Source organism: Haliotis rubra, unplaced genomic scaffold, assembly GCF_003918875.1.
Source record: "Haliotis rubra isolate DU_JTF1 unplaced genomic scaffold, ASM391887v1 Scf187, whole genome shotgun sequence".
NCBI classification, from domain to species: Eukaryota; Metazoa; Mollusca; class Gastropoda; order Lepetellida; family Haliotidae; genus Haliotis; species Haliotis rubra.
Genome location: NW_025765858.1, coordinates 1,033,332 through 1,088,665, shown reverse-complemented (window position 1 = coordinate 1,088,665; position 55,334 = coordinate 1,033,332). Strand labels below are relative to the sequence as shown.

Below are 55,334 nucleotides of genomic sequence, written 5' to 3'. Positions count from 1 at the left end.
AACGTCACCTCCGATGGACCCAGAGAGACTGAAATCGAGTCGTCTTTAGCGATGAATCGAGGTTTACCCTCAGATTCGCGGACGGCAGGCATAGAGTCTGGAGACGACGTCGTGAACGGTATGCCCAATGTTGTGTACAGGAAGTCGACAGATTCGGGGGCGGAAGTTGCATGGTGTGGGATGCGTTCTGCGGGAACAACCGTTCCCGACTTCTGGTCATCCATGGAAACCTCACAGCTGCTGCTTACCGCGACCAGATGCTCACCCCTGAACTCGTTCCTTTCATTGTGGCTCATGGCCCAGGTCTACAGTTCCAGCATGATACTGCTCGGCCGCATACCGCGATGTTGACAAGAAATTTCCTTCAAAACGCTGGAATCAACGTCATGGACTCGCCATCGAGGTCCCCTGACCTTAATCCAATAGAGTACGTTTGGGATGCACTAGGGAGAAGGCTTCGTGGTCTTAAGAACCAACCTCAGAATTTGCAGGAACTTGGCGCTGCCTTGCAAGAGCAATGGCGCAGAATCCCCAACCACGTGTTCACAAGCATCAGGCAGTCGATGAGGAGACGGTGTTTGGCAGTGGTGAATGCACGGGGCGGCCATACACAACATTGAACTGAGAAATTTCGCATTTTTATTCTTGTGACTTGACATTCTGTATACCCAGGGTTTTGAAAATGCGGTGTAGCCTAATGGAACTGATTATGGCACTGTCAGTGTATCGAGTACATCACACAGATCACAGCAATGAAATAATAGCAATTTAACCATCTTACCATCTCTTGTTCTTTTATAGTGCCCTGAAGAAAGAATGTGAAATTTCTTTTTTGACTCAGTATATTATGAATAGGTATAAATGAGTTTGACTGCGCATTGTAAATTACTTGATGGACAGTAGGGCATCATCTAACAAAATCTATGGCCATGTGACTTTCACCGACTAATGCAAATCTGAGTGAAGTGTCCCTGTTAAAATAATTTTCTCATTAAAGAGAGAGTTCCACCATTTTAGTGAAAGCCCCCTATTTTTCATGATATATTGTCAACTGTGAAGGACATGGAAAGCAATTATATATTATTTACTTGTACCTAGCTGTAGAACCGAATTCAACGTCTGTGTAAAGTATTGAGTCACATACAAATTCGGTGTGCGTTGAGTGACACAGCAGACTTTGACATCAGAATATAGGGCTGTGTGTGTACATCTATAGTTTGATACATTCACTTTTATATCCCAGACTCTTGCATTCACTAGAATACATGTTATCTAATATGTACAACCAGGTGATTATCACACTCAAAGCGACACAAGAACACCCCACGTCTGCTGTGAAACATGCCGGTATTTTGGTCAACAAGAAACAAAACAACCTAATTGTCCCAGAGAAAGTTTTAAAAATAACTAAGCTTCAGACGGGGGAAGATATAAATATCTCTCCTACAAAAGTTAAATGTTACAAGGCACAATATAAAAATGAACTGAAACTACTTCCGAATTTATAGACGGGAAGTGTTTCAATGATCTCACTTTATTATTCTGTTTTTTTTAAAACATTGTTTGCCCGTGTCATTTCACAGAGACGACGAGATGGGGCACTGCAGGTGCTGATTCCAGCTGGAGACACGCAGGGTAAGTTTCAATAAGATGAACACTGACATTCACTATAGGTAATGTGAAGTGATAGAGTTGAATGAAAAAAGGAGAATACTAACGCAAAAAATTCTTTTTTCTCAAAGAGATGAAGGTATTCTAAAAGTCACCTTCCATGATTATAGCATCACTATTTCAAAAAGCTAAAACTAGAGAAATATGCTTTGTCCTGACTAGTAATTATAATTGTCTGCGTTGCTTATATTATCTCTGCTCGACCGTATGGCTAGTATATTGTATGGAGACGTGATAATTTGTTGATGACAACTGGGATCCTTTTTTTAAGTTGGCAAAATATAATCCCTTGTAACATTGTAGCTTTTGTAGAAGAGATATTTATATCTTCCCCCGTCTAAAGCATAGTTATTTTTAAAACATTTTCTGGGACAATCAATTTGTTTTGTTTCTTTTCTTTTCTTTTCAAAAACCAAATAAATAGATAAACCCGAGACTCTTGCAGTCTCCCATTTCACACAAAAGGAACTACAATCATACATTTCAAAAAGATATTTTCTTGGGGATTGGTAATCAATTATAGGTGTAGGTGTGCATCATTTTATTTTATTTTGAAGATCGCCACTGACTATATGACATGTAAACAAAATGGCGTCTGCCTCTCGACTGGAATTTTTAAATCAGTGAAACATATCCTGGCAAGCTTAAAACTGTTATAAAAAAAATGTTAATTGTTGTTTAAGTTGAGTGTGCAAACGATTCAATGTATGGAATAGTTTAAATAAAGCAGTGAAAGTCTGTAAAATAGATCTGTACATTGTAAACACACAAAAAACAGCTGATCGAACGGCTTTCGAACTCCGGACATTGCATGCATCATATTATGACGTCATACGAATGTTAGCGATACAGCTTCTCCGCGGAGAGTTTGGTGGTTACCGATGTAGCGGGTCATATGTTTTCCAGTTGGCTCCCTCCTCGGAGGGGTTACACGGAAACTTGTGAAAGCGTCATTGACCAATAAAATTAAAGTATTTTACATGAAGGTAAGATAAAGTTATCTGTCTTTATTGTAGACTAAGTGTTTGGTAGTCTTTGTTTAGATATATTGCAGATTGTTTATATCTTCATGTTCATGTATGTGTTTTAACATAATGAAAATGTGCTATTGAATACTAACAGCTGTTTTTAGTAAACTGTACATACATATATATTATCAGATGTTTTACTGTCAATTCTCCTTGACTGTATTGATTTTCCCATAACAAGGGATAGATAGATATTCCAAAGTCAAAACAGTTAAGGATCTCTTTCATAATGTTAAGTGTCATTTAATAATTTAATTTTTAAAGGAAATAGAATTATTAGATAAATTTGGAATAATATGTTTTGTAAATAGAAAATGGTATTTCAAACATGGGAATATAAATTAACAACTGCAATTGTTCGTAGCTGTATCCTCGAAGAGGGTTAAAGTGTCGTCAAATTATTGTCCTCCTGAGAGGGTACGTAAGTTAAATTTAAGCTTAGCAAAGTTGTAAACGTAGTATATTTGTTCTTTTAAAGTTCGGTTTGATGTTTCCTACAATCGCCAGCGGCTGAAGGGATGGTGTAAATCCAACTAGGGTCCATGCAGGTAGCAAAGGTTCTATATGTACACATGGTAGGGTGGTGATCTACCATCGGTTGTTGGCGATCAATAGCCTGTTTTTATATTGTATCGTCGTGTATAGTTAACTTCTTTGAGATTAAATTACAAGTTTTAAAATTAATATATGTGATACTCTAGTTGTTTTACTGTCCTTCGATGATTTACTTTTTATCATTAGAAATCTATAATTTGATGTAGTCACGATATGGCTGAAATATTGCCGATGTGACTATATATACTGAACAGCAAAAGAAACGCAAGTTTCGAAAAAATGAAATCTCATGAAGGTAAGCGTTCATGTTTATGGAACGTTCATAGTAAAGTGACGTAATGATCCCAGATGAGATGATGTCATCCAATTTGACGTCCATACGAAACATTCGCACAAACACACCAATAGTGCAGCAAAACCATAATGTTAGCACAAGCATCGACGGTTATGGATGAAAAGCATGCATCTCACTCTGAGGTATCCTTTATAAAGGTTTGTGTCACAAAACAGTTCAGCATTGACGCTAAGAGGTGTACACGCCACATAAACGATGCCTAGACTAACGAGTGAGCAGAGGGGAATGGCCATTGGAAAGTTACACGGAGGTAGCACTGCAACCGCTGTAGCTAGCCAATTAGGCAGTCATCTTACCACCATTACACGACTTGCTCAACGTCATCAGCAAAGCGGGTTGCTGCTGATCGTCCCCGTACCGAACGGCAACGAGTGACAACTCATGCGCAAGATCGGTTCATCCGGTCACTCATCTAAGGAACCGAACTCAAGCAGCAACAGTAACAGCAGCCTTAGTTCTTGGGTCAAGGGGAGCAGTGCCAAGCGATACGATTAGGCGTCGTCTTCGGGCTGCTGGAATCCACTGCCGAAGACCATATGTGGGGCCAATTTCGGCACGTCAACAACGCCAGCGACGTTTGTAGCCCTCACACAGCAAGGGTGTCGATGGATTATCTGGCTCAGAACAACATTAACGTCTCTTTCCCCGGATATGGCTCCCATTGAACATTCTGGGACAAAATTGGACGGAGGATTGCTGCAGGTAGACAGCCACTCACACTTGCACAATTGGAATAGAGATTGGTGTTTGAGCGGAACCAGTTGCATCAGGCATTCTTTCAGACTCTAGTGAACTCAATGAGGCCACGTTGCACGGCCTGTGTGCTTGTCGCGTAAGAGACTGTCACTTGTCGCGTTCGGGGGTATCTCTATTTGACGGACTGTGATCAATTTGAACTTATTGCAATTCAATGTCGACAACAACGTTTAGTTGTTACATTGACAGTGCTTTCTATAGAATAAATGATTAGACATAATTTGGGTTGTCTTCAATTCAAAAACTTGACAAAAAGCCAGACTTGCGTTTCTTTTGCTGTACAGTATACTTTATCTCACTCACTGTCAATTCTCGACCGTATTTTTTATGGTGTTATCATGTTGATTTTTATTATGCAAATTGTTCTCAATTACATGGGACATGATATTCCGCATTCATGATCCGGAGCATTACGTGTGTATCATCAACTCTCAAATGACAAACTGTTCAGAATGATAATCGGGTGCGAGCTTTTGGAAATGTGAGTTTGAGAAGGTTTAATTCGAAACATATTCAAACAATGTAGTGAAACATTTACTTTCTCTTCATTAACACGCCGACGATTTAGATTAGTATAAAGTATCTTTTTTACGAATTCTACAACAGAAATATGTACATTATATATATAATTACATTTATTTGATAAATTACTTGTTTCGTAATAGTTTCAACATATGCCACAAAGTATTTCATAGTCAGTGAGAGAATTACTTTGTTCCCAAGTTAAAATTTAGTTTCAGCTTTCGATGACTGGGCAACACCTGTAACGCTGCATGTACCGATCTGTTTCATTATGAGAATGATTTCCTGTTTACATTTACATTACATCAGCTTTTGTTCCGGCTTGTATTCAACTGCTTTTTTTAATAAATACTTTAAACGGTTCGTTGTATGTGTTTGTGTGTCAACGAAATTTGATTGTGGACCTAACTTGTCACCAGAAATACCAAATATGTATTGTTGTCGTCTTATAAGATACCTACGACAGTGCAACAATGTTTAACTCGATTCTAACAAACCCTTAAGTGACAGACAGAAAATCACTCGACTCACCCGAACGACAAAAACTGGCATCATTCGCAACATTAACATTTCCGTTTTTGATTCGCACATTGAATTTGGTAGAGTCATATATATAAAGTGAATATCCTATACTAATAGATACACTCCGTCGAGTTATTTACATAATAACCAGAAAACACACAGACACACAGACACACACCCCACACAATATGCATGTATTGTATTAGTATCATATATTCTTGAATCCCGGACGGAACACATACTGGTAGTGGAGATGCATCATTTATAGCAGGGTTTTCTTTTTCAAACACAAAGAAACTACTGACTTATCGATCGTTGCAACATAGTCAGTGCTGATACATATTCACTAATCTAATAACCCAAATTAAAACATAAAAAAGCTGCCTAATTGTGAATAGGTGCAGTGTTTTGCGTAAATATCGATTCTTTTAAATACATACGATTCTTTGCGTAAATATCGTCGTCTTTTAAATACATTTGTGACTACATTAAAATGTAACTCTCGGATCAAAATAGAAACTGTTTCTCACTGACGCTACTCACGTGTACACAGAACCTACTAACGTTTATACTCAAGCTACTCACGAGTCTACTGAATCTATTCTCGTTTATATTCATGCTACACACGTTTATACTCAAGCTGCACACTTTTATGCTCAATCACTCACGTTTATACTCAAGCTACTCACGTTTATACTCAAGCTACTCACGTTTACACTCAAGCTACACACGTTTACACTCAAGCTACACACTTTTACGCTCAGGCTACAAACCTTTACACTCAAGCTACTCTCATTTATACTCAAGCTACTCACGTTGACGCTCAAGCTACACACTTTTACGCTCAACCTACACACTTTTACACTCACGCTACACACTTTTACGCTCAAGCTACGCACTTTTACACTCAAGCTACTCGCGTTCATACTCAAGCTACTCACGTTTGCAGTCAAGGTACTCACATTCTGCTCAAGCTACTCACGTTTATACTCAATCTACTCACGTTTACACTCAATTTACTCTCATTAATATTCAAGCTACTCACGTTTACACTCACGCTACAAACGTTTACATTCAAGCTACTCACGTTTACACTCAAGTTACTCACGTTTACACTCACGCTACACACTTGTACGCTCAACCTACACACTTTTACACTCAAGCTACACACTTTTACGCTCAAGCTACACACTTTTACGCTTAAGCTACTCACGTCCATACTCAAGCTACTCACGTTTTTAGTCAAGCTACTCACGTTTACACTCACGCTACTCACGTTTACATTCAAGCTACGCACGTTTACACTCAAGATATTCACTTTCATACTCAAGCTACTCACGTTTATACTCAAGCTACTCACGTTTATACTCAAGCTACTCACGTTTACACCCAAGCTACACACTTTTACGCTCAAGCTACACACTTTTACACTCAAGCTACACACGTTTGCACTCAAGCAACTCACGTTTACATTCAGGCTACACGGGTACAGTTAAGTTATCCACTTTTGCACTTAAGCATCCCCGGACCGCCTCCGTGGTGTAGTGGTTAGAGCGTCCGCCCGGAGAGCGGAAGGTCGCGGGTTCGATCCCCGACCGCGTCATACCATAAGACGTTAAAATATGGTACTTGTTGGTTCCTGCCTGGCGCCCGGCATTAATGGGTACAACAAGGAGTCAGTATAAAGTGTCTGAGTGGGGTATTCATGCTTCACTGCAGCATGGTATCTCAGTGGGCTAGCACTATAAAACCAGGTTTAGTTTGGGCTAGTACAAGCAACCGCACATACACATACACACGCATGCACGTCGTTATATGAGCGAAATATTCTCAACCATGACGTTAAACCCAATTTCACCTCACCTTAAGCATCCCATGTTTACACCTAAGCTCCACATGTTTTACTCAAGCTACTCATGTGTTCATTTCATTTATTGTCAATTCGCTTAATATTATGAATTGCTTCCAGTGAGAGATAACATGTTACTGTATATCCTGATGTGTATTATAGGTCTCAATCGTCACCCGACATCATTTCATTATCTGAATAATATGATGCAATGTTTATAAGAAGAGCACCTCTGTCAGACACAATACATTGTACAAACATTCCGAATGGAGGAATATCAGTCCGTAGCTAAGCGGGTCACGCCCGGGTTCGAATCCCTACATGGGTGCAATGTGTGAAGCCCATTTCTGGTGTTCCCATCGTGATATTGCTGGACCTTTGCTAATAGCTGAGTGAAACTGACTCACTCCCCTCTGTAACTATGCAGGTTGAGTCATCGTTTAAATAACCGAGGCACATTTGGAACGATAAGTTATGTTTCAAAACGGAAACCGGAAGATACTCCCAATGTACAAACTATACAAACTGAATTTTCACACGGGTTAAAAAAATAGCATATAAGTGTGTGTTTGCGTGGGAGCGGATCCTTTATTAGCGACCCTTCACAAGTTTCTTGAGAGTATGAGTCGTAAGTTAATGTTAATGTATGGCACTTACGACTATCTTAGCGCTAAGAGAGCTTCGAAAATCTAGGCCCTGGTCAGGAATCAATACTGAAAAAAATGAAAGAAAGCCGAAACCAGGTTTTAACAATATTTAACCCTGGACCGGACGCGATCATATTATAGAATGAACCTCTATCACACACTGAACGATGTTTTCCAATCTAACGAGTCCAGTCACGAGGTGATTGTAATCGTCCATTATTAAACATAAGTTATCATTCAACGTTTATATGATGTTACAGTTGCCCCAGTTTCAGTGTTGCCTTACATTGACAGCAGCACCATACATTCCAGTGTTTCATGTGGTCATTTAGGTTCTTGTTCCAGTTTAGTGCAGGTTTCATGTTAGCCCTGGTAACCTCATCAAGACAATAGCAATACTATCGGTGATGCTGAAATACTCTTAGCGGAATGAATTTCATGAGTTTGATACTTTCATATATGATTGATGGATCAGTTATATTTGGTTCAATTAAACTTTGAACACATGCGCGTGTTGTTGTGTAGTTGCAAACAATTTGTTGGGTTTGATTTTGAGATTCTCCAATAACGATCATAGGCGCATCAGCACTATATCTACACTTGTAGGTTTCACTACATACATTATTCCCACGTCACAAGCATTTACATGTTGTTACATGTCTGACACAAAGTTCACCCGATCACACAAAGAATGGTGAAAACACCATGGGTTTCTGTCACCTGGGTGTGATGATTCTCACTAACGTCATTGTGATTTACGTATAAAATTAGCCTGACCCTGAGGCTATGCTGAATCACCTGTGAAATAATGTTTTGTATGAAAAATGTAAACTGATCCCGAGTGTTTGAAAAACAAATACATTTCGAAAACATATATCTGTCCTTGAATCTCTGAGCTTCTATAATATAATCGTATTTCAAACTTAGATGTTCTGGTTGATCAATCATTCAGGATGCCGCCAGATGCCACTGATGTGAGGCGTCGGGATACCAATACTGACTTTCCAGACACGGGTGTGAATGGCTGGTACTACAGGTTGAACAAGACACCCTTACACCTTGGGTCGAAGTTGATCTTGGGGGGTTTGGTTAGATAATTTACGAAGTACTTTTGTCCTTTACACCAAATGGGTTTCTGTGTTTTGTCAAAACTGGGCCTTCTTTCGCACTGACGGTTCATGTTTTATTATTAGTTTTGTGATGTAAACAGGAGCTTAGATTTCATGTGCAAGGGAATTCACAGAAACTTGGACTACGGTGGAACATGAAGTGGAGCCCATGCACTACGTGGTGTTAGGTTCAAACAAACCCACAAGTGACTGGCTCGTGTTATAAAGTGACTGCTATATCTGCATTGACGTTTCTTGGAATAGTTCCCGATAGTAAGGCAGAAACCCTACACCACAATTTCCGGCATTGCCTTATCGGCATTTTAATGTTTATACTAATCAGTGAAGGATATTATTACTTCAATTAGCGACAATGGGGATACGATAGCATTGATGATCCAAGTCTGTGAATCTGTCTACCCGATCCCGCTAGTCGCCTCTCACAAACATGACTTGCTGAAAACCAATTCTAAACCGGTTCTTTTTCAACTCATTACCATTAAGCTCGGACGTATTCTTTCTTTTGCCTGATAGTTTATATAGATATTGTTACGAATCTCATCTTAAATGTTTGTGACCAGGATAGACTGATTTACCAGTCAATCAAATTAGACTAATGACAATTATTATGGATATACAACTTCTTTTATTCTGTGGAGGCGACGTTTCGATATAGGTTCTAATGTCGTTAATTTTAAAATTTTATAAAGGAGACAAAATCATTGTTGATATTCTCTTGGGAACTGTACAATGTAAATGTGTTAATTTCATGGTTTCATGGTTGATCATAGATAAAGTAATCTTTCTGACTGACTTATCTTTTTAAGTTGCAATGACTAAACTGAGTAAGTGAGCAATATTGTACAAGCCTGACGATATCATGTATATGATGTAAATGTCACATGTAATTTCTGGACTGTCAACTGAATGCAATAATACAACTATTGTATATTAAAACTTAAACTTAACAAAAGGGTTGTTTTGCATATATACAGATATGTCTAGACATATTTATGAAGCTTCGTTCAGAACATTAGGTACAGATCCTACAATTTTGAGCAAAGAATCTTGTTTGAAAAAATAAAAATAAATGAAAAAGCTTGGTCAAACGTAGCAGGAAGAATTAATATTTTATGCAAAATTGGACATGACATAAATGGATTAATTTTACCTTCAGAAAGCAGGAAATTGCATCTGAGAATATCTATTTTTGAAAAATTCCCGGGTAGTATAGTATGCCCCCGGACCCCACTAGACCCAAGTAGAGCTCCATCCAACCCAACCACCACCACCACTCTCCACCCCTTAATCAGAAGATTGAAGTCATTAAACATAACTACAATCCAAAGATGAAAAGGTAGACTTTCACAGCATCTTGTTTACGTCTATACTTCCATCCATGCAAGGAGAAACTTGAATCCTTAAACACTCAAGTGAGAGGACGTAAAGATGAGCTATTGATTCTGTGAGGATTCTGGAAACTGAAGCACTGAACTAAATCTGTGTAGTTTATCAGTACCTACATCTTTTAAGCAAATTATGTGAATGTCGAAATGGGCGGGACATGCTTACCCATTTAGTTAACACCTGATGTCATCACCGATTTTCACAAGTCCATTCATATGGTTTTCAAAGCTGTTTTTTTCCTTCACACCAAACGAAACCGGTTTCTGAGGAAGGTCAATAGTAGGTGTTCTAAAGTTTGACTTTATATATAATCACATGACACGTCAAAATCCAAATACAACCATACTGATTGCCCCCAAAATGGAGCAATACCTGCTTTTGAAGAGTGAAGTGTCATCAGCAGGCCGTTTCAGCTGGTTCCCATTGTAGCATCTGGAACTGCTCATTTGTGACATCATTCCGACATGACGTCACAATATGATTTGAATGACGTCACCACTGCTGACAACGCAACAGTAGAATTGTGTGCGATATCTGTACGTGTCAATAAGCAGTGAATAGTCTTGCAATTTCCGGGAATCGAATACCATTCGTTCATGATTTTCAACCAATCAGATTTAAGAACACGGTGACGTTTTGTTTACAATGAACTATATAGTGTCTTCTTTTGTGATTTGTGTTAGTGTTGTCGTGTAAATATTTGCTTCATATGGGAATAGAACATATTGATGTATAACCAGCTTTTACACAATTGCTGTTTGTTACAAGCACTTAGAAAGATCAGGAGAGGATAATGCATGCAGTTATCTCTCCGTCTGTTGTGCAGCTTCGTGCTCTTTGTTTAGACTGACTGACTGACTGAGTTTGGTTTTACGCCGCTTTTAGCAATATTCCAGCAACCAGAAATGGGCTTCACACATTGTGCCCATGTGGGGAATCGAACCCGGGTCTTCGGCTCTTTGTTTAGATGAAATGCAGATAGTTAATGTCTTTGAATATTAACCTGTTTAGCTTTAAATACCAATAAAGATTGTCATGCATGTGTTTTAACATATTGAAAATGTGCTACTAAATACAGAAAGCTGTTATAAGTAAACTGTACATGATGTAGATATTATGAGATTGTTTTTACTGTCAGTTACGTAAATGTATTTTATTACCTACGAAGGCGAACATATCGGGGTTAATATTTTTCATACGATGCCCTAGGGCCCCAGCGGGCACATCAACGTTGTTTCAACGTTGAGAAAAGGTTGTTCCTCAACGTTAAAATTAGATTGAAAATAGGTTGTATATGAAAGTTTTTTAGACGTAGATATCCGACGTGGAATCAACGTTGAAGTTTGACCTATTATCAACGTTGGAAAAAAGTTGTATATGAGTTTTTTAGAAGTAGATATCCGACATGGAATCAACGTTGAAGTTTGAAATATTATTAACGTTGAAAATGGTTTGTTCCGTGAGTTGTTTTTAGAAATCTAAATTACAGCAAAAATATACTGAGTCAAAAAAGAAACTTCACATTCTTTCTTCAGGGCACTATAAAAGAACAAGAGATGGTAAGATGGTTAAATTGTCATTATTTCATTGCTGAGATATGTGTGATGTACTTGATACACTGACAGTGCCATCGTTAGTTCCATTAGGCTACACCGCCGTTCCAAAACATGGGTATACAGAATGTCAAGTCACAAGAATAAATATGCGAAATTTCTCAGTTCAATATCGTGTATGGCCGCCCCGCGCATTTACCACTGCCAAACACTGTCTCCTCATCGACTGCCTGATGCTTGTGAACACGTGGTTGGGGATTCTGCGCCATTGCTCTTGCAAGGCAGCGCCAAGTTCCTGCAAATTCTGAGGTTGGTTCCTAAGACCAAGAAAGCCTTCTCCCAAGTGCATACCAAAAGTGCTCTATTGGATGAAGGTCAGGGGACCTCGATGGCCAGTCCATGACGTTGATTCCAGTGTTTTGAAGGAAATTTCGTGTTAACATCGCGGTATGCGGTCGAGCATTATCATGCTGGAACTGTAGACCCGGGCCATGAGCCGCCATGAAAGGAACGAGTTCAGGGGTGAGCACCTGGTCGTGGTAAGCAGCAGCTGTGAGGTTTCCACGGATGACCAGAAGTCGGGAACGGTTGTTCCCACAGAAAGCACCCCACACCATGCAACTTCCGCCCCTGAATCTGTCAACGTCCTGTACACAACATTGGGCATACCGTTCACGACGTCGTCTCCAGACTCTATGCCTGCCGTCCGCGAAGCTGAGGGTAAACCTGGATTCATCGCTAAAGAGACAACTCGAGTCCAGCCTCTCTGGATCCATCGGTGGTGACGTTTGGCCCACAGCTGACGTTGACGTTGATGAAACGGCGTCAAAATTGGCCCACGATATGGACGTCGAGAATAGAGATTGGCAGCCTGCAACCGATTTCGAATGGTCTGTGAGGACAGTCGACCTCTAAATATCTCAGCCCTGGTTTGTGTAGCCGGCAAAAATCTGTCACGTAGGTGACGTAGGACGATTTGACGGTCTTCTGCTCGTGACGTCACACGTGGACGACCCGACCTTGGGCGATCAGAAGTGGTGCCAGATTGTTGTTGACGACCTCGCAAGTCATACACAGTACGACGGCTGCATCCCATTGCTCTTGGGACGTCAATAACTGATCTTCCCGCTTGCAACATGCCAACGGCACGTTCAGGTTGCACATTAGACAATCGTGGCATTTCAAGTACCGTTAGAACTGTGTTTTAAAAGTGTTTTTTCAATTCTTGAGGCCAATGCAAACACGTGCATATGAAGAAAACTTCGATGCGAAGATCACGTGATCGACTGCACGTGCAAAACCTGATTTGGCACTAACGTCATTTGCACGACGAATAGATGGGTTTGAGTGGGTTTTGCTCACGTCTTTCTAGAGTCGAAAGATAGGGATCCCATTTCGGATACATAGATGTATCATCAGAGAAAAACTATTCATTATTTTTCAAATTACATTTTGTGAAGTTTCTTTTTTGACTCAGTATATTTACCTGATAAAATACTAGGTTAAAATTCCACATTCAATATAATGTTTTATTTAAGTTTTATGTCAGTTGGACGTATAATTCCAGTAACAAGGAAAGAGTATTCCAAATTAAGAAAAACATTTTCAAAGAAAATGCTCAATTGCAAGTTGATTATTCAATTAGACTATGAATTATGAGGAATTAGACAATGCTTTACTGTCGTATATTATTTGCTATTGTCATGATGAAAATGCTGAAAAAGAGCATTTGGTAATTAACATACCAGAGATGACTGAATACAATTTTGTATTCTTAAAAGAAAACTTGCCGTTTTGTCGATCAACATTCATTCTTGACATCAAATTGTTTGACACTGTCCTGCAAAACAATATAAGTTTGTTGTTATTCTGTTAGATTTAGTTTTCTTTAGAGATTCCCGGAAATGATTATTTCAAGTTAAATAGGAGTTGTACTGATGTAGCAATTTTGCTAACAGGGGTCTTAATTGTAACAAAAGCCATGTTTACATTTAATGATGAAAACAAAGTGGGTGGTAATGAAAGAGCGTCATCATCTTTCTCTTAAACTTTGTGATGGATATACTGGCAAACAAGTGAAATGTTAAAAACTTGTTACCTTAGCATTGCTCCTTTCATGTGATCCACAAAATTAATTCCACCCAATCTTCGAAAATGAGATTTTTGCAAATTTCATTAAAAATAGATTATATTTAAATAATTAAATGTTCCTTACTAAATTACTTCTCTTATATGTTACATTTTAACCATTAAGAGATATAAATCATCACATCCCTTCCAAACCAGAGTAAGAATGAAAGTCTTTGGGTGCAGTTTTGTTAATTGTCCCATCAAAAACTCATTAGTGAAGATTATTTTGTAAATAAATAAAAGTTCAAATAAATTATATACAATTTCACCCTTCACAAAAACTTGCACAAGCCATTTTGATGTGAATCATCGTTGCATGATCTGACAAAGATTCTCCACACACCCCACCCTGCACCCCCACCCCAAATAATATACATATGCTGACAGGGTTCAGAGCGTGCTCAGAGCACAATTTACTGGTATATCCATTCAAACGAACAAACGTTCATAAGAATGTGATATGTAATATAAATTATTGATAAATTCTATTCGATTTTGAATAGCTGCCCTTAGGGACCGTTCATAATTTATGGCTAGGGGGTGATGATGGTTTTTATGGAGAAGCATGTACAATGTGAATTAAACCCCCACCAGCACCACCACCTGCCACCCATAAAAATGTATGTACACAATTCCTAAGCATCATTTTAAACATAGTACAACGTTCGTGTATACAAAATTGCTGATCCCTAGCTCCCCTACACAAAATGGGTGAACCCCCTAAAATCATCATCATTACTAACTGTCTTCCCCCCTCCCTCTCTCACACACACACACACACACACACACACACACACACACACACACACACACACACACACACACACACACACACACACACACACACACATAAATTATGACCGGTCCCTTCTATACATGTACTTTATTGATTCTTTAAGAATGTATACATGTATTTGCATAATTCAAATCAGGGGTGATGGGTACGAAAGGAAATCTTATTCGACTACATAATGAAATGCCAAATATATGCATGCAAATATATTGAAATATAACAAAACAAGTTCATGGAAAACTCGGGCTTCCACGAAATTGAGAAACACGTACGTGACATACCTGTAACCATGTGAGATAAACATCAGCCCTAGTTCGGAGTTTCCTGCTACATTGACCTGCTAGATTTAAACAACATCCCGTTTTCATTATACATGAATGAAATACTTACCAAATAAACACCAGCATGCCGTGAAGATGTTGAAAATAAAACAAGTTTGCGTTGAACTTCGCCAAAGCGAAACGCCGAACTGAAAACGATCAACTGCCTTTGCGCGCGCGATAATTTTGCGCATGTCCGGATATGACCAAACGAGGCGACCGAAAGGTCAACACCTGGCATGTGTTTGAAAGCAAATTGTCGGGAGTTATACAATTTTGACAGTTTTGTGGGAAAATATCAAATTGAATGCAATTCGGATAACTGATGACTTTATACCTAAAATCATTGATTTTTTCATTTTCAATTGCGATTTACGTAATATTTCCGTCCGTTGATCGATGCACAATCGAACAATATACTAGATTATATCTGTCACTAGGTCGATCTGGATCTTTTATGAAATTAATGTTCAGAAATGATAGTTGCTAAGTTGGACGCCTATTACTAATATAAATTATGTATCAAATTTGCCTAGGAAACAATTAGTTGACATTTTGTTTGTTCCTTACATTGAAACAACGTCGACAAATAAACGAATCTCGATTAATTTTCTTTGGTTGCATGATAAACGTTGAATCAACGCTTATGAAAGGTTGATCAACCAAACAACCTAAAGTCAACCTAAAGTCAACGCTGGGGCAAAATATCACTTTGTCATGGTGACGTGACGTCATGAACAAGGCTATGACGTCACGTTTCTTCTGTGACGTTGCGTTCTACACGCGGCGACGGCGGGTAGCCAGCCTGTGATTGAAAGAAGATTTGGGTTTATTTTCCTCAATTTGACAGCTTCGGTAATAAACAGAATATCATACTATGTTTACAACACTCGTACCTAAATATCGGCATATCCAACATTTAGGTACTCGTGTCGTAAACATAGTATAACATGGGCACTCATATAATATCCTCTATTTCTTGAGGTGTTTTACTGTCAATTTCAGAGAGGTTTTTATAGTCTCAACGTAGGCTACTCCTTATTTTTATATGTATTCTTCTCGTCACGATATGACTGAAATATTTTACTATTTCTGTTAGTGACATAATATTGTAGCGGTTTCCCTGTAATTTGTGTTTGTGTCGACTATGTAAATATGTGCGTCATATGGGAATAGAACATAATGCATTGATTGAAGCGAATGCTACTAATTGTTCTACCGAAATTATCAGTCTAATTTAAATCAAAAGCATTCAATGTCTGTAGGATATTCTTTTGCACTGACGTGCTATATTTAGAAGATGGGACTGTGGGAAACAACATCCACTACTGGACTGTGACATGCTGTGATAATTTGCATTTGATACAAAATCATTAACTCGTTTGATAAAAATGGTATTGCACGGAAAGTCGTTTAGTATCCTCTGTACATCGTTGCACGTTAGACTGACTGACTGAGTTTGGTTTTACGCCGCTTTTAGCAATATTTCAGCAATATCACGGCGGGGGACACCAGAAATGGGCTTAACACATTGTGCCCATGTGGGGAATCGAACCCGGGTCTTCGGCGTGACGAGCCAATGCTTTAACCACTAGGCTACCCCACCGCCCCTAGTAACCACAGTGATGCGTCGAGGTAAATGTGTGCGTGCATGAATATAAACCCAGAATATATTTTCCAATGTAACATCTTCTGTGTTAAGTGTTACAAACTATAATTACTACAAACGTCGCAATTAGTAACATGTTCCTTGCAATTGAACCTGTTGAAATATTCAAATGTATGAATTACACAGCTTCAATAACTTGCATACGACACATAAAGACATCGTCTCTTAACCACCTAGCATGCATGTCAGCAAGTTCATAGTTGTTTCTACAATGCCTAAGTACTTCACTGCATATAAACATTCATTTTATTCCCAATTTTTAATCATACAGTTAAGTGCCAGAGGTTATTGTTTTAGTCGTGGTGTAGGAAAGGTTTCCTTGATAAGAATAAGAGAAAACGGACCTTTTGCGATGTTTGTCATCCCAAATGAACTGGACAAGTTACGTGTCAAATCCTGCAGAGACAAGCCTACCAATACGTCTCCTTCACATGGACATCTAGTGTTTTGCCATCAAGGAATATTAGAGCAATCGTGATGTGGGGACTTTCGTTGATGATTCTCAAGTTCGAAAGGAAGTCTTTGCCGCTGAAGGCTTTAGAATAACATTGTAAAGTACCTCGAGGCGGAAATGTTAATAGTATATCAGGTTTCATTTTAACACGTTAACAGTTATTTGCGTGGACGAGATGGAGCACAATACGAGGGTTGTCTGGATTGCGTGCACACACTTCGTGTTCATTCTCATCGGAGATACACAAGGTAATTGTATAAATGATATCGAACTTACGTAGTAGAGAATAGTCATATTCTAAATAGCAGGGGCCAATTTGCAATAATCGTTTATGCAACTTCATAATTATAATTTACGATATTCGCTTATATTTTGATATAACAATGGCTGTCATCCTTTGATTAGCATGATAGTAAGTATCAATAACGTGACAAATCTGGCTCCCTGAATACATATCTATTAAGGAATGGTCCCTTAATTTGACGTAACACTCACTGACAATTAATTACGGTACACCAAATAAGCGTCTCAAATAAGCGGCGGGCCTCTAATAAGCGCAGTGGAAGTCCGATAAAAAAAGCCCGGGCTCTTATTATAGAAAATACGGTATCTTACTAATTGAAATGACAAAATGAACCCTTGATATAATGGACTGATCCTAGGAAGCTCATCCACTAACATACAAGTAAATATTTGCATGTTTCGAGTCGTTTTCCGAATTCAAACAATAAGTTGACCCTGAAATACGCACGCACATTATTCAGTGTGTGAAACCATCAAGTTACAAACACATGTTGCACAATTGTCACCTCTATTGTAAAATGAAATAAATTTACAAATCAAAGCAGGAAATTACAATGTAACTGAAATTGCAATACAGTAGAGTTGGAGTACAACATTCAATGGGAAAACCATTGCTATGGCAGCGCACAATTGAATGGTAGTACAAATTCAATAGCAGGGCAGTGACACCGGCAGCATTAAACAAGTAGCAGGAGTCATAGGTATTAAGTATGTAGATTAACTTATCTATACTGAATACACCCTGTCGTAAAGTACCTCTGTAAAAACGTCCTTCCTTCAAAGGATTAACCGCCAATACGTTGATTGATTGCTCATTATTGGCTAACTAAATTACTTTTTTTAAAGTATGGCGGGCATCATTAGTTGCCAGGTGTGCTATTTTGGGTGACCACTGAGACTATACACCAATGTGAAAAACCTGAAACGATGTATCACTTTTTCGCATATTAGATTGTTAAAAGACACATGGCATGGAACAGGATGCTTTGTCAGCTGCAGAATAATGGCATATCGTTCCGTTTTGTGGATACTGATGGATACATTCCTCGAACAAGGTAATAGCCTGACATTGTTGTTATAACTTTAATGTTTGCATTTCGTTTTTATTCATTTGTGGTAGCATTTAACAGAAACATTTTTTCGCTGTGAAGTGTAATTAATGAGACAGACAACATACACTAGGTCGCACTTACAGCGTGTGTGAAATATGATTTACGTTGGCAGTCTATAAAATGTCCAGATATTACAGTCATGTTATAAATTTACTATAAGTATAAAGAGATCGTATGCTTTTTTACGTTTCAAAATGCATACAAATATGATAATAAACTAATTAGGATTATTAGACAAAATATAAAAACGTACATTGACTTCGTATTTTTCGGTCCTAACATTTTTTACCACTGGCAGATGGTTAAGCTTCAAAATGTTTTCATTTGTTTCAAAAGAAGAACGAAGAAGGAAATATCATCGAGTAAGAAAGATTTCATCTTTGTTGATCAGTCTATAGTTATACATGTACTGTAAATTGCGTATTTGGGTGGCGCAGCAGAGGTCACGAGCCAGTCAAGAATTCTTGGATATCACCCGGGTACTCACGGGAGATAAACAATAACAAAAGCAACAATCAGTCCACTGACATTGCTCTGGATCAGTGGCCGCTGTGAGGGTTGTGAGAACCCCGACTCGAGTGTTTGAAGGGGATGGGGGAGTTGAGTGAATTGGAATTACACTGAATACAAAATATATATTTACACTTGGTCAATAAGTGCATCGAACATTTGTCTTGGACAATATTCCATCTATGTCAAGTGGGATCCACATAATTATCTGGACATGACAAACACGTCGCCAATATGAATAATGATCACGTATACATAGAAATCCAAACATCCAAGGCTGAGACTGACTTCCTGGCAAGCAGGTTGACAAGTAAGTTGCTCGAAACCGACTACCCAAAACCGGGAACATGTATAGGGCCTGTATGTCTCGCGAGGCGCTACTTACGGTATTAAACTGGTTGTCAGCTCCCTTTGGGCGTGCAAACTTACGGTATGCGAGACGGGGCCCAGCGTGCTTACGATACCAGATTTCCAGTGATAGGCGTATATTCAAGAACCAGTTCTGGTTCTAAATTGCGCGACCGCCAAATATGAATTTACTAGACCGGATCAGGTGTACAACCAGCTGTTGACAGTCGTAATAGTTGGCCAATTTTGGGATGGTTAAATTTGTTATTCCTGCAAGGATTATCTGTTTCATATTGTCGGCGCTTCGCGAGACATTAGTACTTCCGCTGACAACCATGAGACCGATCGAAAATGTATCAAACGTTGTTTTTCACCAGAAGTAATAAGGTCTCGCGAAGTGTCGTGATCTACTTACGGCCCCTATTTAATTTAGCGCATCAAAATCATACAATAGGTCATTAATCTTATCTTAAAGTGGCCATTATAGCACCTTGCCAGATGTGATCAGACATGATATAATATGACGAGCATGTGTCCCCTTGGGTCCCGGAGCCCATCAAAATCCAAGCTTCGACACAACAAAGGTCAAATTAGAAAGCGTTGTCGTGGTTTCAGATTCTTAATCATTTGTGACCATCCACTCTTCATCACCCAGAGTATGCTCATACATGCTTAAAATGAAATTATAATATACTCCTTTAACCTTCTTTTCAAACATCCGGCATGTCAGCAAGCTTGAAAAATCGAAAATCCTATTTTCTAAATAAATGCTGCATTTTGCCCTGACATGGATCACATTGACCAGGCGGTGTCAGAATGTCTTTTGTTTAATATTTCCTGCTTCGTCGTTGAACCACATGCCGAAAGTATGTTGATAGTGTACTATCAGACCTTAGACTTTCATAAGGAAGTATGTTCTGACTTAGCATATTAATTTCACAATATACATGAGCTGCCATGGACATGGTAAGATCGTTTCTTCGTTCAATGAACATTATCATACAATTCCATTGGGATCGCCTTTGAGAGGGAAAGTGCGGGGACAGACAGAGGGAGATCAATCTGGTATACTTTGATAAGATAATTTATTCCAAACTGTAAATATGACGGTTATAATATGCAGTACAATGTGGAGTTGAGATACAAAAATAATTCTTTAGGTCAAAGTGAGGAACAACTTCATCTGGACGTGGATACTTGCTGGCTTTTGTGTTTCTTGGATTGTAACTGGATGTGGACCAGATGCGCAAAGTAAGTCGATTTTACTGTTGTAGATTCACTTACACATAAGTGCGTTGCAAGCAATCTGTCACTTTATCGGGAAATAGTTCCACACTTATTATGTTATATTGGTATTGCTTTGTTACATCATTTTAATACATGCCACTTACAAATATAACAAATCCAATATGTTTTTATTCGTAAGCATAATTTCAATATGAATAGAGTATCACACATGTAACGAGTAAACAGTTGTATTAAATGCGATATGTTACATTTACCCTTTGAGGCTGCCACAATCTGTATTACCAAGTCTGTGATGTCTTTGTTTACAGATTACATGCAAGATCCTTACATCGTGTCTCCAGAGAGCGTCCAGTACGGAGGTGATGTGAACCTGACATGCTGTATTTTAATTGAAGTAAAGTTCTTCACGTTCATCTCCTTCACCTGGAAGAAAAACGATGAACAATTCATCCATGGGGGGAATTATGAGATGAGCTCAGGGTCCGGATCATTTGTAAACAGCATGCACAAATACCACACCAATACTCTGACAGTTAAAGACACGAGGATGTCAAATGAAGGAAAGAGATACATGTGTCAGGTTAAAGTGGCAGTTGGAACATGGTCATCGTCGTTTAACACTGACGAGTACATATTTGGACAAAAAGGTGAGACCGATATAATTATTTTAAGGTATCATCACAGTCAAGAACCATAGTACGGACAATTACTGTGCAAACGTCCCATATAAACATTACATGCGATGACATCATAATGGAACAATATTCATCGGTATTCACAATAAATACTGCCGTTAAAACATACATACCCTGACATACATGTATACAAACCATGGCCATATTTTGTTGTCTGTCAATTGCTAAAAGGACACTTTCTCAATGTTTCAGTCTCATCTAATACCACCACAACTGCAAGTGAAGGCGAGGATGTCGCCATATTCCTGACATGGAGGGTGACGGATGATGTGATGTGGTTTTGGTCTCCTGGTGGTGGACTCATTGCCACCACACAATCTATATCTGTCTATATCTGGCCAAACAGTCGATCGAAAGTGAAGGTCATCAGACTGATGACTTCACCTTACCGGAAAACAGTTGAGTTGGTTATCTGCAATGCGACAAAGGAGGACGGTGGCCGTTATTACTTGAGTTATTACAAGGGAAGATCATTTCATGGTGGCCACAACCTTGTGATTGCTGGTAAGTTGCGAGTATATATTTGAATATATAAAGCATTATCAATAAGAGTACCGTTCTTTGTCCTACAGCATCTCCCCTTGACGTCCTACGATAACAAATTCTGGGTAATGTTACACATGTGCAATAGAAAATCGCTGTGAAACAAACCAGTTTGGGCTCAAGATATGTTCAACGGTACTACAGGAAAAATTGTATTGGATGCAGTTGATCAGTTTTATCTGGACGTGACACTCTCCTTGGCAGGGTAACTAATAGGTCATTAGGGTTAATAAATAGTGGCTTGCATCCTTCAAAACAAGTTGAAAGTAAAAATATCGTCATATGTGTATACGTGGAAAAAGGTACGTTCATGTTTTTCATTTGTCAAACAAATTATCAAGCTAAACTACCATGTTTTAGATGCAGATTCAGAATGGGAGATCACATCACTAAAGTTGTCAGTATTCTTATAAAAATCCTTAGGTTATCAGGAGGAATAAAAAGTTGACAGACTTGATTTATTTAGAATGTATCTTTTTTTCAGATCGTAAGAGTACACAGGTCTCAACTAGTATTGTACCTTCCATCATTGGTCAAACAAAACCTCAAACGGCGACTCCAGCTTCCATGACGTCAGCAAGTACTCAGGGTACGTTACGATCGAAACGCTGTCTCTTAACAAGATATTGCTGCGGGGCACCTTCATACCCCACTGTCCCAAGTTTCACAATTTAACATGATACATCTCGACGAGATCTCAAACGGTTAAATTGATATGATTTCCCTGCTTGAAATTCCCCGGTATTTGAGAATAAAATATATAGAGTTTGGAGGTTCGAATGCTGTCAATTTTAGAGCAAATATTTAAACTATATGTCTGGAGCCAACACTATATAAGTCCTAATATAACAATCCTTTCAGATTTTGCATTTTACCTGTGCTTATGATCCGCCTGTGAAGGTCCGGGTCAGAATGCACCTTCAGTAACCCATGCTTGTCGTTAGAGGCGACTAACGGGGATCAGTTGGTCAAGCTCGCTAGCTTGGTTGACACATGTCATCGGTTCCCAATTGCGCATATCGATACTAATGTTGTTGATCACTGGATTGTCTGGTCCAGACACGGTTATTTACAGACCGCCGACATATAGCTGAGTGCGGCGTAAAACTAAACTCACTCACTCACTTTGTTTATGATCCAGATGGTGGATGGTATTACTATTTGCTTCCTGTTGTAGTAGATGTCACATCTAACACAGTGACTGTCACCAGCACACAAACCTCAGCTGCGACGCCTACCGAGGTACCTCTTTCTACAGCTACAACCGCCAACACTGACCAAAGTAATGCCATTCATTATTACAAAGCATTAAAATATTTTGACCAAAAAATCTCTATCCATGTTATTTCCTTAAAATAAACGTGTGTGTCCTCTTTAATATTTCGCGTGTGTTTTTTCATAAACCCTTTGTAACAGTTCAAAGTCGAAAGACAAACATGATTTTCTTAAACCCAGTATCTTCGGCGACATTAAACTCTATTAGGCCAAAAGATTCACAACACACATGGGAAACATGCTTTCAAATAAATTATGTTACCGACTGCCAGGAAATAAATCGGATTCGTAATTGTAATGTAATTTAATATTTTCGATGTTACAACAGTTGTCCTTCACATCATCGTCGGGTGCTGTGTCCTGCTTATAGTGCTGGCTGTGGTCATCGTTGCAGCTATTGTGTTGATAAGGATCAAACGACAAGGTAACCTAATTTAATGTGAGTGAGTGAGTGAGTGAATGCTTTACGCCCTTATGCATCCAGCGACCATGAGGATGCTCCTTTAAGGAAGGAGGGTGAGTTTTTCTTTCTTTTACAGTCACAGGATTCTACATCTTCTCGGCGACAACATTTTTCTTCGACTCAAATAACTTTAATCCGCACGCATTTACGAGAATCTGATATCGTCAATATGTACATAAGTATGAGCCGCCAACCGTGTTCTAAACCAATGAGTGAGTGAGTTTTGTTTTACGCCGCTTTTAGCGATATTCCAGCAATATCACGGCGGGGAACACCAGAAATGGGGTTCACACACTGTACCCATGTGGGGAATCGAACTCGGGTCTTCGGCGTGACGAGTTAACAGTTAACCACTAGACTACCCCCACCACCCTGATCGAAACGAAGCCTTTTCCCAAACCAAAACTAAATGTATTTTCACTGTTGCAGTTGTTCACCAACGTAGAACGCCTGCGACATTTACGACATCGAACATCGTTCAACGTCAACGTTATGATGTTGTCGAATGTTCACATGTTGATGGCGCTGAAAACAGTCAGCTGTATGCGTCAAACAGTTTAGGATACCACACACTTTACTTCAAACGTTTCAACCAAGTGAATGAGGTCGACCCTACAGATGCCAATACCACCAGGAACAAATTAGTACCAGTAGACCAAGACTATGAACCTGTCACCCTCGTGGACCATGGACCTGTCCTGAACTGTACTCAACAATACTCAGATCATGAAGAAGAGAATAATGATTCTGTATCTTTGTGTAGCTTGTATGATAATGGTCAGCGTGAGAAAGATCGTTCTGGATATGCACTGTGCATAGTTGTCGCTGGTAACGTATCGACGATGTCTGTTGAATGAGCCATCCAGAAAATATGGTTTAAACATGTTTTTTATTTCGCCAAGGATGAACTCTTGATAGGCGAACAAGCCTAGTGGCTTATGTAAACGCCGCTCCAATATCCCAAAGCGAGCTGAATTCGACGTTCTGGTGATTTCGACGATTGCATTGCTCGCGCTATATAGGGGGAGTACGTGCGCGATCGGAGTGCACAAGCAATTTCATCTGTAGGGCGGATGCCCAGTCGCTGTCTTGAGAAGTATTATTGACAATGGAAATCCGGAAGTTAAGTTATATGAAAAGCAAGCAAACATCAATATTATTTACCCGAGATCATTAATACCACTTCGAATGCAAAATCAGTTGCCTATATAACAAAAAATAGCAAGCGAAAATTCATTAAGATCGGTCGTGACAATAATGACAGGCATTATATTTGTAATAGGAAGCCACGAGATGACAACTCTCAATCGCAGTGCGGAGCAAGAAAGTATGGCTCATCGTCGAAAACTCATACAAACTAAAGCGGCAACAGTTTGGCCGATACGATGTCATGAACGCTATTTTGTAGGGAACACTTGCTATTTTTGTGTGAAATAGATTAATATATCCTTTATCGCTCAAAGTTAGTAAAATATAGCTATAAATGATATTAAGATAAAAATACGTTTTTGTTTGCATCGTCAAAAAACCCTGACACCGGAATACATTATTCCAATAGCTGGATACATAATTGAAATAATTAACAACATAAGAATAATACTAAGAAAAAATAACAAATATGATTGAATAATGAATATGTTTGTACACGAAAAAGAATTTCATCAGATCAACACCTTAACAGTTCCGTGGCCAATATCTGTCAGTGACTTTATCACGAAAAGATGCGAACTAGACTTTTGTTTGCAAAATGTAAGCTACATCCTTTTTAAAGAATATGTAATAAAACTTTGCAATATTTGCAACCCTTCTTCAATGTGAACAGACACCAGGACTCATTTTATTCTGCGTGTTTAAAAGTGTGGTTTTAACACATTAGTTACCAAATACGTACCATATGGGGTGCGTGAGTGAGTTCAAATTTGACGTCAATTTGGTGATATTTCCGTCACGTATTGCAAAACAATATCAGTTGATCGCCAAATCTTCCTCTCATTAAGTCGGTCAGATAAATTTGTAATGGAACAAAAGACACATTTGCTGAGTTCAGGTTCTAAACTGTTATGTTCCTTTGAAACTGTAATGACCAGTGCGGTTTCACACTTTTTAAGATTGATTGTGACAGTTTGAATATATCATTGTGGGTTTCGCTTCCCCCATTTGTCGCTATGAATACAGATTAGCTGATCATTGTTCCATGTGTCGTGTGACCAAGCCATGTAGTGTGGATTTGGATAAGTCTGTACTTTTACATATATTATCTCACAGAGGCTGTACAATCATATTGCTTAACCGACACGGTTACCTTTGGTAATACGTTCTTATGTTTGTAAAATCGTTTGGTATTGTACAGTATTCTCATCAAAGTTGTTTTGCTTTTTGTAAAAACCACGGTAACAATTACACACACATATACACACGCACGCACACACGCAAACATACACACATATACATACATGTGTAAACACACACACACATGCATACATACATGCATGCATGCATGCATGCATGCATGCATACATACATACATACATACATACATACATACATACATACATACATACATACATACATACATACATACATACATACATACATACATACATACATACATACATACATACATACATACATACATACATACATACATACATACTTGAATAAAATTATATCGGTTTGTGTCTGTATTATAGATACTAGCCAAGGCTTTCCATGCGTACTTCTTTCCACCGATTCATTTGCAATAAAACATTCCGAATTTATTTGTGTTTCTAACTCATCACCTCAACAGGTATCAGTATTTCAATTCATATGATATACAAACACGTACACTCGCATTCATCCGCACCTATATCTAAACTCACTCACTCACACACATGCATACACTTGCATACATACTAGGCTATGATGTACTTTGAGTGGAGTCACGCTCATAACGCAAATCCTGGATTAAGTTGGTCTTAACTACAAACGGTTTGCCTTCCTTGTTTCTGGATCGCAGTGAGATTGGATGATAATACCTATTGAGTGACATCTAAGTTTTCTATTTAGTATGATTTGCCATTTATCAAGTATTTCTTAACGTTAGTTATATCTTTGCTACAATCGCAAACATTGGTAACACTGAAAAATTAATCAATGAATTATGTTTTTATCATGACTCGCCTCTCCATAACGAGGTTTGGCGTGTGTGAAACATAATTTGTCCTGCCTTGGCTGCCCCCTCATGCACTGGCGATATTGTCTTATCAAACCGGAAGAATTTCATATACCAGGAAACAAACCAGTGACTCATTCGTTTGAGGCGAATTAAATGTATATAATTGTTGCGTAGGGTTGCGGTTAATAATTTGCAGTTACAAAAGGTTTAAGCATCCCATTTAAACCAGCAAAATAGAACACATAGAAGTCTAAAATATTCAATAATATATTGAATAAAGAATGAGCAAACTACAATAAATGACAATACAGATTTATAGTACAATGCAATTGAGTAACAATCGGTGGAACACGTCACGGCATGATGAAAGCCGAAAAATGCCAAGGGAGGCAACTTTGAAACGCTACCTCAAAAGGTGCACCGCTACAAATACTATTGCCATTGATCATATGTGATGCGATATGCAAGCCAAAACCCACACTCAAAACTTTAAACATTGTGACACACTCTCATAACAGTAGCATCACAGATGGCAGGGGCGGTGGGGTATCCTAGTGGTTAAAGCGTTTGCTCATCACGCCGAAGACCTGGGTTCGATTCCCCACATGGGTAAAATGTGTGAAACCCAATTCTGGTGTCCCCCGATATTGCTGGAATATTGCTAAAAGCGGCGTAAACCATAATCACTCACTCATAGCTAGCAATGGTTTGCTGTCATCACGCCCTCCTATTAGTAATCGCACCTGGATCACAGAAAACAGTAGCTGCTATATACGAGTACTCACTTTGTCGTCGCTTAATCAAATTAAAAGCGTCAGTTATTTGTTCTTTCTGCCCACACAAAACAAATGTAAACAAACAGTTCAGGGTTGACTGTCTACAACATGAATGCATTACATGAACATATTCAGTATCTTCAAAGCCAGAACCTCATTGTAATATACTTCATTCAGGCCTTGGTTACGTCATACATGACTGCGCGATAATGATCACAAGTTTGAGAGTGAATCATGCATCTATCAAAAATTGCGGTATGGCTCCTTTTATCCTGCATATTATGACATACACTGGTCCTCACGAGCTCAGGCGTGCCTGAGAAGCAGATTAGAGGATCAAGTCATAGGTCCACTAACCGTCACACGATGTTGAGTTTAACAATTGCAATGTAGTATGGGTGAACGCCTTGGAACACTTTACTTTCACTTCCATTTGTGATACACTTAACTATCCACGTAGTGATGGGTTAGATTCAATTCAGCGGCACTTTAACAATCGCTCGCCCTTGCTACAGTTCTTTCAAAACTTGTTTGGTCACTTACGCAGATATATTTCATGCGTTGTTTAAGGGTGAGTGAGTGAGTATGATTTGACGCCGTTTTTAGCAATATCCCTGCATTACGACGGTTGGGGACAACAGAAATGTGGGTCCACAATTTCTTCGGGTCCCGGGTCTTCAATGTGACAAGAGGACGTTTTAACCATTAGGCTACCCCACCGTGTCCGGACGCTCTAACCACTACACCACGGAGGCGGTCTGCTTGAATAAGAAAATGCGGTGTGAAGATGATTTCTATGTGTCAAAGTGAACACGTCATGCATGGTATAACGGAATGCGTGCTATTATTCTTGACGTGTGTGTATGTGGGTCTCTATGTGTGCGTCAATGTGTTTGTTTTTAATCCACCAAATCTGAATATGTATTTATATGTAATATCATATTTCGTAAAAGATACGTTCCACAAATACACAAGCGTAACCTTTCTGCTAGTCTGGTGAATAATTATTTGTCTCAGGTTTGATCAATCTGTTCAAACGTCACAGCATAATAGACTGTAACAATGATGCACACGGCGTCCGAAACATCATTTAAAACAACCTTCGTTGATCTCAATACAAGTTGCCATGAGGACATGATGGGATCTTCTATTGTCGATGTGTCCATGTCTTGAGATTTACCCATATATAACGTCCTTGCACTTTGTATAAAAAGCGAGACACTGGCGACCGCCGTGTACAACCTTACTACTACATGTGATCACTGCCACCGTCGTTATTAGACTATGAATTGCGGTTTACCCAGCTCGAGAGTCCTGTATTGTCAGAAGGATCAGTGAGGTAGCCTAGTCGTTAAAACGTTCGCTCGTCACGCTGAAGATCCGGGTTCGATTCCACAAATGGGTACAATGTGTGAAGTCCATTTTTTCTTATTGTAAAATGTCACAACTTTCCGCTTGCAAGCAAACTCGGTTTGCACAAAAACTACCCATCAAAAGTTTAGCCTCACGTAAAGCACTCACTATATGCTATATTTATATATATGGTTATATCGAAAATGAATTTCTCCACTAAATAATGGGAACCAACTGCAATTGTTATTCAGATGAATTGCACGAGGATCATGCATTAAGTTGCTTAAAAGCATGTGTAAATATCGTGCATGCAAACGGCTGCGTTTTGGTGTAAAGCTTTGTTAAGAATTTGCCAATTTTCACTTATTTTCATCATTTACAGAACTCGTGACAATAATCTTTTCAGCGATACGAATTTGTTTTACAATACTTCTGTTCATGCGTAAACAGTACCTTTACACAGAATGGAATATTTTGCAAAATCTAGTTAGAACAGTAGACTTTAGTGAGTCAAAACTTTTGAATGGTACTTCATAAAAATATTTATTGTGCACTGAAACTAATCACGATTACACAGAGCCAGTTGTGTCAGAGAATGTTATTTAAATATTTCCTGCTTCGTGGATTGAATAATGATGCTGCGTTCTGATAAGGAAGTTTGTCCTGATTTAACAAAATACATGTTACAGTAGTACACGAGCCGCCATGGACCTGGTAAGTCCACTCATTCCTTCAGTGATCATCATAGTATAGTTGGTGATGGGGTGGCCTAATGGTTAAAGCGTTCGCTCATCACTCTGACCCGGGTTCCATTCCCTACATGGGCACAATGTGTGAAGCCCTTTTCTGTTTGACCCCCGCCGTAAACCTAAACGCACTCATAGTATAGTTCCACAGAGATTGCTATACAGATCAAAGCATGAACTACTATTGCTTAGTCACTATAATCAGGTGCTCCTCTCTATTAATACATTACATGACGGCAATGGTGCGGTCCAATGTGGAGCTGAGGTACAAAATATTTCTTTAAGGTCAAAGTGAGGAACAAATTCATCTGGACGTGGATACTTGCTGGTATTTGTGTTTCTGTGACTGTAACTGGACGTGGACACGACGCTCAAAGTAAGTCGATTTGATTGTTGTAGATTAACTTGCACATCAGTGCGTTACTGTTATACTTGCAAGTTACAGCTTATAATGTTATATTGGTATCGCCGTGTTATATCATTTTAATACAGCCTACTTACAGATATAACAAATCCTATATGTTTTTAGTCGTAAGCATAATTTCAATATGAATAAAGTATCACACATGTAACAAGTAAACAGTTGTATTAAATGCGATATGTTACATTGACACCTTGAAGCTGCAACGATCAGTATCAGCCAAGTCTGTGATACCTGTGTTTACAGATTACACGCAGGATCCTTACATCGTGTCTCCGGGGAGAGTCCAGTATGGCAGTGATGTAAACCTGACGTGCTATATTTTAATTGAAGTAAAGTTCTTCACGTTCATCTCCTTCACGTGGAAGAAAAATGATGAACGAATAATCCATGGAGGGAATTATGAGATGAGCTCAGGGCCTGGGTCATTTGAAAACAGCATACACAGATACCACACCAATACTCTGACAGTTAAAGACACGAGGGTGACTGATGAAGGAAAGAGATACATGTGTCAGGTTGAACTGGGAGTTGGAACATGGTCATCGTACTTTCACACTGACGAGTACATATTTGGACAAGAAGGTGAGACCGATATATGGTATCATCATTATTGAACAAAGAGTCAAGAACCATAGTAAGGACAATTCCTGTGAAAACGTCCCATATAAACATTACATGCGATGACATCATAATGGAAGAATATTGATCTTTATTCACAATAAGTAATGACATTAAAACATATAATCCTTGTGATGGCAATATTTTTTTTGTCTGTTAATTGCTCAACGGACACTTTCTAAATGTGACTATTTCAGTCCCATCTACTACCACCACAACTGCAAGTGAAGGCGAGGATGTCACCATATTCTCGACTTGGAGGGTGATCACGGATGATGTGATAAGGTTTTGGTCTCCTAGTGATAGACTCATTGCTACAATACAATCTATCTCTGTCTACATCTGGCCAAACTACAGGTCAAAAGTAAAGGTCATCAGACTGATCACTTCACATAGCGGGAAAACAGTTAAGTTGATGATCATCAATGCTACGAAGGGAGATTCAGGACGTTATTACTTGAGTGATTTCAAGCGAAGATCATTTTATGGTGGCCACAACCTTGTGATTGCTGGTAAGTCTCGAGTATATATTTGAATATGTAAAGTGAGTGAGTGAGTGAGTTAATATTTAACGTCACATCGGCAATATTTCAGCAATATTGCGACTGCAAAAAGTTATGTACTAATAATAAACATATGTATGCTGATTTAAAAACCTGCCAGCGAAGGACAGTATAACGACTAGAATATCACAATTGGATTAAAACTAGTTTGAGTTCAGTGTAAAATGTTAAATCATTTCAAAACAGCACAATATAAAAACGGGCTATAGATCGCCAACAACTGAAGGTAGATCACCATACTAGGGATGAATATGTTAAGCATTATCAATTAGAGTACCGTTCTTTGTCCTACGGCATCTACACTTGACGTCCTACAATAACAAATTCTGGGTAATGTTACACTTGTGCAATATAAATTCGCTTTGAAGCAAGCCAGTTTGGGCTCAAGATATGTTTGACGGTACTACAGGACACACTGTATTTCATACAGCTGATCAGTTTTACCAGGAAGTTGTTTTGAAATACAAAACACACGACTTTTTCCTTGGCAGGGTAACTAAGAGGTTAATTGGGGTTAATAAATAGTGGCTTGCATCCTTCAAAACCAGTTAAAAGTAAAAATGTCGTCATAAGGGGTATACGTGGAAAAAGGTATGTGGCCACTGTTAAAAGACCTTCATGTTTTCATTTGTCAAACAAATTATCAAGCTAAACTACCATGTTTTAGATGCAGATTCAGAATGGGAGTTCTAATAAAATCGTTAGTTTAGAAGGAAGAATAAAAACTTGACAGACTGGAATTGTTTAAGATCGTAAGAACACACATGTCTCACCTAGTATTGTACCTTCCACCATTGGTCAAACAAAACCTCAAACGGCGGCTCCAGCCTCCATGACGTCAGCAAATACGATCGAAACGCTCTCTCGTAACAAGATATTGCTGCGGGGTACCTGCATACCCCAGTCCAAAGTTTCACAAGTTTCACAACGTATTCTTAAACGTTTAAATTGATATTATTTCCCTGCATGAAAATCCCCGGTATTTGAAAATAAAATATCTGGTGTTTGGAGGTTCGAATGCTGTCAGTTTTAAAGCAAATATTTAAACTATATGTCTTGAGCCAACACTTTATAATTCCTAATATAACAATCCTTTCAGATTTTGCATTTTACCTGTGCTTATGATCAGCCTGTGAAGGTGCGGGTTAGAATGCACCTTCAGTAACCCATGCTTGTCGTAAGAGGCGACTAACGGGATCGGGTTGTCAGGCTCGCTAGCTTGGTTGACACATGTCATCGGTTCTCAATTGCGCAGATCGATTCTCATGCTCTTGATCACTGGATTGTCCGGTCCAGACTCGATTATTCACAGACCGCCGACATATAGCTGAGTGTGGAGTAAAACTAACTCACTCACTTTGTTTATGATCCAGATGGTGGATGTTATTACTATTCGCCTCCTGTGACTGTCACCAGCACACCTCTATCTACAGCTACAACCGCCAACACTGACAAAAGTAATGTCATTCGTTATTACAAAGTATTAAAATATTTTGAGAAAAAAATTCGATCCACTATATTTTCTTTACATAAATGTATGTGTCCTCTTAAGTTTTCGGGTTTTTTTCATAAACCTTTTGTAGCAGTTCGAGGTCGAAAGGCTAACATGATTTTCTTAAACCCAGTATCTTCTGCGACATTAAACTCTATTGGACCAAAAGATTCACAACACACATGGCTAACATGGTTTCAGTTAGTTACTGACTGCCAGGAAATAGATCAGTTAGGGAAACTGAAGTGTGATTTTATATTTCAGGCGTTACTACGGTCGTCCTTTACATCATCGTCGGGTGTTGTGTCCTGTTTATTGTCCTGACTGTATTCATCGTTGCAGCTATTGTGTTGATAAGGATCAAACGACAAGGTAACCTAATTTAATGTGTTAATAAAACCAGATTACTGTATAGGTGAGTGAGTGAGTTGTGCTTTACGCCACTGTGAATCCAACGGGCATGTGAGCTGTCCTCTATACTCAGAAACAGTCTGAACACTCATGCCTTCATTATCATCTATCAGGGTGGTTATCTCCCTTTGCCCAGGGCATGATTATTTGCTGGGACCATTAACTGTTAGCTTCCCTTGTTAAGCGTCCACCATTGTCATCTGATCACAAGTCATGTCACACATGTACTTATACATGTATCTGCTTTGTAGTTTTCTTCATGTGGTGAAGGAGTAAAAATATACTCTGAATGTCGTGGCCATCATAAGACAGATGTTGACCTCAATAAATGTTCATCCTTTTCATGCATCACTTCTAATTGTCATTCAGAGACCCTTTAATATCAGCTTATAATCACTTTCATCCCTCTGACCTTGGTTTCGTTTTCAACATAATGTCAAACTTGAAACTTTAAGGTCATCATTCCTATTTTGCAGATTACTGGAACTTAAGGTAAGGGTATTCTGTTTATTCACCAATTGTTCGAATCAGTCATCTAATCTTACTCGGGGTCATTTTCACATGTAACAATGAAACATTCCACTGAGAACTTAAGACCTATCTTTTTGTCTGTGATCGGACAGGCTTCTGTAAACGCCTGTGAGCAAGCTAGACGGAACTCAGCACTTCACATTTAGATTATATTTACAGTCATATATGTCAATGGTATACACGTAGCCTTCTCTAAGGCTTACTATATTTCACAGGTCACGAGGATCGTACATCACACCAATGCACAACATGCCAGAAAATATCGATAGTCAAGGCTATGCTGAAATCGACAATGCTGATTTACTTGAACGTGGCGCAGGCAACCTTGCGCGACCTGTCGGTAATATCCAATCTGATGACAATATTCCACCTGGTGCAAGAATCCGGCGAGAAAGGCAACAGCTAGAACGTAACTGTAGGAAGGTAGATGAGAATGACGAATATGAAGAGGTGAAACCACTGGACACTATCAACAGTGAAGAACTTCCAGAATAGCAAGAAAAAAGAGCTCCAATGCAGCAACCTGACCAGGACAGTGTGGAAGACATTACGGGTGAAATGAACATAACATTATCTGAAGCCTCCTCTCATTCAGATCCCGTGCTTGCTGTTGCTGATTGGTCGGTCCATGGAAGAGACTCTGGAAGTATGACAGCAGGGCGTATTGAAGCGCTTGCAGAGACCGGCTTCATGACTCAAGACACTGATGAAACATGGAATGCACCCCTCGGTACTGTTGATACTGAGGAGTTATCAGGTACTATAGAAATATTTCCCGAAGTCGGAAGGATGACAGCAAAGAATGCAGGAGCACATCAGCTCTCGATGGAAGGAAGAGCGCGGATAATGCTGAAAGTGAAGCACGTGGTGTCACTAATATAACAACAGATAATTATGACAGTCTGATGCCGCACCGATCTTGTGACACGTACACAGCACTGGGTCATACAACGGATAAATAGTCCTCCAGCATCTGTTTCAAGTGCTGCATTAAACATGGAAAAGACAATTATTTTTTCTTGTACCACGCTATCTTGTGGAGAATCAAATGACGCTTGTTCTGAAATATTCAAATAAAACTTTAATATGTTCACTTGTACGATACCTTTGTTTTAACTCGAAGGAACCATGAACATATATATATTATCTTTTTTATTGTACATATTTCTGCAGTTTAGGCAACAAACATTGTTAGTATTAGGGAATATATTGTCTCATACATCGAAACGCTTACTTCACACTTGTGTTACATAGTGTGTTGTTTCTTTGCTTGTTTGTTGTTTAAGGCCGCACTCAGCAATATTCCAACTAAATGACGGCGATCTGTAAATAAACGAACCTGGACCAGACAATCCAGTGATCAACAGCATGAGCATCGATCTACACTTTTGGGATACGATGGATGTGTGAACAAGTCAGCGAATCTTATCATTCGATCCAGTTAGTCGTCAATTCTCACCAGAATCGTCACTGGTCTTATAGCTGGAGTATTGCCAAGTGCGGCATAAAACTAAACTCGCTCACTCACTCATGGGTCTTGAGATAAGACACAGATAGTTTAGTCCTTCGGTACCGAAATGTTTAGTCGTCAGCACTTGTCGTATATATTAGTTCCGTTCTGAGAGCTAATATTGTGGCGTACTTATAACACATTAACATGAAGAAATACGTGAGAAGGTATTTAATGTACCCATGCTATTTGCATTTTATTGTACATAATTCAATTTTACTTCAATAAAAACTATGCATCATATTGTTTTTTGTTGTTGTGATTGGTGTAGTGATATGACGGCCTTCGGAGAGAACAAGAAGACGAGGAATATGTATTTAGTTAATCTATCTCCGTCTTGTCTGTTTGGTATTTTGCATATTTTTGCATAGTTTTTGCATCAAGTTCAACATAAATGCCATAGTATATGGCTTTGTTCAACACCTACTACATAAACGGTAGTATGACTATCCTGTTGGACCAGGAGAGCCACTGAACATTTCTAGGCACTAAATATAAGTTACGATTCATTATGTCAAAATTGGGTACAAATATGTCTTTGCCAGGACACAGATTGCAGTAGCCACATGTGACTTATATAATTACAAATGGACCTATATTTGCTGTATATGTACACATGCGTAGGGTTTAGACAAACACACACAGATAGTTTATGTGAGCCTCACCTCATATATACATTAAAGTACACGTAGAATAGGTAAAATATCACAATTTAAGGACATGAAATTAAATACGTACAGAATACTTGAAAGGTAAAGCATAGGCATACAAAATTAAAACATAATGAATTTATACGATAACAAGTATACACTACTGATAGGAGTTTTAAGAATATAGGAGATTACGACGACGCTAAAGTATACTAACAGAAAAAAAGTAACAGTGCATAACATAAATTTGCATTAAATAAAAATTATTTGAAAAGTTATAAAAATAAACGTAAATAAACATGTTTATTACATGCACTTTGCACTTTGCATGAAATTTGATGTCATGTATCGCACGTGGCACGTGCAGATTGTGCACAATGAACTTACTCACTTTTTGCATGCTTTGTAACACCTGAAGTTCACACACCTGATATTGAAAATTGAAGAACGATTGACTATTCTCTAGACTTTGAATTTTGTGGAAAACACGTAAATTTGCAACATTATGGCAACACGAGAGATTTGCGTCGGACCGGCCGTCCACGCGTGACGTCACGTCAGCAAGAAAACCACATGCGTCTGACCCATCTAAGAAACAATCTCAGGAACTGCTCAGGAACAATCCTGGCTTACGTCCAATCAGTTCCAGGACTGTACGGAAGCGATTGAGTGCGCACAATATCCAGCCCTGATGGCCTGCAATCCGTCCAATTTTGTTTCAACGTCACCGACAGGCACGTCTTGCTTGATGCAGACAGCATCTACGGCATATGAAACAGGATTGTTATGGCGTTTTGTTCTCTGATAAGTCGAGGTTTCTTTTGGACAGCTCAGATGGCAGGGCAAACGTGTACAGACGGCGCATGCTGAACGGTATGCTTCGTGTCTGTTGTCAACGTTGACAGTTTGGTATCGAAAGCGTATGGGTATGGGTATGGGGTGATATCACATCTTATGGTCCGACACAACTTGTCATTGTCAGTGGCAATCTGACTGCGATACAGAGATGAGATTATTGGGCATCATGTGGAGCCGTTCATTCAAGGACAGAGACGTAACTTCACGCTTCCGCAAGATAATGCCCGTCGACATGTTGTTTGTTTTATCACAGATTTCCTGAGACAGCGGAACACTCCTGTACTCCCCTTGCCAGCTGATTCTCCGGACCCGTTCCCTAAGCATATTTGGGGTGAAAATGGAGAGACGTTTACGTCAAACCCAGAATCAGTCATTGACTTAGCTGAATTGGAACAAGCTTTGGTTCAGACATGAAACATCATTCAACAAACTTTCTTCAATTTGCTTAGTGTCGTCTATGCGTCATCGTTGTCAAACCTGCATCAACGCCAATGGTGGACACACACGATGATGCTGAATTTGTGAACTGACTTTTGACACCATATCTCTTCAAGGGCTTGTCATGGTGCCTAGTGTCAAATCATACAGATTTAGATCTCATCCTGTTAACAGTTAAACATTGATTAAGGAAAACACAACAAGTCATGTTACTATCTTTTTGCATTAAAATATGGTATAATATCGAATAATGCACAGTTACTTTATTCCGCTAGTATATATTAAAACAGGTTTGGGCACATTTAACCATTAAGTGGTTATGACTTAAAATAGCTGTGAACTTCATGCTCTCTGGCCACAAATGGACGTATCTCTGCTGTATATGTATGATATCCTAGTGGCTCCGGGCGGTGGGGTAGCCTAGTGGTTAAAACGTTCGCTCGTCACGCCGATGACACGGGTTCCATTCCCCACATGGGTAAAATGTGTGAAGCCCATTTCTGGTGTACCCCGCGATGATATTGTTGGAATATTGCTAAAGGAGACGTAAACCTCACTCACTCACTCACTCACTCACTAGTGCATCCAGGAGAGCCTACTAAACATTTCTAGGCACTATGTATAAGCTTCGATTCATTCTGTCAACATTTTGCACAAATATGTCTTTTCCAGAACACGGATTACTGTATACACATGTGTAATATGACATACATAATTACAAATGGACCTATCTCTGCTGTATATGTACACATGCGTCGGGTTTATGATCATGTTTTCAAACTGTCTTTTCAGTCCACTCCCAAGACGTTTGGCTTCGAACACAATCAACTGGGCCAGTGAGCTTCACCAGGATCACCAATCGTGCCGCTTCTTACAAAAATCATTTTGGTGTTTGTGCTTTATTCTTAAAGACCGCTACGCATTCGTTAGAACCGTTCAAATGTAACATAGGACTTATTAGTACGTGACGGCTAAAACTGACCAAAACGCAAAGATTCTGCAAATCGTTGGGTTGTTTAAATATAACAAATGCGGCTAAAGTAGTGTGTAAAAGTGAACACGTCACACTTATGCATGGTATGAAGGACGCGTTCTGTTATTCCGGGGGGGTGTGTGTGTGTGTGTGTGTGTGTGTGTGTGTGTGTGTGTGTGTGTGTGTGTCTGTGTGTGTGTCTGTCTGTCAGTCTGTCTGTCTATACGTCTGTCTGTCTGTCTGTCTATACGTGTGTGTAAATGTATTAAACCTGAAGAATAGGTATTTATATGTAATATTATCTTGAGTAAAATGTACTTTCCACAAATACACGAAGTATAAACATTATGCTAGTATGATGAATAATAATGATCATGGTTCCTAAATATCTTAAAAAGGTGACAGCATGATTAACCTTAACAATGAACAAACTTTAAATGATTCCATCTCCAAACGCCGATGTGTCCATTTCTTGAGATTTACCCAGATATAACGCCCTTGCCCTTTGTGTAAAAAGGCGAGACACTGGCGACCATCGAGAACTAGCTTAGTTGTCTTAATATGGACGATCAATGCTACCGTTATCATTAGACTATGTATTAACATATACACAGCTCGTGAGTCCTGTGTTGTCAGAAGGATCAGTTGGGTAGCCTGGTGGTTAAAGCGTTCGCTCGACACGCTGAAGAGAGGGGTTCGATTCCACACATGGGTACAATGTCTGAAACCCATTGCTTGTGACCCCGCTGTGATATTGCTTAAATACTAGTATTGCTAAAAGCGCTGTTAAACTCATTCTCTTACTTTTGTCTGAAACTGACCACCATTACACAGAGCCCGTAGTGTCAGAGAATGTTTTATAAATATTCCCTGTTTGTCGTTGAATGGATCAACTTGCGGATGCTGCGTTCTGATAAGGAAGTTTGTCCTGATTTATCAAAATACATGTTACAGTAGTACATGAACTGCCATGGACCTGGTAAGTCCACTCCACTCATACTTTCCGTGACCATCATAGTATAGTTGGGTGGTGGGGTAGCCAAAATGGTTAAAGCGTTCGCATGTCACGCCGAAGACCCGGTTCGATTTCCCACATGGACAGTGAGTCAAGCCTCTTACTGGTGTCCCCCGCCGTGATATTACTGGAATATTACTACAAGCGGCGCAAAACTAAACTCACTCATAGTATAGTTCCACAGAGATCGCTATACAGATCAATACATGAACTACTAATGCTTAGTCACTATAATCAGGTGCTCCTCTCTATTAATACATTTTATGACGGCAATGGCGCGGTCCAATGTGGAGCTGAGGTACAAAATATTTCTGTAGCTGGACGTGGACCCGACGCTCAAAGTAAGTCGATTTGATTGTTGTAGATTAACTTGCACATCAGTGCATTATTGCTACACTTGCTAGTTACAGCTTATTACGTTATATTGGTAGTGCTGTGCTATATCATTTTTATACAGCCTACTTACAAATATAACAAATCCAATATGTTTTATTCGTATGCATAATTTCAATGTAAATAAAGTATCACACATGTAACAAGTAAACAGTTGTATTAAATGCGATATGTTACATTGACACTTTGAAGCTGCCACGATCAGTATTAGCCAAGTCGGTGATGTCTGTGTTTACAGATTACACGCAGGATCCTTACATTGTGTCTCCTGAAAGAGTCCAGTATGGCAGTGATGTAAACCTGACATGTTATGTTTTAAGTGAAGTAAAGTTCTTCACGTCCATCTCCTTCACGTGGAAGAAAAACGATGAAAGATTAATCCATGGAGGGAATTATGAGATGAGCTCAGGGTCCGGGTCATTTGTAAACAGCACACACAAATACTACACCAATACACGAGGATGACTGATGAAGGAAAGAGATACATGTGTCAGGGTTGAAGTGGCAGGTTTGAACATGGTCATCTTCCTTAAACACTGACGAGTACATATTTGGACAAGAAGGTGAGACCGATGTAAGGTATCATCGTTATTGAACAAACAATCAAGAACCATAGTACGGACAATTCCCGTAAAAACGTCCCGTATAAACATTACATGCGATGACATCATAATGGAAGAATATTCATCGGTATTCACAATAAATACTGACATTAAAACATACATACCCTGACATACATTTATGCAAACCATGGCCATATTTTGTTTTCTGTCAATTGCTAAAAGGACACTTTCTCAATGTTTCAGTCTCATCTAATACCACCACAACTGCAAGTGAAGGCAATGATGTCACCATATTCCCGACATAGAGGGTGACGGATGATGCGATGTGGTTTGGTCTCCTAGTGGTGGACCCATTGCCACCATACAATCTTTCTCTGTCTATATCTGGCAAAACAGTCGATCAAAAGTGAAGGTCGTCAGACTGTTCACTTCACCCTACCGGAAAACAGTTAAGTTGCTGATCTGTAATGTTACAAAGGGGGACGCTGGTCGATATGACTTGAGTGATTACAAGCGAAGATCATTTTATGGTGGCCACAACTTGTGATTGCAGTCTCGAGTATATATTTGAATATTTAAAGCATTATCAATAAGAGTACCTTTCTGTGTCCTACGGCATCTCACCTGGATGTCCTGCGATAACAAATTCTGGGTAATGTTACACATGTGCAATAGAAAATCGCTTTGAAGCAAAACCAGTTTGGGCTCAAGATATGTTTCAGCGGTACTACAGGAAAAACTGTATTGGATACAGTTGATCAGTTTTATCTGGACGTGACACTCTCCTTGGCAGGGGGTAGCTTATAGGTCATTAGGGTTAATAGTGGCTTCCATCCTTCAAAACAAGTTGAAGTAAAATGTTTTGGAATGTATCCTTTTTCAGATCGTAAGATTACACAGGTTTCAACTAGTATTGTACCTTCTACCATCGGTCAAACAAAACCTCAAACGGCGGCTCCAGCCTCCATGACGTCAGCAAATACTCAGGGTACGTTACGATCGAAACGCTCTCTCTTAACAAGATATTGCTGCGTGGCACCTTCATATCCCACTGTCCCAAGTCCCTGCATGAAATTTCCCGGTATTTGAAAATACAATGTGTAGAGTTTGGAGGTTCGAATGCTGTCAATTTTAGAGCAAATATTTAAACTATATGTCTGGAGCAAACTTTATAATTCCTAAGATAACAATCCCTTCAGATTTTCCATTTTACCTGTGCTTATGATACACCCGGGAAGGTCCAGGTTAGAATGGAATCTTCAGTAACCCATACTTGTCTCAAGAGGCGACTAACGCGATCGGGTGGTCAGGCTCACTGGCTTGGTTGACATATGTCTTCGGTTCGCAATTGCGCAGATCTATGCTAATGTTGTTGATCGCTGGATTATTTACAGACCGCCGACATATAGCTGAGTGCGACGTGAAACTAAACTCACTCACTCACTCACTCACTTTGATTACGATCCAGATGGTGGATGGTATTACTATTTGTTTCCTGTTGTTGTAGATGTCACATCTAACACAGTGACTGTCACCAGCACACAAACCTCAGCTGCGACAACTACCGGGATACTTCTTTCTACAGCTACAACCGCCAACACTGACCAAAGTAATGCCATTCATTATTATTAAAAACGGGATCATACAGATCCCTCTAATTATAGACCAATATCACTCACTAGCTGCGTTTGCAAAACCATGGAACGCATGATCAACAATCGACTTGTTTGGTACTTGGAAACCAATAACCTTATAACTAATATACAATGTGGTTTCCGTAAAAACCGTAGTACCATCGATCATTTAGTGCGTTTAGAATCTTTTGTAAAAAATGCCATAATTAATAAACAACATGCAGTGTCAATCTTTTTTTGATTTAGAAAAGCATATGACACTACATGGAAACATGGTATTTTAAAGAGATTTACGATTTTTGGATTGAGAGGCCGTTTGCCTCAATTTATATCAAGTTTTTTAGCTAATAGGCAATTTCAAGTCCGAGTGGGTTCTACCCTGTCTGACCATTATAATCAGGATCAGGGTGTCCCACAAGGCAGTATTTTGTCTGTCACACTTTTTAGCATCAAGATCAACAGTTTATCCAAGGTTTTAAATGATTCAATAGATGGATCTCTTTTGTGGATGATTTTAATATTTCTTGTCGTGGTAAGAATATGCATACTATTGAGCGGCAACTGCAGCTGTGTTTAAATAAAATACATAAATGGTGTCTTGAAAACGGTTTTAAATTTTCCAAGTCCAAAACTAATTGTCTACACTTTTTGTAGAAAATATAAGCCGCATAAAGACCGGAACTATCTCTAAATGGCACTCCTATCAAAGTTGTGAAGGAGGCCAAGTTCTTCAGGTATTATTTTTGACTCACACTTAACGTTTCTACCACATATTAAAACACTTAAAACTAAATGCCTGAAGGCACTCGATTTGTTAAAAGTTGTTTCCAACTCAAAGTGGGGAGGGGATCAAACTACGCTCCTTCACTTATACCGAGCATTGGTACGATCTAAACTTGATTATGGTTCGATCATATATGGAGGAGCCTGCAAAAGCAACCTTAAATTACTTGATTCTGTTCACCCCCAAGGTCTAAGACTTTGTCTTGGATCATTTAGAACCTCTCCAGTTGATAGTCTATATGTTGAGGCAGATGAGCCTTCGCTTTCCCAACGCCGTATTAAATTATCCTTACAATATATTACTAAACTATATTCAAACAAATCTAATCCTGCATTTAATTGTGTCTTCAATCCTCTTTATGAGGATTTGTATAACAAACAGCCTTCTCTTGTTCCGCCTCTTGGGCACAGAATTAAACCATTCCTTTCTGCTGCTGGCATTGAGCTGGAGAATATATCTCCTTCTCGTCTTCTTTCTTCTCCTCCTTGGCAATTGGTGAGACCAGAAGTTGACTTAACATTAACCACATTTAAAAAATCCGAAACTAATGATTTACAATATAAACAAGAATTTAGTCAATTAAGAAATAAATATAATACCTATAAATCCTTATATACAGATGGATCCAAGGTTGGTGGCGCGGTTGCTTGTGCCACTGTCATTGGAGTCCAAAACAATATCTTCAGACTACCCAATGACAGTTCAATTTTCACAGCAGAAGCAAACGCCATCTTAACAGCTCTTAAATATATTAATAAACACCGTAAATATAAACAATATATAATCTTTTCTGACTCTCTATCTTGCCTTCAGGCGATTAAAAATCTATCTTGGAAACATCCACTTTTAATTGAAATAATTGAATTATATAATGATCTTGCTACTGGCCAATGCGACATCGTCTTTTGTTGGTTACCCAGCCACGTTGGCATTTCTGGGAACACGATGTCTGATATTGCTGCTAAGGCAGCCCTCAACAAATCTGTGACATCACTTCTTATCCTTAAGCCAGCATTAGAACTTACATCCGTGATCTAATGCAGAAGAAGTGGGACACCCAAGTAGGTATTAATAAATTACATGCAATAAAACCCTATATTGGTTACACCTACTTGGGTTGTCAGTCCAGATTTGAAGAGGTCATCATACGACGATGTCGTATTGGCCACACTAGATATTCTCATGAGTACCTATTAAAAGGTGAGGATCCTCCGTTCTGTATCCCTTGTGATGAAAGAATCACAGTCAAGCTTGTCTTGCTTGACTGCATTGAATATTCCATCACAAGGGATAAGTATTTTAATGTCAAAACATTGAAGGATCTTCTTAATAATGTTAGTTCTCATTTAGTTATTGCCTTTTTAAAAGAATTAGATTTGTTAAGTGATTTGTAAATAGATAAATATTTTATTATTGGTAGTTTGAATTAGTAACTGAGATTGTTAGTGGCTGTACCCTCAAAGTGGGTTGAAGTAGTGTAAAATTATTGTCCTCCTGAGAGGGTACGTAAGTCCTAAAACTTTCAAAGTTAACTTTTTGCTTACCCGATTTTTAATCGTAGTATATTTGTTCATTTAAATTTTGGCTAAACTTGTCCTACAATCGCCAGCTGCTGAAGGGATGGTGTAAATCCAACTAGGATCCATGCAGGTAGCGAAAGTAATGTAAGTCCCCATGGTTCCTAGTATGGTGATCTACCTTCAGTTGTTGGCGATCTATAGCCCATTTTTACATTGTATTGTCTTCTTTAATTGGAATATTTTAGCTTTGTTCGCTAGTTTTATATTGATATCTGTGATATTCTAGTTGTTTTACTGCCCTTCGTCGGCAGGTGTTTTATAATATACAGATATTTCATTCTAATATCAGAATGTTCTCGTCACGATATGGCTGAAATATTGCCGATGTGACGTTAAATATTAACTCACTCACCATTATTATTAAAATATTTTGAGAAAAAATATCGATCAATTTTATTTTCTTTACGTAAATGTGTGTGTCCTCTTTCATATTTCGTGTGGTTTTTTTCATAAACCATTTGTAACAGTTCGATGTCGAAGGACAAACATGATTTTCTTAAACCAGTATCTTCTGCGACATTAAACTCTATTGGACAAAAGAATTCACAACACACATGGGAAACATGGTTTCAGCTAGTTACTGACAGCCAGGAAATAGATCAGTTTGGAAACTGAAGTGGAATTTTATATTTCAGGCGTTACTACGGTCGTCATTTACATCATCGTCGGGTGTTGTGCCTTGTTTATTGTGCTGACTGTGTTCATCGTTGCAGCTATTATGCCGATAAGGATCAAACGACAAGGTAACCTAATTTAATGTGTTCATCAAATCAGATTACTGTTTAGGTGAGTGAGTGAGTTGTGCTTTATGCCACTGTGAATCCAACGGGCATGTGTGCGGTTCTGTATACTCAGAAGCAGTCAGAACACTCATGCCTTCATTATCATCTATCAGGGTGGTTATCTCCCTTTGTCCAGGGCATGATTATTTGCTGGGACCATTAACTGTTAGCTTCCCTTGTTAAGCATCCACCATTGTCATCTGATCACTAGTCTTGTCACACATGTACTTATACATGCATCTGCTTTGTAGTTTTCTTCATGTGGTGAAGGAGTAAAAATATACTCTGAATGTCGTGGCAGCACAGGACAGATGTTGACTTCAATAAATTTTCATCCTTTTCATGTATCACTTCCAATTGTCATTCAGAGACCCTTTAATATCAGCTTTTAATCGCTTTCATCCCTCTGACCTTGGTTTCGTTTGCAACTTAATGTCAAACATGAATCATTAAGGTCATCATTCCTATTTTGCAGATTACTGGAACTTAAGGTAAGGGTATTCTGTTTATTCACCAAGTGTTCGAATCAGTCATATACTCTTACTTGTGGTCATTTTCACATGTAATAAGGAAACATTCCACTGACAACTGAAGACCTATCTCTTTGTCTGTGATCGGACAGGCCTCTGTAAACGCCTGTGAGCAAGCTAGACGGAACTAGGCACTTAATGTTTAGATTATAATACAGTCATATATGTATATGGTATACACGTAGCCTTCTCTAAGGCTTACTATATTTCACAGGTCACAACGATCGTACATCACACCAATGCAGAACATGCCAGAAAATATCGATAGTCAAGGCTATGCTGAAATCGACAATGCTGATTTACTTGAACGTGGCGCAGGCAACCTTGCGCGACCTGTCGGTAAAATCCAATCTGATGACAATATTCCACCTGGTGCAAGAATCCGGCGAGAAAGGCAACAGTTAGAACGTAGCTGTAGGAAGGTAGATGAGAATGACGAATATGAAGAGGTGAAACCACTGGACGCTATCAACAGTGAAGAGCTTGCAGAAGAGCAAGAAAAGAGAGCTCCAATGCAGCAACCTGACCAGGACAGTGGGGGCGACATTACGGGTGAAATGAACATAACATTACCTGAAGCCTCCTCTTATTGAGACCCCCTGCTTTCTCTTGCTGATTGGTCGGTCCATGGAAGAGACTCTGGAAGTATGACAGCGGGGAGTATCGATGCGTTTGCAGAGACAAGCTTCATGACTCAAGACACTGATGAACCATGGGATGCACCCCTCGGTACCGTTGATACTGGGGAGTTATCAGCGACTATAGAAATATTTCCCGAAGTCGGACGGATGACTGCAACCAATGCAGGAGCACATCAGCTCTCGATGGAAGGAAGAGGGGATAATGCTGAAAGTGAAGCACGTGGTGTCACTAATATAACAACAGATAATTATGACAGTCTGATGCCGCACCGATCTTGTCACACGTGCAGAGCGCTGGGTCATACATAGTTCTCCAGCATCTGTATCAAGTGCTGCATTAAACATGGAAAAGAGAATTATGTTTTCTTGTACCACTCTATCTTGTGGAGAATTAAACGACGCTTGTTCTGAAATATTCAAATGAAACTTTAATATGTTCACTTGTACGATACCTTTGTTTTAACTTGAAGGAACCATGAGCATATATATATATAGATATAGATATATTATTTATTTTAATTGTACATATTTCTGCAGTTTAGGCAACAAACATTGTTAGTATTAGTGCATATATTGTGTCATACATCGAAACGCTTACTTTACACTTGTGTTACATAGTGTGTTGTTTGTTTGTTTATTGTTTAAGGTTGCCCTCAGCATTATTACAACTAAATGACGGCGATCTGTAAATAAACGAGCCTGGACCAGACAATCCAGTGATCAGCAGCATGAGCATCGATCTACGCATATGGGATACGATGACTTGTGTGAGCAAGTCATCGATTCTTTCAATTCGATTCAGTTAGTCGTCAATTCTCACCGGGATCGTCACGGGTCTTATAGCTGGAGTAGTGCTGAGTGCGGCATAAAACTAAACTTGCTCACCCACTCATGGGCTGACTGACTGAGTTCAGTTTTACGCCGCTTTTAGCAATATTCCAGCAATATCACGGCGGGGGACACCAGAAATGGGCTTACACCTGTTCGTGTGGGATCTGAAACAATGCATGTCCACAGAGAAAGCTATAGTTTCGCATCAAGTTCAACATAAATGCCATAGTGTATAGCTTTGTTCAACACTACTACATAAACGGTATGACTATCTTGTTTGACCAGGAGAGCCTACTGAACATTTCTAGGCACTAAATATAAGCTACGATTCATTCTGTCATAATTGGGTACAAATATGTCTTTGCCAGGACACAGATTGCAGTAGCTACAAGTGTATATAACTTATATAGTGAGTGAGTGAGTGAGTTTAGTTTTACGCCGCACTCAGCAATATTCCAGCTATAGGGCGGCGGTCTGTAAATAATCGAGTCTGGACCAGACAATCCAGTGATCAACAGCATGAGCATCGATCTGCGCAATTGGGAACCGATGACAATATAACTTATATAACTACAAATGGACCTATATTTGCTGTATATGTAGACATGCGTAGGGTGTAGACAGACACACACAGATAGTTTATTTGAGTGTCACCTCATATATACATTAAAAGTACACGTAGAATAGGTAAAATGTATGTATGTATGTATGTATGTATGCATGCATGCATGCATGCATGTATGTATGTATGTATACGTGTGTGTTCGTGTGTGTGTGCGCGCGTGTGTGTGCGTGTGTGTGTATGTATGTACGTACGTACGTACGTACACGTATGTATGATATGTATGTATGTATGTACGTACGTACGTACGTACGTACGTATGTATGTATAAATCAGCGTCTCTGCGGCTTGGGTATGCTGGAGACTTGAATGGCCAAACTGAAGTGGCCAGAGATTTTGGAGTCCATCGAAACACGATTTCATCTCTATGGAGACGTTTTCAACATTATGGCAACACGAGAGATTTGCGTCGGACCGGCCGTCCACGCGTGACGTCACGTCAGCAAGAAAACCACATGCGTCTGACCCATCTAAGAAATCGATTCCAGACTGCCACTTTGACTGCTCAGGAACAATCCTGGTTTACGTCCAATCAGTTCCAGGACTGTACGGAAGCGATTGAGTGCGCACAATATCCAGCCCTGATGGCCTGCAATCCGTCCAATTTTGTTTCAACGTCACCGACAGGCACGTCTTGCCTGATGCAGACAGCATCTATGGCATATGAAACAGGATTGTTATGGTGTTTTGTTCTCTGACAAGTCGAGGTTTCTTTTGGACAGCTCAGATGGCAGGGCAAAGGTGTACAGATGGCGATGCTGAACGGTATGCTTCGTGTCTGTTGTCAACGTTGACAGTTTTGTATCGAAAGCGTTATGGTATAGGGTGCTATCACATATCATGGTCCGACACAACTTGTCATTGTCAGTGGCAATCTGACTGCGATACAGAGATGAGATTATTGGACATTATGTGGAGCCGTTCATTCAAGGACAGAGACGTAACTTCACGCTTCCGCAAGATAATGCCCGTCGACATGTTGTTTGTTTTATCACAGATTTCCTGAGACAGAGGAACACTCCTGTACTCCCCTTGCCAGCTGTTTCCCCGGACCAGTTCCCTAAGCATGTTTGGGGTGAGATGGGGAGACATTTACGTCAAACTCAGAATCAGCCATTGACTTAGCTGACTTGGAACAAGCTTTGGTTCAGACATGAAACATCATTCCCCAAGCTTTCTTCAATTGTTTAGTGTCGTCTATGCGTCGTCGTCGTCGTTGTCAAACCTACATCAACACCAATGGTGGACACACACGATGATGCTGAATTTGTGAACTGACTTTTGACACCACATCTCTTCAAGGGCTTGTCATGATGCCTAGTGTCAAATCATACAGATTTAGATCTAATCCTGTTAACAGTTAAACATTGATTAAGGAAAACACCACAAATCATGTTATTATCTTTTGCTTTAAAATATGGTATAACATCAAATAATGCACTGTTACTTTCAAACCACGGAATCACTTCCTAGTACATCTGAAAGGCAGGCAGAGTCATCTTCAGATCACAAGTCACTTACTCAATCACGTTCACAATCTCCATCGTCATCTGATACTCAGCAAACTGCTAAAAGCAAACATAAACAGAAGCTTGATACCTTCAAAAAACAAAGTTGCAAAGCCCCAAAGAAAAAGAATTCAGTCATACAACAAATATGGATCTCTTGAGGCCATGGACGTATCTGAAAACGTCCATTCTAGGGCACATAGCTTGTCGCCCTCAAAAAGTGCGGGGTAGATCCCCTATAAATCCCAAAAGATAATGTCTTTTAATAATATTGTACAGTGGAACTGCAGAGGGCTAAGGAATAATTTCAAAGATTTGCAGCTATTAGTCCAGGACTTCACACCATCAGCCATCTATCTCGAGGAGACATATTTTAAAAAAACGGATACATTTGATTTACGCCATTTCAATGCTTACCATTCCTTTTCACCTCCAGGTGATTGGTCCTCTGGAGGATCTTCGATCCTTATCAAACAAAATGTTATCCATAGCCTTGTTATACTTAATACTGGTCTCCAGGCGGTTGCCGTACGACTGACGTTACATGTTGCGTTCACATTATGCTCTTTATACATCTCACCATCTTCAACTCTTCAGGAGACTGACCTTCAAAATGTATATGACCAACTCCCAAAACCTTGTATCATTATGCGAGATTTAAATGGCTACAACCCGCTCTGGGGTGGTACAACTACTAATGCTAAAGGTAAACTATTAGAAGACTTTTGTTCAGATAATGATTTATGCATATACAATGACGGTTCTAACACTTATTTACATCCTGGCACAGGAACGTATTCTGGTCTTTATCAATTACAGATTCAGACCTATTGAATGAATTTGAGTGGTCAGTCAATGAGGACTATGTGGAAGTGACCATTCCAAACAATACTAAAACCCGTGAATCCATCTGATGTTCCTCCATCATCAAGATGGAACTTTAAGAAGGCTAACTGGTCTTTGTATGAAACTTTCTGTGCTCACAAACTCAAACCTGAATTTTTTCATGATCTTCTATCCCAAAATCCTCTGCAGTTCCTCGTGTACGTAAACCATGGTTTAACGCTGAATGCAAACTAGCTCGCAAGGCACGGAAGAAAGCTGAACATTATTTCCGTTGGCATCCTATGGTCCACAATTTAAACAAATTTAAAATTTTAAATGCCAAAAGACGGCATACTTTTAAACAAAGTAAACTATGTATCAAACATCAATTCGAGCACACCGATATCAACGGTATGGAACATGATCCAGAAAATAAAAGGTAAGGGCTCTAAATCTAGCATTAAGCATCTCAAAGATGGAGATGAATTATTAACTGATAAATCTGACATAGCAAATAAATTTGGAGAAAGTTTGGGCAAACATTCTTCCTCATCTACCTATGTACCTGAATTCCAGAAATATCAAAGACAGCAGGAAAAGAAATCTATTAATTTCAATTCAGACAATGGGGAAGACTACAATGAAACCTTTTCGATACATGAGCTTCATACTGCTCTTGACCAAGCTCCACGATACTGCTCCAGGAGCTGATGGTATACATTATCAACTCCTGAAACACTTACCTGAATCATGTTTGGAGACGCTCCTACGTATTTTTTATGACATTTGGACATCTGGACAATTTCCTTCGTCGTAGCGTGATGCTTTAATTGTGCCCATCCCTAAACCTGGACGTGATCATACTGATCCTTCCAATTATAGGCCAATTTCACTAACTAGCTGTGTTTGCAAGACCATGGAACGCATGATTACCAATCGACTTGTTTGGTACTTTCAAACCAATAACCTAATAACAGATATACAATGTGGTTTCCGTAAAAACAGAAGTAGTGTCGATCACTTGGTGCGTTCAGAATCATGTGTTAAATACGCTCTAATTAATAAACAGCACGCTGTGTCTATCTTTTTTGATCTAGAAAAAGCATTTGACACAACGTGGAAATATGGCATTTTAAACAATTTACAAGGCTTTGGAGTGCGAGGCCACTTGCCTCAATTTATATCAAAGGTTTTAAATGACAGACAATTTCAAGTCTGCGTGGGTTTTACTCTGTCTGATCATTCCACTCAGGATCAGGGTGTCCCACAAGGCAGTGTTTTGTCTGTCACTTTATTTAGCATTAAGATCAACAGTTTATCCAAGGTTTTAACCCATTCAATTGATGGATCACTTTTTGTGGATGATTTTAATATTTCTTGTCGGGGTAAGAATATACATACTATTGAACGGCAACTGCAGCTGTGTTTAAATAAAATAAATAAATGGTGTCTTGAAAACGGTTTTAAATTTTCTAAATCCAAAACTAATTGTATACATTTTTGTAGAGAATATAAACCGCATAAAGACCGGAAATGTTTCTCAATGGCACTCCCATCAAAGTTGTAAAGGAGGCCAAGTTCTTTGGTTTAATTTTTTACTCTCATTTAACGTTTCTGTCGCATATTAAATCCTTAAAACTAAATGCCTGAAGGCACTTGACTTGTTGAAAGTTGTTTCAAAGTGGGGAGGGGATCACTCCACTCTCCTAAGCCTATATCGATCATTGGTCTGCTCAAAACTTGATTATGACTCCATCGTATATGGTGGAGCCTGCAAAAGGAACTTAAAACAATTAGATTCTGTCCATCACCAAGGTCTAAGACTTTGTCTTGGATCGTTTAGAACTTCTCCTGTTGACAGTCTCTACGTCGAGGCAGATAAACCATCTCTTACACAACGCCGTATAAAATTGTCCTTGCAGTATATAACAAAACTTTATTCTAACGAGTCTGACCCTGCATTTAACTGTGTCTTTAATCCTCTTTATGAGGATTTGTACAACAAAAAGCCTTCTCTTGTTCCACCTGTTGGTTTAAGAATCAAACAATTTATTTCTCCTGCTGGCATTGAGCTGGAAAATATAGTTCCTTCCCGTCTTCTTTCTTCTCCTCCTTGGCAGTTGTTAAGGCCACAAGTCGACCTAACAGTAACAGCATTTAAAAAAGCAGAAACTAATGAATTACAACATAAACAAGAATATAATCAATTAAAAAGTAAACATAATACATATAAATCCTTATTTACAGATGGCCGAAGACCCGGGTTCGAATCCCCACATGGGTACAATGTGTGAAGCCCATTTCTGGTGTTCCCCCCCCCTCGTGATGTTGCTGGAATATTGCTAAAAGCGGCGTTAAACCAAACTCAGCCAGTCAGTTATTTACAGATGGGTCCAAGGATGGTGGCACGGTGGTTTGTGCCACTGTCATTGAATTCAGAACAATCTCTTTTCGTTTACCAGATAACAGCTCTATTTTAACAGCAGAAGCAACAACCTATTAACATTGGTTACACACCTACTTGGGTTGTCAGTCCAGACTTGAGGAGGTCATCATACGACGATGTCGTATTGCCCACACAAGCTATACTCATGAGTACCTATTAAAAGGTGAGGATCCTCCGTTTTGTATCCCTTGTGATGAAAGAATCACGGTCAAGCATGTCCTGCTTGACTGTGTTGAATAATCCATCACAAGGGATATCTATTTCAAAGTATAAACTATGAAGGATCTTTTTAGTAATATAAGTTCTCATTTAATTATTGCCTTTTAAAAAAAATTAGACTTGTTAACTGATTTGTAAATAGATACATATTTTATTATTAATAGTTTAGATTAGTAACTGAGATTGTTACCGGCTGTACCCTCAGGAGGTTGAAGTAGCGTAAAATTACTGTCCTCCTGAGAGGGTACGTAAGTCCCCAAACTTTCAAAGGAAATTTAAATTCACCAGCTGTTTTAAATGTAGCATTTCTGTCATTTTAATTCTGGTTAAATTTGACTTCAATCGCCAGCGGCTGAAGGGATGATATAAATCCAGCTAGTTCCCATGCAGGTAGCAGAAGTACTGTAAGTCCCCATGGACCTTAGTATGGTGGTTGTTGGTGGTGATCTATGGCCTATTTTTATATTGTGTTGTCCCCTATAGTTAAAATGTTTTAGATTCAATTACTAGTTTTACATGTATATCTGTGATACCCTAGTTGCTTTACTGTTCTTTGTCGGCAAGTTTTTATACTATCTATATATGTTCTATTTTAATGTCAAGTGTTCTCGTCACGATATGGCTGAAATATTGCCGATGTGACGTTAAATAACTCACTCACTCACTGTCCTTCGATGACAGGTTTTTACGTTCTAAATTTACTGATTTTAATATTGATATAAATCAAATTGTTCTCGTCACGATATGACTGAAATATTGCCGATGTGACGGTAAATATTAAGTCACTCATTCACTCACTCATTCAAACGCCGATGTGTCCATGTCTTTAGATTTACCCATATATAACGTCCTTGAACTTTGTGTAAAAAGCGAGATACTGGCGACCGCCGTGTACAACATTAATTGTCTTAATATATGCGATCACTGCCACCGTCATCACTAGACTATGTATTGCGGTTTACACAGCTCGCCGGACCTGTATTGTCAGAAGGATCAGTGGGGTAGCCTGGTGGTTAAAGTGTTCGCTCGTCAGACTGAAGATCCGGCTTCGATTCCACACATGGATACAATGTGTGAAGTCCATTTCTTGTTCCCCCGCTGTGATAATGCTGGAATATTGCTTAAAGCGGCGTTAAACTCAATCCCTCTCTTTTGTCAGTATCTCAAATTCAAAATCACTGTTCCCTTCCCTGTTCACTTCCCTTAAGCATGTCAGGATCTCTTGTACTGAGCTTAATGTATTTTGTTAATTTTGTGCATGTGACTGCTGTTAATACCGTGACTGCTGTGACTGCATGTGACTGCTGTTTATTGCGCACTGAAACTAATCACGATTACACACAGCCAGAGAATATTTATTAAATATTTCCTGCTTCGTGGATGGGTCAACTTGCTGATGCTGTGTTCTGTAAAGGGAGTTTATCCTGACTTAACAGAATAAAGATAGAACACGAGCCGCCATGGACCTGGTAAGTCCACTCATTCCTTCAGTGATCATCATAGTATATTTGGGGGTGTAACAATTAGTTGACCCTGAAATCGGCACACAAAATTATTTAGTGTGAAACCATAAACCACACTGACAGGATATTTACGGTAAAAAGAGCATCTCCACACAATGGTCTTGATGTGAGATGAGCGTGACATGCACATTCCCTTAAGAATAGCTTTAAAAACCTTCAAGAATGTTATATACTATGCACGATTATTCTGTGGAAGTATTGTAAAACACTTTCTCCATTAAGCAACAAGAATTCCTTATGAGTACACCCATTATGGAAAGGAAGGTTTGTCCATGAACGTTTGGCTATATCCATGACCTGTGTATATCCACTGTGTACATGTATACGAACAACTAAGGCATTATGCGTTCGACTATGTTTACATAGGGAGTATTCTGGCGCCCTTACCATGGATATCATATGCTAATAAGAAGTCAAACTCAATGGGACACAATCAAATGGTTCACATGTTTCTTTGAAGGAAGCAGTTTAGACGGGTTGAGTATATAGCACATTGTCTTGTGCATGCAATAAAACACATTTTGGTCGGAGTATTAAATCCTTAATAGGACGAGTGAGAGGGTTGGCTGATTTAAACGCCCTGAAAAACATTCAAAAGATATCATGTTGGTTGACCTTAACGTGTGAGGAAATCCTAAAATGATAATATTTCACCAGTATGGTGATTAGAAACTTAGAAATACAACCGAGGCTAAGTTGGATTCTAACCCGCGAAGAAAATAAGGTTTTGGGATTGCCCAAACATCGCAGCTTTGCAAAGCGAATTGCTACGCCCCGGACTCGAACAATAATACAGTATTCTACAGTGCAGTAGACGAAACCCGACGTGCATAATTATCAACATTAAAAATGATCATTTCTGTTGTAAATAAGAAGTGCTTTTTCATACATTTGCTTTCATTGGTGCACGTCTCGTTAAAAGACTGAAAACACCGACTTTCTGTTTCAAGCATAGTGACCGTTTGTAAATATGAATATGGTTTGTTAAATTCTACTTTGAACAGTATGCCAGTTACATCAGGTGTTGTACTTCGTTATATCATCACATGTCAGCTCAGCGTATTTTTAATGACACAAGTGGCGCAAAGAAGCCAAAGTTCT

At 39.1% G+C, this 55,334-nt stretch overlaps 2 protein-coding genes across 2 annotated transcripts; both read left to right on the top strand.

Annotated features, from left to right (window-relative positions):
* The first annotated feature begins 19,499 nt into the window (after positions 1 to 19,499).
* LOC124274006 lies at positions 19,500 to 24,694 on the top strand. The gene is made up of 6 exons (XM_046709338.1): positions 19,500 to 19,575; positions 21,170 to 21,508; positions 21,749 to 22,060; positions 22,584 to 22,688; positions 23,277 to 23,381; positions 24,267 to 24,694. The coding sequence occupies exons 1-6, from the start codon at positions 19,500 to 19,502 to the stop codon at positions 24,692 to 24,694; spliced, it is 1,365 nt and encodes a 454-aa protein (XP_046565294.1).
* A 5,064-nt stretch (positions 24,695 to 29,758) lies between these two features.
* Positions 29,759 to 46,530, top strand: LOC124274057. Its single transcript, XM_046709386.1, has 8 exons — positions 29,759 to 29,837; positions 30,155 to 30,245; positions 30,537 to 30,875; positions 31,109 to 31,423; positions 41,816 to 41,917; positions 44,942 to 45,049; positions 45,564 to 45,579; positions 45,833 to 46,530. Exons 1-8 carry the CDS (start codon positions 29,829 to 29,831, stop codon positions 46,209 to 46,211), a joined length of 1,359 nt encoding a protein of 452 aa, XP_046565342.1. The 5' UTR covers positions 29,759 to 29,828; the 3' UTR covers positions 46,212 to 46,530.
* The last annotated feature ends 8,804 nt before the right edge of the window (positions 46,531 to 55,334 follow it).

What these genes read in the sequence shown, in the direction of transcription:
- LOC124274006 (XM_046709338.1), top strand. Translation starts at nt 19,500, where the DNA reads ATGAATAATGATCACGTATACATAGAAATCCAAACATCCAAGGCTGAG. An exon ending in CCTGGCAAGCAGGTTGACAA is followed by an intron (nt 19,576 to 21,169) that starts GTAAGTTGCTCG and finishes CTTTGTTTACAG; the next exon opens with ATTACATGCAAGATCCTTAC. An exon ending in CCACAACCTTGTGATTGCTG is followed by an intron (nt 22,061 to 22,583) that starts GTAAGTTGCGAG and finishes TCTTTTTTTCAG; the next exon opens with ATCGTAAGAGTACACAGGTC.
- LOC124274057 (XM_046709386.1), top strand. An exon ending in GTACATATTTGGACAAGAAG is followed by an intron (nt 30,876 to 31,108) that starts GTGAGACCGATA and finishes TGACTATTTCAG; the next exon opens with TCCCATCTACTACCACCACA. An exon ending in CCACAACCTTGTGATTGCTG is followed by an intron (nt 31,424 to 41,815) that starts GTAAGTCTCGAG and finishes CTGTTGTTGTAG; the next exon opens with ATGTCACATCTAACACAGTG.